The sequence below is a fragment of the Rosa rugosa genome, chromosome 5 (genome assembly GCF_958449725.1).
Source record: "Rosa rugosa chromosome 5, drRosRugo1.1, whole genome shotgun sequence".
NCBI lineage: Eukaryota > Viridiplantae > Streptophyta > Magnoliopsida > Rosales > Rosaceae > Rosa > Rosa rugosa.
The window spans coordinates 41248411-41320499 of record NC_084824.1 but is presented as its reverse complement, the minus strand read 5'-3'; the positions used below and the strand labels follow the sequence as shown (position 1 = coordinate 41320499).

Sequence of the window (72089 nt, the reverse complement as noted above, 5' to 3'; positions counted from 1 at the left end):
AGCAGCATGTGCAAATTAATTATTTTTCCTTGCGCTTAAGCACGACAAGAAAGCTAGTTGTCTTCCTTGGCTTAAACATGGAGAGTTCTTCCTCGAGTTTCTTGCCATACAAGTCGAAGAGCTCATTTGTGATTTCTTTTCCAAATTGCTGTTTGATGAGTCCCTCGAAAGCGGCTCTCCCATGAGCTGCAAATTGTTTTGCATTTAAGACAGCATCATCAGCTAAAACACGAGGTAATGTTTCCAATGTCTCTATGCTAAAAGATCCATTTTGTTCTACAACTGCTTCCAGTTCTTGGGGGCACATGGAATACATTGGTATGTTGAATGAATCTAGTTTCTCTTCGCTAATTACTCCCTGCATAGAAGAAAAGCAAACACATAGTACCGAAGAAAATATTTGTTATTTGATACATATGGGCAAGAATATTTGAGTATAGAAATTATAATACATAAAATGTCCAAATTCTTTTACATGGTTTCCGAGTTGTGGCATTACTTGGGCTAGAATACTTTTCTTAATGGGTTGTAATGCTATTATAATTCAGTTAAAGAAGTACGTATCTTCTTCCATTTCACATATACACAGATTTTTTTGGGCCCTCATACAAACTTCCATTTTTGTCTAAACTATTAGTTTGTGTCTAATAAGCAGTTTTAGGATCATAATGAGCTACCTATATACATAGTAGTAGAATGTTGAGCTTAGAGAGTTCAAATTTGTTACCTTTTTAACCATGTCAATTAGACAGGCTTCTATGAGTTGTAAGGTCAAATATGCCACAGAATGAGAAAGAGGGGTACCCTGTGGGTAGCCAGGAATGATAAGTACCATTAGTCCTCCATACACAAGTTCTTGTGCCCTAGCGTGCAGAAAAGACTCCATGTTCTTAGCATATTGAGCTTTATAAGCCCTTACTACTTCATCAGTCGAACTGAGGTAATGAATCCGTCCTTTATTCCAAGCCGGACAGTTTTTGTCCTCTACAACTTTTGGTACTTCAGAAAGCCATTGAAGAGCAAAAGAAGAGTGAAACAAGTGAATTGAAGCACTAGGGAATAGGCGGCCGTAGAAAGAACCTGGAACTCCCACAGCATAGTATTGCCTGTTGGGAGGGAGGGATTTGAAGAGCAAGTTAAAATCATTTGGGGTATGATCATTGAAGAAAACTTGAAATTCGGGGATTTGGGGATTCATGAGTCCTTGGCCTTGAAACTTGAGCTCCACAGCTTCAAGTATGTTTTCAACTGAAGAAAATGTATTAGGACCAACAGAGCAACCAAGATCCGCAATGTGAAAGGAGTTGGAAGGTAACAAAAGGTCTATGTCAAGCTTTTCTGCAATTCCTTTGGTTACAAGTTCTTTGACAGACTCCATAGCTTCTCTCTGCCAAAGTAGATATTGTCCATGTCATTGTTTAGTTCAGGGAAACCATAGTTTTCAAATTTGTTGTTAAGAACTATCAGAATGCATGACCTAATGTAGTTGCTTTTCGTTAAGGGAGCCACACATAAAATATTATCTCTTTGTAATTATAATTAATAAAATTTTAGGCTTGAAAACAGTAATGAGATCATTATAATAGTCAACAATTGCAAATCCTATGGAGATATGAAAAAGTTTGACATGATGATTTGGGAACTCTTTCACAAATAAGCACTCAGAGGATTTAAATGGCTTTTTGTAGAAGTTTTCGGTAAAGTTGTATTTTCTGGGTTATAGGAGAACACTCGCACACATTAAGATCGAGCTAGCAAAAAGTAGGATTTTTAATAACAAAATTTTCTAAGAAAAGCTCTTCCGGTGAAAATTATGTGCCAAGTGCTCAAATAGAGGTTATGACTAAACTTCGTTATATATGGCAAGGTAATTTCGTAAATAAAAACCTGCAAGGTTGTTGAGTTCGTTGGATATATTTTTATGTGCAACTACAAGGCGAAGTCTCTTGACCGAGAGATTTGCCTACTGACTATACATGAAATGCTTATAGTGAACTAAATATGAAAGTTGGACTAGGTAGACTTCATATATACAACCCCAACTACCATAAAAGAATACCTGATAAGTAGAGTTCTTGGCATAGCTATCGGGGCCATCTCCACCTTTCATTGGATATGCTTCAGTAACTTTTCTGATTTCCTGTGACGCCATCTCGATCTTTTTTCTCTGTGCTTCAAGAAAAATTGGAATTTACACGATGATCATCTTTGTAAAGGGCTATAGGCAATAAAAGATCTTAGGCCAAAAGGAAGACTTATGATCGAATTGATAAATTCAACAGTACGTCGTGTCAAGACACGGTTGAATGCGAATATAATCAAAATTGAGAAATTGAGTATATGAAGCCAAAACGATACCTAATTACTTTTGCAGAGAAAGCAGAAAGTATACTTAGAGTTCTTTTTCATGCAGAGAAGAAACAAATCAGAGGGGTAATACATATTGGCCTTGTGTCAAATGGCAGCTATGTTAATTAGTTGTTAGGCTGTGACTAAACATCATGCATTTAGACATTATAGAGCAACCTAGCTCAAAGTTCCGTTCAGAAACTTTCCACAGGGTCTGTAATTGCAAAGCAGAAATATCAAGATATTATGTGTGAAGGAAAGGAAATTCACACTCAGATCGTAGCATTGACCAAAGGTGCAGGTAGACAAAACATTACCAAAAAAAAATTGTTCCGTAGGGGATTACAAAGGTACAATGTGCTCACAATGTAGGTTAGGAATACACACACAAAAAAAAAAAAAAAAAAAAAAATTTATGAGTAAGAAAAGTTAGAAAATGAAGAAATGTACAGCAGATCAACAACAGTTGAATAGTTCTTGTTGTTGATCTGCTTAGGATAATAGCCTTGTCAGTCTCCCTTTGTTCCAGTAGTTAAGTAATCAGCAGCAAATCAAGACAATGACATAGAAAGAGCAAACAATGATATAGCTCTATATGAATTTTATATGCTCTTACCGCTGCTTTTATCCCTCAGCTTCAGTACGTACGTCTACGTTTACTCACTCTCTTCTAAACCTTAATATGGATTACATATGTTTCATCCTTTCATATTTATAGAGAAAACGTACTAGACAAATAAATATAATGAAGTTTTCACTGTTGGCAGCATTGTACGGATCATTACCTAAAGTCATGCAAAATTATCTAAAATATTACAAATTCAACTATATTTACCGAAAATGGTGAGTATGATGACTGTCATGCATGACGAGAGTACTCAGAGTAGACCATTGCAATTCAAGTAAGGCTTGTCAGGGACTTGCCTTCTATTTTTCATTCCAAGAATGTCAAAATTAATCACCAATTGTATATTAGTCCTGCTGACATGCACAATATGTAAATATTATAGAGAAGCAATCATACAAAATTAACTAAAATAATACAAAGTCAACTACATCCGCAGAAAATGGTAAGGTTGATGATTGTCATGCATGACGAGAGGGTGGAATATGTATTATATTGCGAAAGGTACCTATAATTTTTTTTTACCCCAAATACATATTGATCACAAATTTAAGATAAAACTCTAAATACAAGGTACCATTTGGATAAAAAAAAATTAAAAAAAGTCACATTTCAAAGAAAAGTAACAATTATATACTCGTGCACAAAATGCAGTTATTAATTGTAACATCTTGAATTTAAGATATCTTAGAGAAGCAATGAATATTTCTCTTAAAAATGAGTAACAATTGTAAGCTACTAAATGTGTTGGACTATGCGGAAAGCTTTGATAAAAAAAAGTCAGCCAGCTGAAAAACCATTTAGTCTAAGACTCCAAATACGCCATTATCCAAATAGTAAAATTTTGTTGACATAAAACAGCTATCTTGATTTGGTCAATACGTTGTTCTCAAAAGGTGTGATTTTTGTACCGCAATAATTTTTGTAGGATCTAGTGTGGGTTGTTGCAGGATCTTTGGCAAATTTGGGATGTGATTGAGGAAGGTAGAGTAAGGAAGATGAAGAACATGAAGGAGGTGATAGTAGTTGAAGCATGACTAAGCTTTATTGTTTTTTTTTTTTTTGAGAAAAAGGGCGGTGCGGCAGCCCTCAAGCCTTGATAGCCTTGATTAAAGAAACTGTCGAATACAAGGGGGGGGGGACATTGAGCCTAAACCCCTGATTACAATAAGTAGAACATCTTGAAATACTATCCGGAGTCTCTACTAAACGCTTGTACTCAACAAAGCACCAACTAGCAAAGAGCGCTCTACTGGCGACTCTATTTGCTTTAACTGCATTAATGCAGCGGTGACACAACGGAAAGATAACTTGATCTGCAACCCGATTACAGCAAAGCATAACTACCATACGCACAGCTTTCCCATCATGATGCCACTGGACACTACATCCAGTGACACTTAATTTCACTCTGCTACTAAGAGGCAGCGACCATTTGCAAGTGCAAGGAACTCGCCGCCTACCTAGAGCAAAACAGGCACACAAGGTGCAAAGACTGGCACACAGGCCACTGCCTCCAACCAGAACACGGTTGGAGTTTATTACCGGCAAAGCAACAACATAAAAAAAACAACCAACAAAAGCAAAAGCAACTAAAAACAAGAGCCCGTCCAAGTAGTAAGGCCCAAGCATAGAGGCCCGGCCCAACTTCCACCTCCAGCAAGGATCCAGCGCCGCCCTCCTCCAAACTTGCTGCCAGCGCCCTCCGTCGTCACCACATCGTCGGCTTGCACCGCCACGTTGCTGCAACGCAACTCCACGCCACCGCAACGCCGCACCACAAAGCCAGCCTCCCCTAACCCGGACGATGTCTGAGACTGAAACCCAAAAAGGGGTGAGCCAACAAACGAGCTCGTCACTGCCTTGGGAGTGAAGGCCCATCCATCGCCGAGCACCGTGAACCACCCGTGATGCCACGACCTGCCGCCGGCGAGCACCCGATCGCTGTTCCTTGCCAGATCTCACCCATGACCGACGAGGAGGAGATCTAACTCGATCTGCCCCTTCCGTCGTCAAACCCTCTGCCGCCATCCTTGAGCCAAGCCTCCTCCAGAGAACCATGCCGCAAGCCCGGACAATCCTCCTCTCCCGGGTCGGAACGCAGCGGCAGGGAGCCGGCGGCGTTCGGCCTGGAGAGGCCACACTCAAAGACTCTCTCTCTCCTTTTCGCCGCGCTTGAGGCGCGTTCTTCGAGTCCGAGATCTAGAATTACTAAGCTTTATTGTTGTGGCTATAGGATTGAGGGTGAGATGAAGTCAGTATTGAAGACTGTGAGAAGTGATGTGAACCTAAATTTATTGGTTTACTAGTCATTTGAACGGAAAACGACAATTACTTTTACTTTTTACTTTGTTCGATACTTTTAGTGGCCCTAAAAGTTGACTTTTTGTATCGTTCATTATTTGAGAAATTTTCCTTCATGAAAGTCGTAGAGGACGTTAAACCGAGCGCGTGCATGTGGTACGTAAAAATCGAAGTTCGTATGCGAAAGTTATAAGCAAAAAATGAAAGTTATTGTTCATGGTAATTTAGTTATATTTGAATTTTTACTGTGGTAGGTCAATAACTCTCTCTCTCTTTCTCTCTCCTCCTCCCCGCGTCTCTTCTCTCTCTTCCCTTCGGGTATCTTAGTTTTTGCTGTCAAACCTCACTGTCGAACCACCAAACAGCGAGCTTCGGGCCTTGGAAGACGCACCTCCTCCTCCTTGATACGCTTACGGTGGTGGTTCACGGCGATTTGGCCGGGATTTTGCAAATCGAGCCTCCAAAGTTCACTAAAGCAATTGGAGGTTTGTTTAGAAATGTAAATATTGTTTTAACAGGTTTTGGGTTGTCCACTTTCGGAGGAAGTTCTGCTGAATTTTTGGTAAGATTTTCTCAGAAAGTGGGTCCCGCAGGGCCACCTCGGACTTCAGGGTGAAATTTAAGGGCGGGTCCTGTCAAATGAGTCTTAGTGTGTTAATATTTATAGGAAAAATGTTTTGTTAGCTACCTTGATATACATTAGAGTTTTTCTATTGGGACCTCCATATTTGCTCATTTGACCTCTCATCTCTTTAAACCTCCTATTTGCTTTTTAAAAAGTAAAATTTGGTAAGTAAACCTCTTTTAAATACCTAACTTAACGTTACTCATAAATGAAAATGTTTTGGAGCATTAAAGATGAGTTTTAATGCTCCCATAATTATTTGTTTACCACAAAAGAAACTTGATATTTTTCAAAAAAAAAATCTGAGATAATTATTGAAAAAAGATAGTGTAACTAATTAACAGAAATTTATAAGGTGTTTTTCAAGCCTACTATTTCATGCTTAATTATGGATTTTCATGCTTTTCCCTATTATTAGATGCCTTGTTTCCACTGCTAGATAGCTTTGTCTCTCACACACATATAAGACTTCCTCGTTGTACTATTACCAAAATACTCGGTCATTTGAGCTTTCTTGGGATCTTATATAGTTTCCAGTTCCCAATAAATTGCTGAACAAGTTTCTCTGTGAATCATTCTTTCTGCCATGTATTACGAATTGTAATTTTTTTTTTCCTCGTTGACTGCTGAACAAGTTCATAGTATCTAGAGATTGACTCATCTTATCCGATATTTTGAGATTCATTGCCTGCTCCACAGATCAAAGACTGCCCATCTCAAGGATCAAAGAGGTCTTAATTCAAGGTTATAATGGGGCCAAGATTTAGAGGTTTAAAGGAATGCAAGGATAAGGAAAAATCTCAGTGTTCTAAAAACCTAGCAAAGCTTTGGATAGTAGTTGAGACGTCATGCAGTCATCAAGGCTTCTTCATGTTTAGCACCTCTCCTATGGTTTTATAGAGGGTCCGATGTCTTCTTGTTAGACCCTCCCTTCATTCTAACTACACTTTTTCTGAAAATACTTGCAAATAAGACAAAGACCAAATTCATCGTACTTAGGCCTTCACTTCAAACCAAACTCCTTATCCATAATGAGGGGACTAAAATCCATAAATACTTAACACTTATTTTGTGAGCCCCGGAAAAATGTATCGAGCTTAGTAGAGGTCATACGATAAATTATTTAACGATCTCGATAATCATCCAAGCGCTCGAGAAAATTTTCAGAAGTTCTCTTAAGGTGAAATCCTTGATCTAAGGATTGAATGATAAAGTATACGACACAACGAGTTCGTGGGAATTTTCCGGATACGTCCCGAGCTATTTATAGCGATTTTTTTAAGTTATGGGATCTTAGAAAATAATTTAGAAAATAGAAATTGCGACGGTGAAATCCTAGCCATCCATAAATCCAGCGCTTCATCCTAGCCCTTGAAATAAATTTAAATTAGGGTATTTATCAGTCCTGATCCCCTGGTCAGCAGCTGACCAGGAATTATGTGGTCAATCTCCGTCTGATTTCAATCGGACGGTGATTGACCACACAATCCCTGTAGCTGACCAGGGGAACGGGACTGGGGTATTTATAGCCCTTGATCAGATGAAGGATGGAGATCACTCCCAGAAAATTCGGGAGGGAGAGCTTGGAGCTCTCCGACCCTAACGACACCGCGACCCGACACCGTGACCCGGCCACAACTCTGTCGTCCGGCCTCCCCACGACTGCGCACGGGCACCATATTTTTTATCTCGTCGTCACCGTAACGCCTGTGGTCTTTGATCGTCCATGCACCGGACGAGGAGGGAGAATCGACGGTGAGAAGGTCCGACTGTTCCGATGAATTGCAGCGATTTTCGGCCACCGTCTAGGTTGCATTTGGTATGGAAATTCATCCTCTCGCCTTTCTCTACACGTTAGATTAATTAGTCTTTGAAATTGATGGAGTTTTGTTGATTTGGGTTCTGGGTTAGCTCGGGTTCGACGCTATTGCTTACGTTCTCGGTTCTTTCCTGCTCGGTTTTTGGTTCGACTGCTCCCGTAGACAAGGCCTAACTTCGATTGAGAGCTAAAGTCTGAAAGTGTCTTGGTGGGTGTTGTGAATCCTCAGTTCATCGTCTGTCAGGTTTCCGGTTCCGAGATCAAAACAAGGTGAGTTGAATTGCTTTCGGCTTTGGTGAATTATGATTCTTGTTACGATGTTGATGGGTTATTGTTTTGGTGGAGTTGTAAACTCATAAACTATGAATTGGGGACATTGAGGCTTGGATTGCCAGTCCATCATCGAGTTTTTGGAAGACTGGCGCGAGGGAGCTAAGGTTCACCTTGCAGATTGTAGTACCGATCGAAGGTAAACCCGAGTTTCTAGATGGAAATGTTTATGTTTGTTTGGCTCGAGAAATTGATTAAATTGTTGAAATGGATGATTGGTGATGTATGAGTTAATTGTATTGGTTGTTAGGATGGAATCGTGGCTATGGTTAAGTAAGAAGTGAAAGTACAGAAGTTATGAATTGGTTGTGAAGTGGGAAAAGTTAAGTATTGTGAAATACTATGGAATGGTCTTGGTGATATGGGTGTCCATAGTAATTCTATCGGATTACTATACGACAAAACTTGAAATAGAAGTAGAGTTGGGTGTGGAACGAATTGAGATCATTTGTTAACGAAATTGGGGAATTTAAGATAATTTTCTCCATTGCTTGTGTATATGTTGAAAGTCATAGTAAGTCAAGAAAAGGACTTAATATATTGGGTGTCCTTAATAAATTGGGTGCACTGAATATATTTGGTCGATATAGTAACTTTAAGTAAATGTGTTTGAACCTAAATTTGGCAAGGCCCACGTAGCAGATAATTAAGCTAGGGCCCACAGGAGTCAGGACTGGGTCATGGTGGGCCGTGATATAATAAGTATTTAACCGAGGTCCGGCTCACTTCACCTCAGTCGAGGCCCAGCTCACCTGAGTCGGGGTCTGGTTTACTTGTGGTTGAGAAAGTCCTATCCAATGCCCGTTTCAGTTGGTCAGGGACGCTGATGGCAGGACATCATGAGTACATAAAAGCTACTAAATGCCAAATTCTACATTCAGAGACATTACAGCACTAAGTGTGGCCGTTACAAAAATAAGCATTGAAAAGTCATGATGGTTGATCGCCAGTTATGCACGTCAAAGAAATTTTATTCTTAGAATTCAATTTGTAATCAATCCAGTCTCAACAATTAAATCTGAGATTGTATTTGTTTTATACTATAAAAGGGGCCATAGACATCTTTGTTAAAGGTCCACGACCAAAAACACAACAGCTCAATACAAATTCAACATTCTGAAATTCTCTATCGCATCTCTACACTCTATCAATCTACAGTATCTCTCGTCAATTATTTTACTTACTGGTATTTCTCTTGTCTTTCCTGCACTTACTTTCTTGCATATTTATTTTGTCGTTCTTTAATTCCTTGCTCATTATTTTTCCGGCACTTGATTTCTTTGCATCTACTTTATTTTGTCGTTCTTTAATTCCTTGCTCATTATTTTTCCTGCACTTAATTTCTTTGCATCTACTCTCCTGCATTTACTTTTTCAAAAATCATATTAAGAAAATCATATAAACAAGTTTTTAGGGTTCATGCGTTTCTTCGTCCGTACTCGTATTGAATCAAGGCATTAGGGTAACACCTTATACTTTGATTTTGTTTTTACTGTGACTTGTGAGTATCTGCATCCTATAGATTTTTCAATTATCACTCACACTTTCACATTCACTCACCGAGTTGCATAGCATGAACACTCCGACTAGTAAAGCCGAATCGTGTAAAGTCCTTGCATCCAAGGTAGAGACAACCCCGCAGTGGAGAACAATCCTTCCTCGGCCCACAGTCGACTGATTAGAAGTCAGATCAGCGCAAACTCAGTACCTAAATCAAAACCTCGCTTGGCCTCTCGGCCGCGAGTTGGCACGTCCGCGCACACGTAACCAAGCTAGAAGGACGCTTGTAAGCTAAGAAGACCTCGGCCGAGTGACACATAGCCGAGACAATTTTTGAGCGAACAGTTCGGTAATTAACCGAACTTGTCAAGATTAGTCAAACGTGGTCAAATTGGTCAATATTGGTCAAACTAAGAAATGTCGGTCAAACAATAGTCAAAGTGGTCAATCCTGGTCAAACTAGGAAACGGTAGTCAAACCCTGGTCAAACCAGGAAAAGTCGGTTGTACGATTTGTTAATCGTCAAGATTTCAATCACTAGCTCAATGAGATATTAACTATTGAAATGTCAGAACTTAGGACTCCAGTTACCCGAGGAACGGAAGGTTCGTGACTCTTGCAGTACTTGAGAGAAAGCATCGAAATCTAGGTAGGGATTCAGAACTCTCCTCAGTTAGTGATTTTCTTATATATTGTTATTAATGTGATGCATGTTAAATGGTATGGTTTGGTTATGTTAAAGTGCAATGCATACTAACCAAATCGTGAGAGATGTGATGGCTTGAGAGCGAAGGGGGCACTGACTTCCCTGGGTTCGATCCCCTAAACCTCGGGAGGGTTAGCTACACCAGTCGGACAGTGAGCGATCGTAAAGATGACCTGATTCCGTGTGTGTAGCTAGGTAGCGGACGCTCTCGCTACGCTTACCTGTTTTATAAATTAGTTGAGGTAAGGTTGTGTAGTGGGTCTACGGGACCGGCCATCAGGTAAGATTCAGCGCGCATGTATACTTGAGTGTCTTGCATCGATTTTCATCTTAGAAAGCATTTCTATAAAGTTGTCATTCTTTTAAATGTTTGGTTTAAGCATGTTTTCATACTGGAGCTCCAAAAATTTTTTTATTTGATTTCAAACCTAGTCGAGATAGAGTTCCTATTGAGCAGCGAGGGCGAAAGCTCACCCCTACAACAGTATGGATGCAGGTACTGTGCACTGGTGACGGGACATCATCATTTGGATTTTATTCTAAATTCTATTTCTCAGACTTAATATTTCGTGACTTGTTGATAGTTAGCTCTTTGCCAAATCTAGTCGAACTTTTGTTCTTTGAAGTTCGTACTTTCCTTGTGAGCATTCATTCCAAGTTTTCGACGAATGAGACGAATTTTAGTAATTCAGAGATTTACACCTCAAAAGTATCTGTAGCTTCCGCTGTGTTTTTACCAAAAAGTTTCCAAACAAATTGTCTAGCGATCCTCTAGGATGTAAATCGAGTTTCCGGTGTATGTTTTAGAGCCTCGCGGCACTGTGACGTGCTCAAACTGGTGAGGTGCGGTTTGGGGCGTTACATTTTTTCTCTTTGCCCTACACTTATTCTTTATGATTTCATTCTTTTTTTTTTCTTTTTCTTTTTCAGCATACATATATTTTTTTCATGGACAAGTCTTATCTCACACTTAGTTCTTCCCATCATATTCATGTAATAACGCCACCTTGATCTTGTCTATGCCTCAAAAATATAGCTCCACTAAATATTTAGAACAATGGTAAGGATATAACTATATTAAGGTTCAAAGGTTACAGATATTGAGGGTGAGAAAAGAAAATGTTTAAATGTAGGCTCAAAGGGGTTAAACTATGGGGTGTGTACATCTTGTGTACACAATTGGGGACACAGGCTATTTTTGTCTTTGGTGGAAGTTCCTAGGTGCCTTTATCCTTTCCAAAATCAAGGACATGTATTGATAAAAGTTTCGACTGGTACAAGAGCAATCGCTAGAGTTTGTTAAACTTAATCTGTGACAAGCAGTCAATCAAAGAGAAAGATAATGAGATCACTAAGCATCGCCAAAAAACTAAGAGTATTATTTTCAATAAACACTCACAAAGAATAGAAAATAGGCTCTAATTCTCACAAGGGTTATTATGAATCAAAACTCATCATCAACATGCTCAAAATTCTATACCAAGTCGACGGAAAGCCATATCTACTACACAGAATTCATTTAACTTCATCTCAATATTGTGATCCTCTTTTGTCTATAATTTCAGACATAAAAGCTCATCCTAAACAACTGAAAAGCAACCTTAGATTCGAAAAACAAAACAAAAATTGAAAAACAAGTACTAAAGATGCCAAAAGAAAGGAAATAACTAATGAATTGTTTTTTTGGATTTTTGATATTTTTCAAAAAGCACGAAATCTCTTCCCCCACACTTAATTTTTACATTGTCCTCAATGTGAAGCAAATATAAGCATGCAAAGTAGAATGAAAGGCATAGAAGAAAAAGGCAACAAAACAAACAAAGAAAGGTGAGAAAAGTAGAGAATGCTCCTTCTTTGAAGTGCAGAGAAACCTTGCAGCAACCTTACTTCCGAGGCTCAGAGCTCATCTATTCAGAACCGGGATCCCAAGGTTCTACTTGGAGATGAAAGTTCATTTCAAATCTTTCCATACATATGTGGTACGAATTCCAACTGCAAGGATATGAAAACTAGAGACCTTCAAAGTTAGCAAAAAACCACAGAAAACTGGCAGAATGCTGACAGAATGACCTTCGTCCATTCAAACCTGAATACCGAAAGCTACAGGGGTCACATTCAGATACCCTTTGGTAGTAATGAAGTAGACATCGGGTCTTCAAATCAAAATAAGGTTTGCCTCATTTAGACCCCGAGAAGTATCCCATGTTTTGCACTTTATGTGGCTCAACTGCCCATTTTTGTGGTTTTCTGTCAAGACCTTTCTGTACTTAACTTGAAATCCAAATGCTGTGAAACTTGAAATTTGGATCTGCCAATGCCATTGGAAATTAGACTCTTGGGGTGTCAGATGCATGTATGATACGTCTTCTGATCCCAAGTGAGCTATGAACAGTGGCCGTCCAAAATGAACTGATCCGCGAGGCAGAAAAATTGTTTCGCCAAAAGTGAACTTTCTCAAACTTTTCTTCAACTATGTGACCTGCACACAAACTAAAAGCATAAAAAAGAACAAAATACGAAACAAAGAAATAAAAGAAAAGGTATAAATAAAGTGTTCTTTAGAAATTGAAGCTTTAAATGCCGCAATCTTTCTTCTATATTTATTAGGTTGCCTTCCAAGAAGCTCTTGGTTTAAAGTCTTGAGCCTGACATATCAGCTCTTCATCAAGAGTAATCAAGAGGTTTAGGCTGCAGTTCAATCAGATGCTTAAGCCTCTTCAAAGATGTTTCATGATCCCTTGATAGCAATTTAGGTAACTTAGAAGCAATGGAAAGATAGGATTTTATGCATCTATTTTTGTTTCTCTTCTTCCATTGTCTCCATCTTTTCTTAAGTTTAACAATCACGACAAGAATGATCTCCTTATCTAATTTGAGATGTTCATGTACCACTATCTCCACATGATCAACAAACTCCAACGTTGCTTGGATGTTGAGAACATGTTTAGAGCATGAATGAGGCGCTGAAGAATCATGTGGTCTTCCATGTGCTAGCAATAAAGGCCCAAATGTAGGAGCTTTGACGGACTCCTTTTTTAAGGCAATCGTCCATTGTGGTCTCGTAACCTTTTGGATCTTATGCGGTGACATGATTGTTTTAGGCACTTGGGACATATTTGCATGAAGCTCATCCTTACTTTATTGTAGGATTCCTCATCATCAAAGCGATCTTCCTTTTCCCACTTTCATGTAGTGTACTTCATAATCCTCACTAGTCTTAACATTGCATTGCTCTTCATAAGACTCATTCAAATCCCTTACTTCATCCTCATCAAATGTTAAATCATGGAATGCATCATGAGGTTGACAGAATGTCGTGGTTGTCGGGAGCTCCCCTAAAGTTTCCATCAGTGTAGAAGGGTGCTCCTGAGATATTAAGGTCTCCAAACACCTTTGAGTTTCTACCAAATCATCATCACGAGCTTGCTATCCCTAAATCCAAGCTTGATTAGAATCATCCAGAGCCTTAGTCAACTCATTTGGAGTCTTAATCATCTCATCAAAATTTGTAGACATATCCGAGTTTTGAGGAGGTGGTGCTTGTGGCCAATAATCATGGTATGAACATGGGGAAGCTTCGAATGCATTGAAAGATCCTTGTTGCATGTTTGGATTGTTATTCCATGAAGAGTAAGGAGGGTTATCTCATGCCGGATTGTATGGAGGTGAATAGTAGTTATTTCAACGCCCTTGGTTGTCTCGAAATCCTCCAATCATGGTATTTTGATCGTATCCTTAATATTGGATGCTTGGACATGTCTTCGTTGTATGACCAACCATGGAGCAGATGGAGCACACCTCGCAAGATTAATGCCACATTTGAAAAAAAAAAAAAAAAACAGAAATTGAAATTAGTAACATATACAAAAAGACTGTATAAATTCTAAAAATCAAAATATAAACAAAAATAAAACCAAACAATGTGAAAAATAAGTATTTTTCAATCTTCGGCGACAGCTCCAAAAATTGATACGCCTAAAATAGACGTTCAACTTAACCCTGCAAAAATGTAGTCATCAGTAGTAAAGGATAAGCAAGGATCGTTCGAAGCCATAAACGCATGCATAAGTTCAATCAAGAACAAGGTCACTTAGTAAGTCGTGAAGAAGGTTTCAATCAAAAACAAATCATGAAAGCATGCATAAGTTCTTATTACTTGCTAAATTACTTAAGCAAGATGAACGCACCATTACTAATTAGCCTTTAGAATAAACAATCAAGGTAGAGAACGCTATCCTATCAATAATTAATAAATCACATGTGGAAGTTTGATCGAAACAAGAATTCAATACTAGTGTGGAATGCCTACCTAGTATGCAATTCCCATTATTTGATTTGGTCTATTGTGCTATAGACTTTGCTACATTTGAAATAAATATTATTAACCAATTAGAAGATTAAAATACCTATTTTTAGCCCCACTCGCATGATCATAGTATTTTATGTGCGCATTCATAAAACATAAACATACAAGAGTTATTTGTAAAGCAAAATCAAATAATCAATTTCACAACATAGCGATCACGAAGCTAGGAATCAAAATATTGTCAAAAATATATCTTAGGGGCTTCAAACCTTGTACCCGAACAAAAGTAATTAGCCACACATCGTCTTAAAATTCTCAACTAAAAACATATGAGTTGAATGACTTGGTACTTGTTCTATGAATTCTTAAATCCCTTGTCACCAAATAGGAGGTATTGTTTATTTGGAACAGGGAAAACGCTCCGAACCCTAGAGAGCCAAAAGAAAAAGAAAAGAAGAATCCTCCGGCGGCACGCCCTCGTGGCGGCGGCGTCGGACGGGTTAGGGTGGACCCAGTGTCCTGTGTTGATTGTTCATGGAATAAGCCCAGTCGAAGAGGAGGCTGCGTGGTGACTTCACCGTTGAAAACGAGAGGAGGTTTTGCCGAGGAAGATCAGAGCAGGTTCGGCGGTTGGTGGGTGGGGCAGGGATCGATCTTGCAGCACGCCATAGGCAAACAGCCAGAGGTGACTGCGGTAGGTGGTGCGATAAAGGAATCCGAGAGATCCAGATCGGATCGGGGTGACTCGAGTTGGTTTAGGTCGTTTGGAGTCGCGCTGTGGATTGGGGGTGGCGGTGATGTGTGCTGGCGTGCTGGGGAGGGCAGAGAGATGGGGGGACGGCCTGAGGCTGCTCGGTGCGGTGGGTTGGTCGCCGGTGGGCGGACGGCGTCATTTCTTCTTGTAGATCGGTGGCGTGGTGCCAGTAGCAGTCTACTCTATTGCATTGGACTAAATGGGTTTTGGGCCTGGGCTTGGGCTCTGGGCCCAAACTCCTTTTATTTTATGCTTTATTGTTTTTTATTGTTATTAGTTAAATGTGGCTTTATGCCGGCAATAAGTCCTTACCACTTTTTGGTAGGGCGACGTGGGCTTAGTCCCGGTATGCACACTCTGTGTGCCTTGTCTGGCCTAGCGAGGCGGCGAGCTGTTTGTTTGATCAAATGGACGCAACCTCCTAGTGGCAGGATGAAATTGAGTGCCGCCGGATTTATTTCTGTGCGGCAACATAGTGGGAAAGCTGTGCTATTTGTAACGATGCTTCTTCGTTATAGAGTTATCTTTCCGGTATGTCACCGCTATGTCCAAGCAAATGGAGTAGCCATTCGTGCACTCTTTGCTAATTGGTGCTTGTTAGAATACATAGATTTTGTGGAGAATCTTGGTATTATTTCAGGATATTCTCTTTATGCTTATTGTAATCTGGGGTTCAGGCTCTACGTCCCCCCCATGTATTCTGCAATTTCATTAATCAAGGCTTGAGGGCAGCCGCACCAGCCCTATTTCAAAAACATATGAGTTGAATTACAAAAAATATAAAAACCGTAACGAGAAGATGAAGGCCACGAGTTCACTTTAGGCAGCCTTGGACGCAAGGGCTTCCTTCAAGATTGATCACGGATTGGCTTGATGATGGTGAAGGATGGTGTGCACGACTTTTGCTTCTTAAAGTTGAGGAATTTAAGACTTTGTGAACTAGGGATTTTTGGGCAGAAGATGGTGTTGTAGGTGGGTGACTTTTTCACGTTTATAGAGGCTCTATTATATGGAATACACAGCCAAGTTTCCTTCTTCAATTCTGTTTGCAAAACCTTCCTTAGTTGCTTAAGGTTTCCTTTGATTGATGCACAATTTAATTGCCTTCAAGCTTTAGTAATCTTCCCAAAATCTTGTAGGATTCTTCTAGGACTCTCCTTGATACTTGGAACATCAATAACCTACCAAAGACGCACAATAAATCTGTTCAAAGAAGATTCTCAGCCATTCTGCCCTGTTTTGACTAGGATATATTTTCTGTCTCTGAACCTTATTTCTTGAACAAGGATTGACTTGATATTGCCGTGCTTCCAGATGGTTCTTGATTATCCATGATCTATGACATCATGTTGTCTAGAATAATCAATAAACTTCTAAAAAAAATTCAGTAAGTTGCCGGAAAAGATCTCCCAAAAAGCTTCGTGAAAAGCTGACCATTTCTGCCTTCTCAGGAAACTTGTTTTGAGCTTGATTTCCTGCTACTTCGTTAACGCTTTTGACTAGTTATTTTATTCATGTTGAAGTACAACATCATATATTTAGGATTATGGCTCTTTTTGCAAAGATGCAGTTGGAAGAATGCAAGAAACGCTCCCCAAAACTGTTCTCGAAAAGATGATTCTGAAACTGCAATTTTCTACTTCGCAGCAACTGTTTTGCACAACGATTTCTGTGAACTTTTCTTGTAATTTCTTGCGAAAGGGTGATCAAAGTTAGTCCTTTGCATCAGTACTTCATAGTTCATGGCTTCTTTGCTCCCTTTAAGCTCCTATTAATATTGAATCATTTCACGAACTACCTAAAAAAAAAACAGAGTTAAAATAGACTTTTTAAAGGAAATAACTAAGAAAAATGTAAAGCTCCTATCAGGCACATCTAGGTGACCACCAGCGGTACTTAACGGTCGCTTAATGGGACAAACTCCCCACCTAAGAGAATTCTTGATGGGACTTGAGGGACTTGTTTACACCAAGCATTAGACATGCCCAGCTACTGGTAAGTACTCACTATCGACCACCAGATGGCTTACCGGAACCACTGTCATAGGCGACAATTGCCGACCATGCCTAACGCAGCCATCAAGCAATGGTCGGCAGGGCGTGGCTAAGCAGTCACTCCTAACATGGGATGATTTACAAACCGTCCCACATCGGACTCAAGGGGAACTGAACTACCACTTCTTACTATAAATGGGTCAAATACTTTCAAATCAAGTAAGTCAAAATCTCTATTCTTTCCGTAAAAACTGTTCGTATATCTACCGGTATCTAACTTAGGCATCGGAGGGTTTGAAACCGGTACCCCCGATCACCCTCCTAACCTTTGGTTTTCTGTGGACAGAATTGTAGAGCCAGACATCGGTGATTCTATTAGTCTCCCATGCACAATGCATGTATTTTGAAATTGCCAATGCCATCATTATTGCTACCTACTTGGGCGATGATCCCAGATTTCTTAGCTATTACAACACTATACCAATTATAGAGAGGTCGCCATTAAAAATACAAAGTCACGGCCAAGTTAAAGGCTACCAAACATTGGAAAGTCAATGCAAGACCATGTAAGTGAGCATACATGCCTCAGTTTTGATTTGTGTGTTTGGTGGATTCTGTTCTGATACGGGCTTGTAATGTATACAAAGGATGTATTGACTTAGTGGGAAACTTCCTTAGTTACTTTAAGCTGTAATCAGAAATCAATCTACTGTAGAGATTATATCTTCATATTGGGCTTTCTGTTATGAGAAATGCATGATTCTCTTTGTTAATGGAAACTCCTTAGTGGTCCAACTTGGTTTGGCTGCAACTTCACTTCTTGCAGTTATTAGCCATTTGTCCTTGTCATTGTATTCGATCTCAAGTGTGATACCATTTCTGTTATTTGTTGTTGGACAGATGAGTTTCTGGTTTTAATTTTGAAAGACTGACACAGACCAAAGCAAGTTTCAGTCATAAAGGTTTCTTACCGAAGTATGTAAATCTAAAGGTTATGAAGTTCCTAAGGGAGGGTTTGGTTTTCGTTACACATTGAGGAGATAACATGGTTTATTCTAACCTCTTCTTTTTATAATTTTTGTACTTTACATCTGCCAGTGTATATGAGTGGTATCAGGAATTGAATTGAGATTAGACTTACTGGTCAGTGGTGATACTCTTAAGTAGCATTTGATTTGTGTCGAGTCAGAAGGCTGCAAAACTAGATATATGAAGGCAAAAATATCACTTTGGTCATCGAACTATGTTTCGCTCGACACTTTGGTCAGCCAACTTTTAAAAACTTCACTTTGGTTATCCAACTATATCACCGTATATCACTTTGGTCATTCTGTCTGTTTTCTCCGTTTAAATGTGGCAATTGAACCTCACACGTCTAATAGGCAGGGCTATATGTGTCAATCCAATTAAAAAACGAGTTAGACTGTTGGAGACTACGGGTCAAACATATACCGTACTCTCTCTCTCTCTAAGCCAAAAGATTTTCACGCTTTCTCTCAGTCTCTCTCTCTCTCTCAGTCTCTATGTTTATCAGATTTCAAGCCACAAAGCAAAACATTTGAAAAGGTGAGTGAGATTATACACGATCTCTAAGTTGGCATATAACTTTTGGGTTGAGAATCTAATGAACATTCATCATATTGTTTGTAGTGTAGTGCATTATTGATGGAAAATCAACCAAGTACCTGGAGGTATTTTCGAATTGATGGAGAGCCACCCACCTACAAAGGTATGTAATTGATTCCTTGATTCTTTTTTATTGTTTGTGGAGCCTTAATCTTTATGGGTTTTGTGTTGTGCTAGTGTAGCAGTGTTTGGGAATTAGGGATTTGCTGATTTTTTTTTTCCTTAAAAATTGGGGCAATTGTTGTTGGAAAGTAGAGCAAAATTAGCATCTTGTATAGCTGTCAACATTTAACACATTCACTATGTATCATCACATTGATTCTATATTATTAGACATTAATAGGGCTAGAATAGCTTTCTTTTTTGTATCCTAGAATCAAGCTGTATTATTGTATATATGTGCTACAGATCAATAGAGCAATTATCTCTCCAACAAATCTGTCTTTGTTGTTTTACATGGTATCAGAGCAGGACTCACGATCCTGACTCTTCTCTAGCCTTCCTAGCAACAAATTCACAAAAGCCATAATCACCATGGCTAGTGATAATGTCCCATTACCACCACCCAATTCCAGCAAGTCAAATAATCCAACATCTGATATCTCAAATCCATTCTTCACTCACCATTCAGATCATCCTAGATTGGTCTTAGTCTCCAAACCATTGAAGAGGGCTATGACAATGGCTCTCAATTCTAAAAACAAGCTCGGTTTTGTGAATGGTTCAATCAAAGTTCCATCACCCGAAGCTGACCCAGAAGGATATGCGACTTGGTCAAGATGCAATGACATGGTCCATTTAGGGGTCATCATGGGCAGGGCTAGGGCCGGCCCTACCCTAAATTTTAGGGCTTAGGGTCGGGCCGGGCCGGGCCTAGTCAAAGTCAACAAAATTTAGGGCCGGGTAGGGTCGGGCCGGGGCTTAAATATGCTAACCCTTACCCGCCCGAAAAGCCCGATCCGTTAGGGCCGAAATGGGCCAAAAATGGCCTTATTTTGTTTAACAAAAAAAAAACATTATTTTTTTCTTCTCAAAATATGGCTTAATGGTATATATTGGTGATAAAAGACTCATTGTTTTTTATTGAACATATTTTATATTCATATAATACTTGTAACTTATAACATTTATTAATATTACTTAAGGTGGTTATATTCAATTAACTATCTATATAAATCTCCCAATATTAATTGTTGTGTAACAAAGAAAATAGAAATTAAAGAAAACAAAACTTATGAAATCAATTACAAAGAAAGAGATAAATTGCATATTATAGAAAAAAGAGAAACGTAATTAAAAAATAGAAAAAAAAAAAAAATTATGGCTTATTCGGGCGGGCCAAAAATTTCGAAATGGAAATTGATCAATCTGACAATGCTCATGGAGGGTAACAAGCCTAATAAACTAGTTATACTACATTACAAGGCGTATAAGGATTATGTGCGATCCAAAAATTTTGAAATGAAAATCGACCAATCTGAAAATTCTCATATGTTTATACAACATTGATAGGTATTGTGTAAAGAAATTAGGCCGATCTGCCGTGAATAAGGCGTCCAACGTAGCGGTCAACGCTTTGCACAAGCAAACTTCCCTAAGGGGAGCGGCACCATGCGCGGACAAACGTTGCGGAATTTTGACATCCGTAAGTAGACCCCCTACCCATGAGAGTGTGGGAGCTGAAAGATCGAAAAAAGTGAATTGCGAAGGACCGGTTAAGAGCATATTTGTTTTATGTTCTATTTAGGGTATTGAGTTGACCGGGTAGATCGAGGTCCAACCGAAGGCGGAAATTGCTGAAATTTCTACCACTAACATATATTCATATGAAAACAACATCCAGCGGTTCATTTTAAAAAATTCCATTTCGTCCCCCATTTTGCTCATGGAGGGTAACAAGCCTAATAAACTAGTTACACTACATTACAAGGCATATAAGGATTATGTGCGATCCAAAAATTTTGAAATGAAAATCGACCAATCTGAAAATTCTCATATGTTTATACAACATTGATAGGTATTGTGTAAAGAAATTAGGCCGATCTGCCGTGAATAAGGCGTCCAACGTAGCGGTCAACGCTTTGCACAAGCAAACTTCCCTAAGGGGAGTGGCACCATGCGCGGACAAACGTTGCGGAATTTTGACATCCGTAAGTAGACCCCCTACCCATGAGAGTGTGGGAGCTGAAAGATCGAAAAAAGTGAATTGCCAAGGACCGGTTAAGAGCATATTTGTTTTATGTTCTGTTTAGGGTATTGAGTTGACCGGGTAGATCGAGGTCCAACCGAAGGCGGAAATTGCTGAAATTTCTACCACTAACATATATTCATATGAAAACAACATCCAACGGTTCATTTTAAAAAATTCCATTTCGTCCCCCATTTTGCTCATGGAGGGTAACCTCAATCATTTAAATGCAATGTATAAGTTATACAACTTTAGGAGGCAAATTGGTATAGACCAACATATTTGTAATTAAATTTGAAATTTTTATCTTATATCTACGCATATCCATTGATGAAATATTTAAAAATGTGATGTAAAAAAATTAGCACGTTTTGCGGTTGTCACGCCATCGGTCAACCAAGAAAACATACATGTGAATATGGTTGACCAATCCGATCGGGTTCGAAACTATGGTGAAATTGACTAAATTTTTAACCACACGCATAATTTATTGTAATAATCACATCCAACGGTTGATTTTCTCATTTTCTTTGAATTGATAGAGGTTGCTCTTTGGAGTGTATGATATATAAATATAGATTTATAAAAAAATTAGTGTCCATTCTCTTTGGAGTGTATGATATAAAAATTAGATTTACATAAATTAATTGGGTTCAAATGTTCAATACTTCAATCTAATACCCATTCTCTAAAATAACATATTTCTTATTTCTTTTTATGTAAATATGTAATATAGAAAAATAATAAAAATAAAATATATATTTTAGGGCCGGGCCGGGCCGTAGGGTAGGGCCGGGTTTCATTTGCATGACCCTTACCCTACCCTATTTGAGAAAGGGTCGGGCCGGCCCGCCCTAATGGAAGGGCCGGGCGGGTTTAGGGCCCAAGGGCCATATGATGAGGCCTAGGTCCATTCATGGATCGTTAACACAGTCAGTTCTGAAATTGCTGACAGTATCATCTACTATCCTACAGCTCATGAGGTATGGGAAGATCTAAGTGAGCATTTTTCACAAGGCAATGCACCTCGCATATTTGAAATTCAGCGAGACATCGCTTCACTCAGGCAAGAACAACAATCAGTTTCTGCATATGACACGAAACTGAAAAGTTTATGGGATGAATTGGCATCCTATTCAGAAGCATCACAAGGAGCACAGGCAGATCAACAAAAGCTCATGCAATTCTTGATGGGATTAAATGAGACTTACAGTGCAACCCGCGGTCAAATCCTCTTGATGAATCTCCTTCCAAGTGTCAGACAAGCATATGCTGCAGTTGCACAAGAAGAAAAACAACGTTTCGTTGCAGCGACGGAGTCCGGTTCAAGCACCGCCGCCATGGCTGTCCGGAGTGGCGGATGGCCGAACCAGATCGGCAGCAGAGGCGGTCGTGGTGACCGATCGAATCTTCAGACCGGTCGGGATGCTGAACTCGGCTTCACCGCGCGTTTTGGTTCAGGTCAAGGAAAGGGAAGGCCGCACTGTACCTATTGTGGTGATCTAGGACATTGGGTCCAAATTACATGCTTTCACCTAATTGGTTTTACTCTAGGTCATCCCAAAGCAAAGCAAGGATCGGGAAATTTCCCCAAGAAGCACACTGCCACACCAGTCGCGCCCTCTCCTTCTGCTAACCAGGTTCATGCGACATGCATTGTAGAAGAGGAGAATGGATCAGCAATTACTTTATCTGAGGCCCAATTCAAACAGTTTTTAGCTGCTCTCCAACAAGCCCAAAAGCCCAATCCAACTACTGACTCGAGTTCTAAGGCAAATGCAGTAACGCAGCCAGGTTTGTCTAGAGTCGCTTCCCGCAATTGGATAATTGATAGCGGGGCGACAAATCATATTACTTTGTGCTCTAAATTATTGAATAAAAATAAAAATTGTGCATTACCACCTGTTTTGCTACCTAGTGGAGAAAAAGAGCATATTGAAGCCAAAGGTTCTTTGCCTCTGAGTACCGTATATTATCTACATAATGTGCTGTTTGTGCCAAAGTTCAAAGTTGATTTAATTTCGGTTAGCTGCTTGACAAGAGGTCTGAATTGTTCAGTAACATTCTATCCTTATTGGTATGTTTTGCAGGATCTGGCTACGAAGAGGACGATTGGTTTGGGTAAAGAACGTGATGGGCTATACTATTTGGTGGCACTAGCGACAGAATGAACCAGGCCTTCCATTACCACTCCTTCCAGATCATCTTGCAACCTTGTCCTTTCCTCCACCAATCTTTGGCATAATCGCTTGGGTCATGTCTCCTCTCCATGTTTAAGTCACATAGCAAAAAATTTCTTGCATTTTTCCATTCAGCCAAATAATAATTGCCATGTGTGTCCCTTGGCTAAGCAGAGTCGATTACCATTCAGTTCTAGTTCTATTTCTTCTACAAGACCATTTGAAATAATTCATTGTGATATTTGGGGTCGTTATCGACACCCTTCTCTTTCTGGTGCTTTTTATTTCCTTACCATTGTGGATGATTTCACCCGATTTACTTGGGTTTTCTTAATGCGGCACAAAGATGAAACACAACCACTTTTGAAGCGTTTTTTTGCTCACATTCTCACTCAATTTGACTCTCGCATTAAAACTTTCCGAAGTGACAATGGTAGTGAATTTATTTCACTTCGCTCTTTTTTTCAAGATAATGGCGTTATTTTCCAACATTCTTGTGTTTACACGCCTCAACAAAATGGGGTTGTGGAGCGCAAGCATCGCCATATTATCCAGGTGGCTCGTGCTTTAAAATTTCAGGCTCATCTTCCTCCACAATTTTGGGGGGAGTGTGTTCTCACCGCCGTCCACATAATCAATCGGTTGCCCTCACCCATCCTTTCTTACAAAACTCCTTTTGAGCTTCTTTACTCAAAACCACCTTCTTTTTCTCATCTTCTGGTTTTTGGATGCTTAGCTTATGCCACAAATGTGCACCCTACTCATAAATTTGACACCCGAGCAATTCCTTCCATTTTCATTGGATACCCGGTGGGCCAAAAAGCATTCAAACTGTTTAACTTATAGACTAAAAAGGTTTTTACCAGTCGAGATGTTAGATTTCATGAAGATGTGTTTCCTTATGCCTCCACTCAGCCCACTCTTCCTTCTGCCCGTTGGCCCATGACCCAGGCCCAATTCCACTTCTCACTAATTCCATAGACACCGATCTTGACTCCTAGGTCCCTCCCACGCGTCCTTCTTCTTCCCAACCTTCCCGTCCTGCCATAGACGCCGATCTTGGCGCTTCCTCTTTACCGCCTCCTCCTCCTCCCGTCCGGCCCACAGCGCCCCTTCGTCAGTATTCCCAGCGACCCAAGCCGCCTGCCCCACCGCCCCTTGTCCCACCTCCTTCGTCCTTCTCCACCCCTGTTCCTACCCCCATGTCGTCCCCGATGCCAGGATGGTCCCCATCCCCACCATCTTCTCCGTCTCCTCCTCCCTTACCTCTACCCGAAGCTATTTCCGACCCGCCTCCTCCCGGCCCACCACCTCTTCGTCGCTCCACCAGTTCCACTGCGCCGCCTGCTCGGTTTGCCGATATCGACTTCTCCAAGCCTCAATCCAATGCTTGCACTTACCAATCACCCTTCTTCCCGCCAGGTCCTTCCAAAGGTACGCGGTATCCATTGGCAAATTATGTCTTTTATCATCGATCGTTACACTCCTGCCTACTCTTCTTTTGTTGCTTAGCTCAGTGCCGTCCATGAACCGACCTCTTATTCTAAGGCGGCTACTGTTCCGGAATGGAGGGATGCCATGCGATCTGAATTGGAGGCCTTGCAGGCTAACGGTACCTGGACCCTTACCACGTTGCCCCCTGGGAAGATCCCTATTGGTTGTAGGTGGGTTTACAAGGTCAAGCACAAGTCTGATGGTTCGATTGAACGATATAAGGCTAGGTTGGTGCCCAAAGGCTTCACGCAATTAGCAGGTATTGACTATCAGGACACCTTCTCTCCTACTACTAAAATTGTTACAGTCCGTTGTCTCCTTGCCTTCGCTGCGTCTCGTGGTTGGTCCCTTTCTCAACTCAATGTCAACAATGACTTTCTCCATGGCAACCTGGATGAAGAAATTAATCCAAATTTAGGACTAAATTCTACTTACTACCCTGTACTTTCAAGGGTTCATCAGTTCAGTCCCTGCACTTCTAATTTAATCAGAAAAGTCCTTGCACTCTCCAATTTCATCAAATCGATCCAATCCGTCACTATTACGTCAATTTTCAGGAAAAATTTCCAAACTACCCATCTGCATTCACAACACTGACGCGTCGGTGGGCTGCCTAGCGATGGGTAGTTTGGGAATTTTCCCTGTGAGAAGGTCCCACGTCAGCATTTTAACAGCGAAAATTGACAGAATAGTGACGGATTGGATCGATTTGATGAAATTGGAGAGTGCAAGGACTTTTCTGATTAAATTAGAAGTGCAGGGACTGAACTGATGAACCCTTGAAAGTACAAGGTAGTAAACAGAATTTAATCCAAATTTATATGTCTCCACCGCCTGGGCTCCGAAGACAGGGGGAGGATCATTTGGTTTGTCGGTTGCATAAATCCTTGTACGGTCTGAAACAGGCTTCAAGGCAGTGGTTTTCTAGATTTTCAGAAGTTATTTGGTCTGCTGGCTTTGTGCAATCTAGAGCAGACTACTCTCTTTTTACCAGGAGGCAAGGTAAGTCTTTTATAGTCTTATTGATATATGTTGATGATATATTAATTACTGGCAATGATCCTGTGAGTATAGCTGATGTCAAGAAATTTTTGCATAAAACATTCCGTTTGAAAGATCTTGGCAGTTTAAAGTATTTTCTTGGCATTGAGGTGTCAGCATCTAAGAAAGGGATATTTATTTGTCAGCGCAAGTATGCGTTAGAAATTATAAAAGATGCAGGATTATTGGGTGCTGCTCTTGTTGACACACCCATGGAACGTGGATTAAAGTTGTCAGATAAGACTGAGTTACTCAAAGATCCAGAAAAGTATAGCCGTTTGGTTGGAAGATTGATTTATCTCACAGTGTCAAGGCCAGATATTACATATCCTGTTCATATATTAAGCAGGTTTATGCATCAGCCTCGAAAAGCTCATTGGGAGACAGCTTTGCGAGTGATACGCTACCTCAAGTCAGCTCTTGGTCAAGGCTTGTTCTTTTCCTCAAATAGTGATCTTCGGCTACGAGCTTTTTGTGACTCAGATTGGGCAGGATGTCCACTTACAAGAAGGTCTACTACAGGGTATTGTGTGTTCCTAGGGCCTTCTTTAATTTCATGGAAGTCAAAACGTCAGAAAACAGTCTCTCTTTCTTCAGCTGAAGCAGAGTATCGTGCTATGACAGGAGCTTGCTGTGAATTAACTTGGCTACGTTATTTGCTTCAAGACTTGGGGATTTTACACCAGGAAAAGGCATTGCTCTATTGTGACAACAAGGCTGCTTTACATATAGCAGCAAATCCAGTGTTTCATGAACGTACAAGGCATATAGAAATGGATTGTCACTATATCAGGGATAAGATTCAAGATGGTTCAGTGGAGACACGATTTGTGAGTTCTGGAAATCAACTGGCTGATATTTTAACTAAACCTCTTGGAAAGGAGGATTTCGAGCTTATGATTCGCAAGTTGGGTGTGCAGGATATCTACTCTCCAACTTGAGGGGGAGTGTTGGAAAGTAGAGCAAAATTAGCATCTTGTATAGCTGTCAACATTTAACACATTCACTCTGTATCATCACATTGATTCTATATTATTAGACATTAATAGGGCTAGAATAGCTTTCTTTTTTGTATCCTAGAATCAAGCTGTATTATTGTATATATAATATATGTGCTACAGATCAATAGACCAATTATCTCTCCAGCAAATCTGTCTTTGTTGTTTTACAATTTTGTTTTTTTTATGGCATTTGTTTGTAGAAATTGGCATATACAGAGCCCATCACTTCGTTTTCCCAAAAATTTCACCTAGAGAAGGATCAGATATATATGCGGCTATGCCAAACTTGGTTGCAGAGTCGGGGTTCACAAGAGTGTTTCTTGATTGAGGAAAATGGGAATGGCTTTGACGATTTCCTCCGGAGGGAGAATCTTTGTGGCATGTGATAACAGAAGCCCTTGGGAAGAGTCGGATTGAATCAAGATTTTCCAAATTATATATTCAGATTATCAAGATTCCATAACATAAATACATAATCAATAGATAGTTTAGCCACACCAAAACTTTCCTGGTGAGCTGGAATTTGATGTCAGAAGGAACTTAAACTAGGACATGGAAGAAAGGAGGCACGGGTAGTATAGGAATTGCTGATATTGTTACAAACAGTCAATTGGTGGCTTCATCGAAAGAAAGAAAAAAAAGGAAAAAAAAAAAGGAAGAAGAGAGGTGGAACGTAGACTTTGTTTTGGCATTATTGGTTTGTAAGTGGTGTCCAGACTTTGTTTAATCAAAGTTGGATTGCTTGCTTTGTTTAATCAAAGTTGTGTTTGTGAGACTTGATTTTCTTCTGAATGTGAATTTGATTTTGTGTTTCCTTGTGCAAGTTGTTCTTGATGAATTTACACAGTTCTTCTTTGTTGCATCTTGTTATTTGTTTAGATTTGAAAGTTATTGGTTGGACTACCACATATCTTTCTTTTTCTACCTGTCTATTGAACGTGTTCTCGATGTTGATCTGATGGCTCTGTTGATCTTTTGTCATGAACTGGAAAGAAACCTGAGTGACATGTTTTCTCTAGTTAATTTATAGATTCATTGTTTCTGATTCAAAAATAATTAAGAGATGAAATTTTTTGGTTGATAGTAAAGTAATTTTGTTAACTTACAGTATTGATCTGGTTCACTCATTTAGAATCTCAAAAGCTAGGAAAGAAACTTGCAGAGGATGTTCATATGCGTCACTCATTAGTCCAAGTAATGCTATTGTCTTCAAATATCTAACAAATTGAAGTGAAAGTTATCAAGATAACTGTTATTTATTTATTATTATTTTATTTTTTGGTAAAAATATGAATACACTACAAGATATAGTCAGTGCATTTATGGTCGTTCATAAAAAAATTGGCAATCACCTTTGAAGCTAATTAATTTATAACTTACACCTTTCTGCTGCCTTTATCAATTGTGATCTCTTGTACGTTCTAAAGGAAGAGAGGTGGCTTCATCGAAAGAAAAAAAAAATAGCTGCCTAATAATATTGAGATTGGAGTTTTGAGGTTTTTGGTTGTCTGTGAGTTAATAAGGTTTGTGATCTCGATCTTGTACGTTCTAAAGGTAGAGAGGTGGCTTCATCGAAAGAAAAAAAAAATAGCTGCCTAATAATATTGAGATTGGAGTTTTGAGGTTTTTGGTTGTCTTTGAGTTAATAAGGTTTGGGATTGTATTGCTGCAAGTGTAAATGTACTAGATGTTAAATTATATTAATGTAAAGGCTGAACATATGGTAATGTAAATGGACAGAGTTCTACTATGCAGCAAGGCGATGCAAATGAAGAAGGTTCTCAAAATGTTCAACAAGATGGCAATTCAAATGATGAACATAGAATGCAGAATGCTCAGCAATGTGGCAATTCTAATGGACATAGTTCTGAAAATGTTCACGATGAGGTAATCATTCATAAAATGAGAATGTCAAAGCTTAAATGTAAAATTGCACGAAATTAAATGGGTCTTTTGTTTTACTCGAAATCATAATATCAAAGCTTAAATGCCAATGACTGATCCTTCTTTTGTGATATTTGACTTGTTTTTGTTTTACATCATGCCAATGTGTTCTAAATGGGATTGCTCTTTGAGTCAGGAGTTAATTATAGAGTATTAACCTTTCCTCCATGCTTATTTGTGGAATATGGGAGAGCCCAGTGGTCCTTAATATATAGTTAATTCATACACTACTCTCTTTGTCTGCAACCAATGGCAATACCTAATTTAATTAGGGAATTGAATTGTCCCTTACTGTTGGATTTGTTTCTTGCCTTGTTTCTTTATGTGAATGTCATTCTGACTACTTTGTCATGATATAAATTGTATTCATACATGTGAGAGTGTTAATTATGGATTGATTAAATTATCGTATGTGTTTTTCTATTAACAGCAGCATCATGAGATTCCATCTCAACAATTACTTGCGAAAGCACCTTTTGTTTCATCGCAACCACTTCCATCACCTCTAAATTTCTCACAAGAAATTCCTCCAGTTCAAAGAAGTTCTCAACCTATTGGATCATTCTTAGCTTCCTTCTCCATCATGAACACTAATCCTGTAACAAGGAGGCCAAAGAAGCAAGTTGCATTCAGAAATCCTAAGAATTCTATGTCAACTGAGAATGAAAGCAAGCCTATTTGGAGACCTTAAAAGTGTTGTTTTTTTTTTTTTTCCCCATAAACTCTATCTTCAGGTTCTTTGATCAAAATGGGGCATTTTGTGATAACTCTTTGAACAATTAGGATAGTGTTTAAGTAAAATAGATTCGAGAGAGAATTGATGAGAGAATTGTGTCATATTATTGAGAATAGGAGCCCTATATATAGGGATTACAAAGTACTAGTTCTAATGCTACAAGGAATACCAATCCGTGTAGGATTGGGAAATCTAGAACCTTCTCTCCTATTGTTATTCCTAGTTTGATAAGGCACACTAAATCGATATTCCTTCAACACTCCCCCTTGTGCCGCTCAAACTTGGTGGTGACGCTTCATCCGTTGCCTCGTTAAAAACCTTGCCAGGTAACAAAAACCCTGTGGGACAAAAATAATCCTGGTCGAAGGACAAAAAGAGCACAACACGTCCTTCACTCTTTGAGATCGAACATGTAGTCATCATAACTCCCCCTGATGTCGATTTCTCCCCCAGATTGCTACAATCGTGGGAGTTCGGATAACTTTCTCAATCCGATGCTCTTCACATGTTTCTCGAAGGTGGATTTAGGTAACGACTTAGTGAATAAGTCCGCTACATTATCCTTTGATCGGATTTGATTCACTTCAATCTTTAGAAGTGATTGTTATTGCTGATTATAAAAGAACTTAGGCGATATATGCTTGGTGTTGTCGCCCTTGATGAAACCTAACTTCATTTGTTCAATACAAGCAGCATTATCCTCATAAATGCATGTAGGTTCATCTGTGGTGGACTTCAAACCACAACTTCCTTGAATATGTCTAATTACGGACCTTAGCCATATACATTCACGAACGGCTTCATGTAGAGCAATAATCTCTGCATGATTCGAGGAAGTAGCAACAAGGGTCTGTTTCGTAGACCTCCAAGATATCGCAGTGCTTCCCATGGTAAATACATAACCTGTTTGGGAGCGACCTTTGTGAGGGTCAGAGAGGTACCCTGCATCAGCAAAACCCATCAAAACATTGTTGTCGTTTTGATGGAGGGGAATAGGGTGAGGCCGGCCACCATGGGCGGCCACGGCGCTGGCGGTGACAACATGGCCGACGGTCATGTTATGGACGGCGGCTCCATGCCTAATGGGGTCCGATCCCATTCTTCCGTCATTCCTCTTCTCTCTGTAGGGATAAAATAGGCCCATATCAATCGTACCTCTTAGGTATCGAAAGATTGTCTTTACACCAATCCAATGGCGGCGTGTTGGCGCAGAGCTATGTCGAGCTAACAAGTTCACTGCGAATGAGATGTCTGGTCTTGTGCATTGAGCTAAGTACAATAATGCGCCTATTGCACTTAAATAGGGCACTTCGGCCTCTAATGGTTCTTCGTCCTCATCCTTTGGACGAAACGGATCTTTTCCTGGCTCAAGACTACGACCAATCATGGGAGTACTCACAGGCTTTGCTTTATCTTCATGAAAACGCCTTAGAATTTTCTGAGTATATGCATACTGATGGACCAAAATTCCATCACTATGGTGCTCGAGTTCTAAACCGAGACAAAACCGTGTTTTCCCAATATCTTTCATCTCAAATTCGGATTTCAAGTATTTAGCAGTCTCCTTCAACTCATCTAGAGTTCCAATTAGGTTCATGTCATCGACATAAACTGCTATGATTGCAAATCCGGAACTTGTTCTCTTAATGAACACGCATGGGCATATTTCATTGTTAATATATCCCTTCTCAATCAAGTAGTCACTTAGACGGTTATACCACATCCGTCCGGATTGTTTTAATCCATATAGTGAGCGTTTTAATCTTATTGAGAACGCGCTCCGTGGTTTAGAGCCACTTGATTTGGGTAATTGAAGTCCATCTGGAACCTTCATATATATCTCTGAATCTAGATCCCCATAGAGATATGCTGTAACCACATCCATAAGCTGCATGTCAAGTTTTTCAGAAACTACCAAACTGACAAGGTAGTGGAACGTTATAACGTCCATTACGGGAGAATATGTCTCCTCGTAGTCGATTCCAGGGCGTTGTGAGAAACCTTGCGCCACAAGACGGGCTTTATATCTTACCACCTCATTTTTCTCATTACGCTTTCTAACAAAGACCCATTTATGGCCAACAAGCTTTACATTTGGGGGTGTCTGCGTTACAGGCCCAAATACCTGTCTCTTTGTTAGTGAATCCAATTCAACCTGGATCGCATCTTTCCATTTAGGCCAATCTGCTCTTCGTTGACATTCTTCAATAGAGCGAGGTTCGATATCATCATATTCTATAATTCCTTTTGCAATATGATATGCAAATGCATCATCAATCGCCATAGAATTTCTATCCATCATCTCATGTACACTAGTGTAATTTATGGAGATCTCTCTATTCTCTGGAGTTGGTTCTGACATTGGAGTGTCCCCCAATGATGTCTCCTGGACATAACCATGTCCGGAATATTCTCATGAGATGGATTATTCTCATCGATGATTAATGGATTATTCTGTGCCAAACTCGCTTTCTTTCTTGGGCGAGAATCCATCGAACCTATAGGCCTCCCGCGCTTCCTGGCAGGAGCCATGGGCCTAGCCACACCGTCACCATCACTGTGAGTGGGGATGTTGGCGCCATGCTCAAATGCCATTGAGATGGCATCATGTCCTCTATTTTTAGGGACATCAATCCTTGCAGGCACGTTTGCAACAGGTATGTGTGATCTCGTCACTTTAGCGATATCAGAAAACGCATCAGGCATCGATTCTGCTACGTTCTGAAGATCGAGAATTCTCCGCACTTCAATTTCAGAATGTGCGGTTCGGGGATCAAGATGAGACAGAGTGGGGACAGACCATGACAATTCCTGTCGTTCCTGTTGAACATTGATGTTCTTATCTCCCCCTAACGACGGGAAGACTGTCTCATCGAAGTGACATTCCGCAAATCTAGCGGTAAAAAGATCGCCTGTCAAGGGTTCTATGTAGCGGATAATCGTTAGAGAATCATATCCAACATAAATGCCTAATCGTCGTTGAGGACCCATTTTGGTGCGCTGTGGCGGCGCAATTAGCACATAAACTGCACACCCAAATATGCGTAAGTGTGAGACATTAGGCTCATACCCAGTCACCATCTGGGACGCAGAAAAGGGTTGAGTGGCAGTGGGCCTCAGACGAATAAGCACAGCTGCATGCAATATTGCATAGCCCCAAGCAGAAATAGGGAGATTGATGAGCATTACCAATGCCCTAGCAACCATTTGTAGTCGTTTAATGGCGGCTTCTGCGAGACCATTTTGGGTGTGAACATGAGGAACTGGATGTTCAATTTCTATCCCAATGGACATGCAATAATCATTAAAAGTTTTTGATGTAAACTCCCCAGCATTGTCTAATCTTATAGACTTAATAGGATGATCAGGGTGGTGAGCCCGTAACTTAATTATTTGTGCTAGGAGTTTAGCAAATGTAGCGTTCCTTGTGGACAATAGCATGACATGTGACCAGCGTGTCGATGCATCAACCAACACCATAAAATATCGAAATGGTCCGCATGGTGGTTGAATAGGTCCACAAATATCACCTTGGATGCTTTGTAAGAATGGTATATTTTATTTGGTGTCCTTTGCATAGGATGGTCTCGATCCTAACTTTGCTAAAGAGCAGGCTTTGCAGAACGAATAATGGGCTTTAGAAACAACCAATGAGGATTTTGGTTGAGCCATGAAGTCACAATTGACTTTAGAAGTAGAAATTTGAGTCAGGGGAGCAGAGGTGGCGTCAAAGCCACCCTTGAGCCGCAGGGGGATGGCGGCGCCGGCTAGTGGTGGCCGGACATGAAGGGGGAAGGTGCCGTGAGGCGCAGGTGCTCCTCCGTGATCCAAATTTCGGGTTTTACTTCCTTTCGTTCTGAAAAAGGGATGTCCGTGTGAAGTCTTTAATATACGGATCATCATGTCACGACCTGGGTGTCCCAAACGGTCGTGCCAAAGCCTATATGTGTCGGAATCCCATAAATCATCTCTCATGACATGGTTGGATTCAATGACTCGAATAGTGGTTGCATACAACCCACTAGAGCGACACATAAGTTTCTCTAAGACTCTTTTATGTCCGTAGTCATTAGAGGTGATGCAAAGGAACTCTTGTCCATTCTCACAATGCGTTTCCGCATGAAAACCATTGGCTCTTATATCTTTAAAACTCAATAGGGTTCTTCCTGCCCTAGGAGCATAAAGAGCTTCGGTGACACTTAAAATTGTGCCATTTGGCAATACAAATTGGGTTGGTCCTCGACCATGAATTAATTGAGATGATCCAGCCATCGTAGTCACAGAAGATTGAGTAGGCGTCATCTCAAGAAATAACTGCCTATTTCGAAGTATGGTGTGCGTAGTAGCACTATCCACGAGGCATTCTAGCTCTCCTGGAAACATACTTGAAATTAATAAAGTTCGAGTCAAAATCGACACTTTATTTCAATGAAAGCCAATGATTACGTCAAAGTTTCTAAATTTAATCCAAAAAGGGTAATCAAGCTTAGACAAGTAGTAGTTACTCAATTCGTTTGGTAATTCCAATTTGGTTATGACCAGGTAAGGTAAGGCGAGATTTTGGTGGAGCGTTGCTCACTTTTAAAACCGTTCTCTCAGTTCAAACCTTGCCTAGACATCACAATTACTCTTGAGTACGCCTAGTGAGAAAAAGTTATAACCACTGTCTTTGTTGATAGTTTCCAAATTTTTGGATATGGATTGAAACCAATGACGCTTATATGGTCAGATTTTTATGCTTACGAACGCTCTTAGTCCGTAGCCTACGAACGCTCTTAGTTCGTAAAAATCGATGCTCACGGACGCTCTTAGTCCGAAGATTACGAACGCTCTTAGTTCGTATGTAGCGTGAATCCCCACGATTCCGCTTTTAGCAAATCGAACCCACGTTACAGAAAGGTGGGATGTAGAAGAAAGGATTTTGTAAGTCCCTGGAAAAATAAAAATAAATTTAAATTTCAAAAATGGGAACAACTTACTAGTGAAAACTTACTCATAAATTCAGAATTTGAAATTCTCAATACACGCGCGTGTTGATGCAGGCGTGTAGGATTGCAGGTGTGCTATCGATCCTGGGTCGGGATTGCATATGCTGCTTCAATCCTAAGCTAGGATTGAAGTGGATGTTCGATCCTAACCTGGGATTGTAACTTGTTTACATTCCTGGTCGTGGCTAATGGCTCGGCGGTGCTAGGCTTATTCACTAATGGGATGGGGCCGAGAGTGTGGCCGGTAGGTTGCGTTGCTGGCCGACGGGGCTACAAAGGTAGCTAGGATGCAGACGCTGCAGGGGCAGCAGGGTACACAAGTAGCAAGGGCTGCGGTGATGCTGCAGGGGCAGCGATGCAGAGCTGCAGGCGCGTTGTGGGACGCGGTAGGACTGCTGGGCTGCTGCAGCGGCAGGGGGCGCTGCAAAGGGCAGCAGGCGCGCGGGGGCTGTGGGGCAGCAGGCACACGGGTGCGCAGGAGCTGCTGTGGCAGCGTGTGGAGCAAGGCTGTAGAGGGCGCAGGGGCGCGTAGCACGGGGCGCGCGGGGCAGCTGGGCGCAGATGCTAGCGAGCTAGGCGCGGGAGCGTGCTGGGCTGCAAGGGCGCGCACGCGGGCGGCAGCGAGCGAGGCTAGCGCGGGCTAGGAGCTTGCGTTGGCGAGGCTAACAACGAGGTTATCCGTGGGAAATATTTTCGGTTTTTAGGTTTTGATTTTTGATCTCAAGGTTAGGGCTCGTGCTGATAACGTGTTTAAGTAAAATAGATTCGAGAGAGAATTGATGAGAGAATTGTGTCATATTATTGAGAATAGGAGCCCTATATATAGGGATTACAAAGTACTAGTTCTAATGCTACAAGGAATACCAATCCGTGTAGGATTGGGAAATCTAGAACCTTCTCTCCTATTGCTATTCCTAGTTTGATAAGGCACACTAAATCGATATTCCTTCAACAGATAGAATATTGGCGTAGAATATTTTCTGAAAATTTGACAGGTCATTTTGGTACAGTAGTGTTTTATGTTAGTATGGAATGCGAATGTAATTTGTAGTTTTGAACTATATTAGCTTTACCGTTATTCTAAGCATTTACATGACCATTATTCATGCATGCATCATCAGTTCTCAAAGCATACAATGGAGAAAAATGATTGAGTCAGAGAATGATTCAATGAGGGAATATAAGAGGAAGAAAAAGATTGATTTAATAAATTGAGGAATTATAAAAGGAGGAAAAAGTTGGCAAAATTGGAGGAAGTTTTATGTTTAGGCGGGAAAAATTGGAAAAATGGCCGGCAAAACTTTTCATCTCCAAAATACCCTTAGAGTTAACAGAGAAAATGGAGAAAACAGACGAAATGACCAAAGTGAAGTTTTTAAAAGTTGGATGACCAAAGTGTCGAGCGAAACATAGTTCGATGACCAAAGTGATATTTCTGCCATATATGAATGTATTTGTTTGAGCACCGACTCGTTCGACTTCTGGAAGAATTGCAAATGAATTATTTTTTTATTCGTGTTCTTTATCTATTCATTGGTATTATGTTGTACATTTGTCACGACATACATTCCTTTTGGCTTTTGCATTACCTTCTTTACACGAACATGTGAACAGGGTACTGATTATGTATCGACACCAGATTTTGGTCAAGTTGGCATTTGTGCCTATTGTGTAATACCCACCAAATAATAGTTTGCGAGTAATACCCATCAAATAATTTGCGGGTACGGGTATTTACCCAATCTATTTCTAAATGGGTAAACCCATACCCACCAATTTACCCATTTTCAATGTGGACAGATTTTTTTATTTTTTTTAATTTAAAGCCTTCAGATTATTAAAGGCTGGGATTTTTTTTTTTAAATACTTGCTACTATATTTTTAATACTTACTACTTCTTTTTTTTTTTTTTTTTTTTTGACAAATATTACTACTTTAGTATTAAGTTGATAAGTAAAATTAAATTCATTTTTCAACACCGACTTAGATAATGAAAATGAATAAGTAACTTCTAACTATTATTTCGATGATTAGAAGAAAAAAAATTACAAAATGAGAATTCTAATATCTAAATCCTATATACTAAAATAAAGGTGAAGAATGTGCTCTTCCTGCATCCTCTGAAGTAGAGTAAGATCATCATCAATATCATTGCAAGACTCCTCATCAACATCAACATCATCCTCTAATGTGCTAGGAGCATCTCGTATCTCACTCCACATCCAATCACGAGCACACATTAGAGCCTCTACTGTGTTTGAGTGAAGTTGGTTCCTATGCGGGCTCACAATTCGTCCACTAGTACTAAATGCCGACTCTGAGGCAACAGTAGACACAGGAATAACTAGAATGTCACGAGCAACCTTATACAAAGTAGGATATTTCATCCCACTTGTCTCCCACCAGTAGCAACATTTCAAAAATCTAGCTGCACCTCTAAATCCAGGGATGAGTCCAAGCTGAAGTTCTGGCAAGCCTAATTGGGCAGTCGGAGTTGATATTTGGGCATGGCAAGCCTGACACAAAAACATCAAGTAGTTATGTTTTGGATGTTCAGTCACCTTTATTTTCAAATGATAGCATTTTCATTAAAGGAATTGGATACGAAAACCAAAAGGGATTGGATGATCAGTTCCCTTCTTCTACTAGAATATCTCATTCAAATTCAAGTTAACAAAACCCAGAATCCCTTTGCAAAAATTAACACAGAATCAAACTCCATTCAAACAAATCCCACAATCAAAAGCCAAAACGCAAAAGTACTTGCCCAAATCCACAAAACTACGATCTTTGATCCCAATATGCTTAACCAAAACAAAAAAAACCACATGAATCGCAAAACCCACTTCTTGAAATCAAATCAAGCATGGCAAATTGCATATATACCGACAATACATACAGATATAAGAGAGAAGGAAGCGAGTACCTTAGAGAAACCTGAGTACGAGTTCAAAGCTGGTGAGAGCCAAGATGGAATAGAACTAATATGGGTCTGGACCCCAAAGAGATAGGAAAATAAGAGAAAAGAGTAATTGCAGAGAAAATGAAAAGTAAGTTGTTGTATTCATCGATATCTTTCCAGAGAGCCACAGTCCAGTACGTATAGCTATAAACTTGAAGGAAAAGAAATGGGACAGCTGTCCAATTTCAGATAAGGATTGAGCCACTGCTGACTCACAACAAATTAACCTGAGAACTTACTGCAATATAACAAATGAAAACAGTAAAAAAGGTAAGTTGCATATTGGGTCAGTGCCCCAACATCCCACCTCCCTTGACAGAAACCATCACCAGCTACCCTTGAAAATCAGGAAAACGTAGTTGAAATGCATCTGCACTCTCCCATGTAGCATCATCCTCAAAACCATTTTTCCATTGAACTAACCATCTTACTTCTGGCTTATTACCCTTCTTGAACGAACTCCTCTGTAATATCTTTGCTGGAACCCAGTTACTCTTGTTGGTATCAAAGCTAGGAGGTAAAGTTGGAGATGGAACTATTGAACTTCCCAATTTCTTCTTTAGAAGCAACACATGAAATACGGGATGCACCTTTGCAGTCGTAGGTAGCAGCAATTTGTATGCAATTTGCCAATTTTTTCAATCACCTGATAAGGGCCAAAGTATTTTGGAGCGAGTTTGTGGGATTTTCTGACTTGCACTGACTTTTGCTTGTAGGGTTGCAACTTTAGGAACACCCAATCACCAATGTCAAACTCCCTCTCAGTATGATGTTTGTCATAGTATACCTTCATCCTTGCTTGGCCTTGTTCCATGTTAAACTTGAGTTTGGACAGCAGTTCATCCCTATTTCTCAATAGTAGATCCACTTGATGAACAGCAGTACTACCTGGAACATATGTTCTTACTTGGGGAGGAGGAACCCCATACAGAGCTTGATAAGGAGACATCTTAATAGCTGAGTGGTAGGAGGTATTGTACCACCACTCAGCCCACGACAACTTTTCTGTCCACTGACCTTGTTCCTCCAAAATCACGCACCTTAAATACTGTTCCAGAACCCTATTTAAACATTCAGTTTGACCATCTATTTGGGGGTGGTATGCAGTGCTCATACATAACTTGGAACCTTGTAGCTCAAAGAAATTTTTCCAAAATGCACTCAGAAATATGGGGTCCCTGTCACTGATAATATTATCAGGCATTCCATGAAGTCTAAAAACCTCTTGAACAAATAATTCGGCCACACTTCTAGCAATATAAGGGTGCTTGAGAGCAATAAAATGTGCATATTTAGTAAGTCTATCAACAACTACCATAATGGAAGTCTTACCTGCACTGTGAGGAAGGCCATCAATGAAGTCCATCGAAATATCAGTCCAAAAGCCAATGGGAATCGGGTTAGGTTGCAGCAATCCGGGAGGTGAAATTGTCTCATAATGAACTTGCTAACAAATTAAACATTCAGAAACAAATTTCTTTACTTGCCTTTTGATTCCAGGCCATAGAAAACTTCTAGAAACCCTTTTGTAGGTTCTTAACCAACCTGAGTGTCCCCCACTCTTACCACAGTGTAACTCCTTGATAATTTTCAACCTCCACCCATCAGCATCAGGGACAAAAACTCTCTCCTTATAAAGCAACTGACCCTTAACCACAGTAAAGTTCTTAGAAGTGGTAGTTCCCTGGTCGATGCCCTCCATCAACTTGCAAGTCTCAGAGTGATTTTTGCACAAAGTAGATATTTCACTCATGAATGTAAACACAGGACTAGAAATTCCGATCAGAGAGTTTAACTCACCTTGTCTTGATAGAGCATCAGGGACAACATTAGTATTACCAGATTTGAAAACAATGCTATAGTCATACCCAAGTAACTTTAATAGCTACTTTGTTGTGCAGGGGTGGTAATTCGCTGGTTCAAAAAATACAGAATAGTCCGGTGATCTGTAATGATCCTGAATGGATGTCCCAACAAATAAGGTCGCTAGTGCTCAACTGCAAAAACAACTGCTATCATCTCCTTATCATAAACACTCAATGCTAAATGGTTGGGGGCTAGAGCTTTGCTGAGATATGTTATGGGGTGACCATCTTGAGAAAGAACTGCTCCAATCCCAAGGCCTGAAGCATCACACTCAACATCAAATTTTTTTGTGAAATCTGGTAAAGCTAACACTGGTGTTGAACATAAAGTTGCCTTCAGCTCTTCAAAAGACTTTTCGGCCTCAGAGGTCCAAACAAAATTGTCCTTCTTGAGCATGTTTGTCAAAACCTTTGCAATGATTCCGAAATTCTTCACGAACTTTCTGTAATACCCAGCCATGCCTAAGAAACCACGCAATCCCTTTAGAGTCATAGGTTTCTTCCAATTCTTGATCGCTTCAATTTTTTTTGGATCAACTGCCACCCCTTTTTCTGAAATCACATGTCCAAGGTATTCCATACTTTTAGCTCCAAATGTACACTTGCTCATCTTAACCTTTAACTGATGTTTCTTCAAGATAGAAAAAACCATAGTTAAATGTTTCAGATGCTCTTCAATGGATTTACTGTAAATAAGAATGTCATCAAAAAACACTAGGACAAATTCCCTCAAGTGTTCCTTGAATATATCGTTCATCAAGGATTGAAAAGTGGAGGGAGCATTGGTGAGACCAAATGGCATCACAAGGAACTCGTAGTGCCCTTGGTGAGTTCGAAAAGCTGTTTTGTGGACATCAGCTGGATGCATTCGTATCTGATGGTACCCTGACCGCAAATCCAATTTACTAAAGTACACTGAACCATGCAACTCATCTAATAACTCATCCACACTTGGTATGGGGAACTTATCCTTGACTGTTACTGCATTGAGAGACCTATAATCAACACACATCCTGTTGCTGCCATCTTTCTTTTTAACCAAAATTACTGGAGAAGAGAAAGGACTAGTACTTGGTTGTATCTCTCTTCCTGCTAGAAGTTCCGCACAGATTTTTTCCACCTCATTTTTTTGAAATTGAGGATACCGATAAGGCCTTACACTAACAGGAATAGAACCTGGAAGTAACTCTATTTTGTGATCATGTAATCGATGAGGAGGTAATCCGGTTGGATTTTCAAAAAGTGTAGCAAAGTCATCAATTAAAGAAACAACAGCGGGGTGAACATCCTTCAACTTTTGGTTATCAGTAGCTGAAATGGCTAATAGTTCAATAAACATAGCTTCTTTTTCTTGCTTTAACAATCTGGTCATAGTTGCAGAACTCACCATTGACATTTCACCAGCTAGAATACCCTGTAGAAAGTATGATTTTCCAAGCAAAGTGAATCTCATTGACATTTTTTCAAAATTCCAGATTATATCACCCAAGGTTCGCAACCAAGAAGCACCCAACAAAATTTCACAACCATTAACGGGAAGAACAAACACTTCAGTGTCTACCGGAGTGTCTTGTAATTGTAACTGAATTTGTAGTTTCCCGGCTGATTGTACCTTTGATCCGTAAGCAACCACAACCTGCAGAGAACTATTATAGTCAACCTTGATATTACAGTCTCGCAACAAACTTGGGTGAATAAATGAATGAGTAGCCCCCCCATCAATGAGAACATGGACTTCCTGTGTGTTAAAAAATCCCTTGAGTTGCATAGTCATAGGATTATCAACACAGTTGATCACATGTAAGGTGGCGGTCTCCTCGTTCTTACTATCTCCACTGAGTTTATTTGAATCACTTTCTTCAAGGTTCGGATGAGAATCAACTATTTCTTCCTCAGGGATGCCTTCAATCAACAATGCTCTTCCTTGACCAAGTGTTCGTTTACATACATGGCCTCCCTTATACGGTTCATCACAGAAAAAACAAAGTCCCCTAGCTCTTCTTTCATGGTAATCATTTTGAGTCCATTTTCTGTCTGAGCTATTACCAGTTTGTGAATTAGATCGCACAAGTTGAGAAGGAAAAGGCCTCAATGATGATGTATGGGCAGCCTTTGATGTGGAATTAGTAACAACTGGAATTCTATGTGCGACAACAGGATTTGAGAGTTGAGATCTTTGTGAAAATGACCTCGTACTTCTATGACCAGCATGTCTTTCTTCAAATATCATGGCCAACTCATAAGCCTGGTACAAGGAAGTTGGCCTCATTGCTCGCACATCAACCTGAATATCTTCCTTGAGTCCTCCCACGAAACAGGCGAGCAACATGTCATCTGAAAATCCTGGAGCTCTTCTTGCATACTTATTAAACTGAGATTTAAATTCACTCACTGTACCAGTTTGCTTCAGTCTAATTAAGGCAGACTGATAATCAGTTTGGTTATGGGAGCCAAATTCGCGCATTAAGAGTTCAGCAAAGCCACGCCAATTTCCAGGATATTGGTGTCTGAACAAATGCCACACATCCGCTGCCTCATCTGTGAGATACATAGCTGCAATAGAAACCTTTTTGTCCTCTGGAATTTGATACAACTCAAAATATTGTCCTGCCTTATTAAGCCATTGTAGAGGATCACCATCACTAAAAGTTTGAAACTCCAACCTCATTTGCCGCATAGTTGGAAGATTTGGATCCATCTCAGGTTGTAAATGAAACTGTGGTCCTTGAATAACATGATGATTTTGGGGATGAAGATAGTGAGCATGCTGTGCTTGCGGAAATTGTGAAGGTTCAAAATGAGAGTACGGTGTTGAAATGGTGGAATAGGTGGATGAAGCCTGAGCTGGTATGGGTTGAGTAGACAATTGTGATGTCAAGTAATGATTCACTGCAAATGGTAGTGTGGGTCTAACAATCGGTTCATGAGCATTACTTGATGGGAATTGCCATGGAGGTAGTATTGAAGAATTGCTAGGCTGTCCTTGCTATAGTGGCCCTCCAAAAACAGAATTTCCATGAACATAGTGCATGCTTGACATAGGTATACCATGAATAAATTGAGAATTATAAGTAGGTATATCAGTAAAATGATTGGGAGCTATGGTATGCTGATAGAAATTAGATTGGTAAGGAAATCCACCATAGTCATGTCGTTCTTCCCTATCTCTAGCTCTGAAAGCATCACCCATTAACCTTTCTCTATTACCCACAGATCGAGGAGCCACATCAGTAGAAGCAATAGTACTAGCAATGGATTTACCTCTTTGTTGACTTATACTACCACCAGAAGCTACCTGTGAGGAGGGTGGTGAAGGCGGTACAGAGACAGGAGAAGAAGGAATTTCCGTGCTAGGGAGAGCAAACCCAGAAGGACCCCCTTCAGACATAGTACTTAATGCTCCCACGCCAGCTATCAGAAGGGGTTCGGAGGAAAGAGGTCCTTGGGTACCTGCTACAGAGAGAGGTAGAGAGCCAAAACGAAGATTGTTCGGAGAATTTGGATCGTTCTCCGGTCGTAAAGAAGCAAGCCGAAGCTGATGAAGCTCATCAAGCAACCGAGCCTGCATCTCAGCGTTTCTACTCTGGATTTCATCATTTTGGGCACGAAGTGATGCTTGAGATGCACGAATCTCCTCTACAGACTCACGCATAGTTTGAATATGAGAGTCAAAGAGCAATTGTTGAGCGAGGTAATCCAACTCTGCCGCCGTTAAGTCAAGGGTCACCGGCGGAGCACCACCACCTTTCGGCTTTGGTCCCATGAGCGCAAGGGAATACCAGATAATATGGGTCTGGACCCCAAAGAGATAGGAAAATAAGAGAAAAGAGTAATTGCAGAGAAAATGAAAAGTAAGTTGTTGTATTCATCGATATCTTTCCAGAGAGCCACAGTCCAGTACATATAGCTATAAACTTAAAGGAAAAGAAATTGGACAGCTGTCCAATTTCAGATAAGGATTGAGCCATTGCTGACTCACAACAAATTAACCTGAGAACTTACTGCAATATAATAAATGAAAACAGTAAAAAAGGTAAGTTGCATATTGGGTCAGTGCCCCAACAAGAACCCTAGAAATCCACCACGACCTCAACCCTAGATGCCGGATTAGCCGATCTCCGGCTAGATTGCTGGGTCGAACAGAGAGAAAAGAATCGGAGATCGCGTTTTGGAGATCGCGGGTGAATAGGAATGGGTATTGGGTAAAATTTTAATACCCGTGGGTAACACCCATACCCACCCATTTTGATATGGGTATTTTATAAAATACCCGTACCCACCCAAAATTCATAAACGGGTACCCATATCCGTAAAAAATACCCAGAAGAAATAATTACCTACGGGTACCCATACCCGTGGGTTTAAATGCCATCCCTTGTTTTAGTTACTGCTGTGATCCTGTGAACAAATCAATCTCTTTTCTTTTTCTATCCTAAATTTCTACTTCGACTGAAGCCAAATTTGTATTCTATTGCTCGGTACATCTAACAATGATGGGCCAATCTCTTGTTGACTGTTACTTGGCATAATCAAAACTTCACAGGAAAGCGATTCCGATGTTTCTTATCTAATAATTTCGGTCTGAAACTAAAAGTCTCGCATTACAAAGAAGCATTCCACTCAATTCAAGATCTACAAAGACTGCCATAGACAAAAAAAATCAACATCTATGCATGGATCTCGAGTTTTCAACCACAGAGAGCCATCCAAGATCTAAAACCCACCTACTATTCTAACAAGAGAGAAACCCACCTACTATTCGCAGGACTAAACCAACTGCAATAACAACAATAGTGCAAGACGCAGGACTATGATCAAACCGTAAAAGCATTAAGCATATACGTATAGACGACAAATTTGGGTTTAGGGTTTTAGGAGTAGATGATAATATTTGGGTTATTAGGGTTCCAAGCATCACAATTGAAAAACAAAAAAAATCAAATTCAACAACAACAATGAACATGTTAGGTATTAGAAGTTGATACCACAAAACATTAGAGAAAAGACAACAAAAAATTTAAGAAAGAGAGATGATGGAGGACCAACCTCTTCGCGCGCAGAGAGCAGAACTTTGATAGACTTTTCCACGCTCAAAATCTTTGCTCTGATGGCTGGACAAATATTGGAGTTTGGTATTTATACTAAACACTATAAAGTCCATGATTTTCCATGATTTTCTAATTCCGTATGTATGAATGATATTTTGAATACCCCTAAACTTCTATTCATTTTTAAAAGTCCTAATTGAATACCCCTAGACTTTGGTGGAATTCATAAAGATTTTTTAAAATCCTGATTGAATACACCTAAACTTTTATGGATTGTTAAAAGTCTGTATTGAATACACCCGGACTTTTAAATTCCATAGACTTCTTTAAAAATGCCAGTAATTCCATATACAATACACCCCCCGTAGACTCGTAGTCATTTGATTCCTGGGTCCATTCCCACCATTAGTCAAAACCAGTCCAATTCTTTTGGCTATTTTAATGGTCTCAAATGGGAGTAATTCATAAGCATCCATCCAACAAGAAGAGCAACTTGCACCATTAGGCTCATCGACCATTAGCTTCAATTGTTGATCTTGTGTTTATTACATGATGGCTCCTTCATCTTCATCTGGTGGTTGTTGCAAGTATGATGTCTTCCTCAGTTTTAGAGGAGAAGACACCCGCAAGATCTTCTCCGGCCATCTTTACAAAGCTCTAGAACAGAAAGCAATCTACACCTTCATCGATTCTGAAGAGCTCGAAAAAGGCAACAAAATTTCAGAGCTACTCACATATATTGAGGAATCAAGGATTTCGATTGTCGTTTTATCTCAAAACTATGCCTCTTCCACTTGGTGCTTAAATGAGCTTGTCAAAATCCTGGATTGCATGGTTACGAAGAAGCAGATGGTGCTGCCTATCTTCTACGAAGTGGACCCCTCTGATCTCCGGAAAATCAAAGGAAAATATGCAGAAGCTTTTGCCAAACATGGAGAAAATCCTAACCTTGACAAGGAAGAGGTGAAGAGCTGGAGGTCAGCTGTAAATAGAGTTGCGGATCTATCTGGCTGGGATTCGAGCAAATATGAGTAATCTTTCTTCAAACTCTCAATTAGTTTTAGACTTCTAGTCTCGTATGTCTGGCCTTTTTTTCTTTTCTATACTTAAGTGGAAATCTTACAATTTTACCCCATAGCTATTGTTAAAGTGTTAAAGTTGTGATATACTTCTTTGTTACCATGAAAGCCACCTATTTCTTTGTTATAAAATCGTGGATTCATACTGATCTTAACTGAATTTCAAAAGTTTTTGATCAATTAAGCTCTATGAAGTTCATTTTTCTTCAATTTCTGTACAGGGTTTTGTGTGCTAACTTATGAATCCCTTCTCTTAATCGAAATGTACTTTTTTGGTTTAGTCTTATGTATTTAGTTTTTTGTGGTAGGATACATGCATTAATCTTGGAAACTATAAGTTTAGATACTTAACTCTGATAAGATCACTGCAAATTATTAACTGAATCCCTGGTTTTAGTCTTTATCACATTTTAGTTTATAGTTCTGTGTCATCATATGTTCCTGGTAACTATATCACAGTACATCTTGCTTTGGTTACTTTTTACAAACACAGTTACACGGATTTCTAATTTTGCAGGGATGACGGCAAGCTTATTGAGGAAATTGTTGCAAATACTCAAAGAAAACTGATCCACACATCGTCCAAAAAAGCCAATGGCTTGATTGGAATGGATTCCCACATTACAGAAATGATGTCAAGATTATGTCTTTGGATGAATGATGTTCGTGTTGTTGGAATATGGGGTATGGGCGGTCTAGGAAAAACAACCATTGCTAGAGCTGTTTTCGATGAAATTGCTTGGCAATTTGAACACTCCTGCTTTCTTGATAATGTCAAAGAAGCTTTTAAAAACAAGCTTGAAGTACAAAAGCAGGAAGAACTTCTATCCAAATTGTTGAAGGAAAAGATGCCAAGTGTAGGTTTGGACAGAGGTAGGAATATGATAATGGAAAGGCTGGGTAGGAAAAAAGTCTTAGTTGTTCTTGATGATGTGGAAACTTATCCCGAAATTGAAGCCTTGCTTGGAAAACTACATGCATTTGGTGAGGGAAGTAGAGTCATTGTGACAACTAGAAATAAGCAATCGCTAAGTGGAGTTAATGGGACATATCAGCCCACGATATTAAGTGATGATGAAGCTCTTGAGCTTTTCATGAAATATGCCTTCAGAACTAATCAACCCAATGGAGACTACGATCGTCTCTCAAGGCGTGCCATATAATATTCTAAAGGTTTGCCTTTAGCACTTAAAGTCTTGGGGGCTTTTCTTGATAACAAGAGTGTACTTGAGTGGGAAGCCGTGTTAGAGAAATTAAAGAAAATCCCACACATAGAAATTCAGCATGTGCTCAGAACAAGCTTTGATGGACTAGACGATTCAGAGAAGAACATATTTCTAGATATTGCATGTCTCTTTATAGAATGGGGCAAAAATTTTGTTACAGAATTACTAGACAGTTTTGGGTTCTTTCCGCACAATGGATTAAGAGTCCTAATTGATAGAGCTCTCATAACAGTCTCAGATTATAATGATAGGATCTACATGCATGATTTACTACAAGATATGGGTAGAGAAATCGTCCGTCTAGAATCTACTAAAGAACCTTGGAAGCGCAGTAGGTTGTGGAGTTATGAAGATGTTAATCACGTATTGACTCAAAATACGGTGAGATATTCAATCATGAGCAATCTCTTGCTCTTTTATCAATTATGTACCTAATGTTTGGTAGAAAGATTCAACTTTGACCAAAATCAAATTCATGGGAATCTTGTATTGATTTTATGATACTGTTCTAGAATTTTGCACTAACATTTAATTTGGTATTGGTTATGCAGGCTACGGATGCAGTTGAATGCTTAATCCTAGACTTGTCGAACTCAGAAGTCGATCTATGCATAAATACTGGAGCCTATGTTAGAATGACGAAGCTAAGACTACTCGTAATCTATTATTCATTCTACTCCATATTTTATAATTACCAATATAAATCAAGCTATGGAACTCGCAAGTGTGAGGTTAAATTCCCAGTTGATGGCTGTAAACAACTTGCGAAGGGGGAGTTGGAGTTTCTTTCTCATGAGTTGAGGTTTCTCTTATGGCATGGATGCCCTCTAAAGTGTTTTCCATCAACCTTTATCCCAAAGAATCTTGTTAAACTCGACATGCGTGGTAGTCACATTCAACAACTTTGGGAAGGAATCCAGGTACAATCATCTATGTATATTTTTCTTGTTTGGAAATTATAAATTTTTGTATGCCTCATGTATGAAGACACATTTTTCCTGGTTTTTTTTAATGCAGCCGTTGCAAAATTTAAAAGCCATCGTGTTAAGTCATTGTCCATACCTTGTCAAAATCCCCGACTTGACTAAAGCAAAAAATCTTGAGAAACTATTTCTTGATGGTTGTTCAAGTTTATTTGAGGTCCATCCATCCATTTCTGGTCTTCAAAACCTTGATTTATTGAAGCTAGCCAACTGCAAAGAACTTAAGATTCTCCCCAGCAGCATTCATATGAAATCTCTAAAGACCCTTGATCTTTTTGGCTGTTGGAATCTTGAAAAGTTTCCAGAAATTTCTCAAGTTATGAATGAGCTAAGCGATCTTCATCTACGTGGGACAGCAATTAAAGAACTGCCCTCATCAATTAATAATCTTACAGGCCTTGTTACTTTGAACCTCAGAGGTTGCAGAGAATTTAAGAGTCTGCCTAGCAGCATCTGTATGAAATCTCTAGAAACCCTTAATCTTTCTGGCTGTTCAAATATGGAGAAGTTTCCAGAGATTTCAGAGGTTATGACGAAGCTAAAATGGCTTCATCTAGATGACACAGCAATAAAAGATATGCCCTCATCAATTAATAACCTTGCAGGGCTTTATACTTTGACCCTCGAAGGTTGCAGAGAACTTAAGAGTCTACCTAGCAGCATTCATTTGAAATCTCTACGGAGCCTTTATCTTTCTGGCTGTTCCAATCTTAAGAAGTTTCCGGAGATTTCAGAAGTTATGAAGGGGGTACGTGAGCTTCATCTAGATGGGACAGCAATTAAAGAATTGCCCTCATCAATTAATAACCTTGTAGGGTTATTTACTTTGAACCTGAAAGGTTGCAGAGAACTTAAGAATCTGCCTAGCAGCATTCATTTGGCATCTCTACAGAGGCTTAATCTTTCTTGCTGTTCCAATCTTGAGAAGTTTCCGGAGATTTCAGAAGTTATGAAGGAGGTACGTGAGCTTCATCTAGATGGGACAGCAATTAAGGAACTGCCCTCATCAATTAAACGGCTTCAGGGTCTTAAATCAGTGAGTATGAGAAACTGCAGAAGCCTGGTCTTTCTTCCAGACAGTGTGTGTAATTTGGCACAGCTTACAAATCTTGATCTGTCTGGGTGCTCAAACTTTTCTAGCTTGCCCGAGAACTTTGGGACTTTAAAATTGTTGGCGGAACTCGAGGTACAAGATAGTGGTGTAAAACAACTTCCGTTGTCTATTTTATGTTTGAGAGCTCTTAAAATATCAATATCATGTAATGGATTCATAGAAATAAAAGCACCCTTTTCAGCATGGTCATCATCAATTTTAAGGCACCTTTCTCAGCATGGTTATCAGCAGACTGGTTATCTGCGACATCTGGATTTAAGTGATTGCAATCTGTTGGAGTTGTCGGATGGCATTACTTGTCTATCTTCATTGGAATCATTGGTTTTGTGCAGAAACAATTTTGAGAGCTTACCTGCAACAATGAATCGACTTGGTCGATTGAGGGATCTCAGATTGGACGATTGCAGTAGACTGAAATCAATACCAGAGCTTTCATCTACTATAAATTACATAGATGCGCATGATTGCATAGCTTTGAACAAAGTTTCAAAGCCGAAGCAACTGTACCATTCGATTTATTTCTTCACATTTTCTAATTGCCTGCAGCTGATACAAACAAATCTATTTAGAGATATTGTGGAAAGGCATTCGCATTTTCAGGTTCGTCTCTCATTAGCACATACACAAACAAACACGTACACACACAAGGTTAAGCCAAATTAAGTTAACTTTTGTTTTCAATGTGTAGGATAATTGCCTGCGATCTCTTCGATTTAACATGTCTCTTCCTGGGAGTGAAGTTCCTGATTGGTTCAACCATCACAGCAGCGGATTTTCATTAAGTGTGCAGCTACCACCAAATTGGTTCGACAGTAAGTTTTTGGGATTCGCTATCTGCGCTGTTCGTAAATACCAGGGAGTTCATAATCATCATTTTCCTTTATCTGCTGCTTGCTCTTGTACCTTCAAAGGAAGTCGTGGTGAGTATAGTTTCAGTGTTGATTTACTCGATTCGGTTTTCAGTAATGATAGATTCCTCAAGTCAGATCACATGTTCCTGGGATATGTGCCCTTGTCTGAATTTCCATTAATTGAAGAAGGAAGCCTGGTCAATGAAACCTATTACACTGAGGCCACGTTTGAGATTGCAGTAGACAGAAAATTCAGAATAGAACAACTCCGCCTCAGAAGCTGTGGAGTTCATTTTGTTTATGCTAATCAAGATGAAATGCTGAATCTCAGCATGGCCCAGCCCCAAGTTCATGTGGACAGCTGCACGACCGGAGTTTCTTCTATGGACCTGTGTGAAATGAGAAACAGAGAAACAGAGAGGACGGAAATCACTGAAATATTAAGCGAGGTAGAGTCATTGGAGTCAGGGGAAGGGAAAGACACCTGCCACACACTGCAATTGTTTCTGGAACAACAGATAGAGAGAAAAGGAGAGAAAAAGATAGTGGAGATGACAGAGCAGGAGGAGGGGGAGGGTTGCCCGGTGTTAGGATTGGTAATTGTATGCTGCTGCTTGTCATTGTCTGGGTGCCCCATGTGTTCAAGAAACCGAGAAACAGAAAGAGAGGGAGACAGAGTTACCAGAGTCTCTGGAGATGGGGAGATATCGGAGTTGAGCAGCCAGAGTGGTCTGGTGGTGCCAAATTCAGAGATTGAGAGAGAAGAAGAGAAAGAGTTTATGGACGGTTCAGTAATGGGAGACAAGTTATCAGCTGGAAGAGGATTGTTAGGGTCACCATGCAGCTGCTTTGATTGGCTGGCTGCAGTAGTATGGCATTGAAACAGAGGACTTTGGCTCACATGAAAGGAATAAAGATTATTTGGAACAGCTTATGCATTTATGTGCTGTCTTTGATGCTCATGGAGACCCTCATGTAATTATTCTTGTTACTCATGACTCATCTTTAAACTTTTATAACACAGAAAACACCAAGATGTTGTAGTATACATGATTATTGTTGTCATAGTTTATATGTCTATTTCATGTATAGGATATATATACTTGAGTATATAGAGAGATGCTTAAGTGTAAAGATAGGTATAGTGACCTATATGATAAGCTTTATGCCAAAGAGGAACAAGCATGGTTATCTCTATCATCACAGCCACAATGCCACATGAGAAAGCTAGAAATGGAGCTGTCATCCAAGTTGTATCATTTCTTTAAGCATTTCACACCTCAATTGTATTCCTATAAATACCTCCTTGAATGAGATGAATAAACACACTTGAATCTCCATTCTCTCTGCAACATTACTCTCTCTATCTCTCTGTTAATTTATGTTTGTCCTTAAACACGTTATCAGCACGAAATTGCTCTAGAATTAGAATCGAAATTGAAAAGAGTAGAGGGAGTTCAAAATCCGATCGAAGTCATTTTTCCAAACCAACAAAAAACCTCCAAACCCTAGCAAATATCAAAGCCCCTGATTCAAGAAGCTCAGAACCGGCCTCAGAATCTCAAGAACCGGCCGGAAACTACCTGAACCGGCCACCGGAAAATTTGGAGTGCTGCCGGACCGCTGCCGAGTCCTGCCGAGCAGCTGTGCAGAAGCTGCCGAGAAGCCCTGCCGAGAAGCTGCCGAGCGAGTCCTGCCGAGACCTGCCGAGAAGCTGCCGAGCGCATCTGCCGAGACCTGCCGAGCAGCTGCGCAGAAGCTGTCGACAGCACCTGCCGAGAGCTGCCGAAAGAATCTGCCGAGCTGCTGCCGAAGACCTGCCGAGCCCCTGCCTAGCAGCTGCGCAGCAGCTGCCGAGACACCTGTCGAGCAGCTGCCGAGCTGCTGCCGAGCTGCTGCCGAGCAGCTGTCGACACATCTGTCGACAGATCTGTCGGGCACTTTTCCGGCGACTTTCGGGACACTTTTCCGGCGACTTTCGGGACACTTTTCCGGCGACTTTCGGGACACTTTTCCGGCCACTTTTCCGGCGATTTTCCGACAACTTTCCGGCGACTTTCGGGACACTTTTCCGGCCATTTTCCGGTGACTTTTCCGGCAACTTTTGGGCAACTTTTTCGGTCATTTCCGACAACACTATTTCAAGGTATTCTTTACTAAAAGTTCCCGCTTTTGAGTTTTTATTTATTTTTCTCCTCCTTTTTCTTTTTGGGAACTTACAATTAAAAAGCGGAATTATAGAAATTCACGCTAAACGAACTAAGAGCGTTCGTAGTCAATGAACTAAGAGTGTTCATAATATTCGGACTAAGAGCGTCCGCAAGCATCGACTTATGACCCTATTAAACATCATTGTTTCGGTCTAATCCAAATATTCTTGGAAATTGATTTCTTGGTAGCATAGCTCGGAAATCTTATTGTTTTAGTTTTTCGTGGAAGTTTTAAACTCCGAAACTAATACATCTTTTTCTTCTTATATTTCAAGGATGTCGAATGAACCTAGACTCGAATTTCAAATCCTTGACTCAACTGGTTCGGATTACCATAGTTGGAAAACTGACGTTGAGAACCATCTCACATCAAAAGGGATATTGCCCATAATCCAGGAACCAAACGCGGGCCTTGTGTTCCAACGAACACCCATAAAGCATGCACAAGCAATTATCTTGATGCGACGCCACATGGACAAAGCACTCAGATTAGAGTATATGTCCATCAAAGATGCAAGGGACCTATGGGTAGCGCTAGAAGAGCGCTTTGATAATATCCAAGATTCCCTCCTCCCTGACTTGAAGGTTCAATGGAACAATATACGCTTCTCCGACTTCAAGTCTGTTGCTGAATACAATTCAGAAGCTCTTCGGCTAAAAGCCATGCTGAAGTTCTGTGGAAAACCTCTCACAGAAGAAGAGCTAATTGAGAAGACTCTCTCCACCTTCCCCGTCGCAGCAATTATACTATCAAAGCAATATCGCACTGAATTTAATGCTGGACGACTTACGAAGTTCAATGAGCTTATCAATATTTTGTCGGTGTTTGAGAAGCACGACAATATCCTTGTGAAGAATTATAATTCAAGGCCCGTAGGAACCAAAAGCGTTCATGAGGCAAATTATAATGCACCCAAGAAAGGGCGCAAGGAGCGGTACCCTACTAATAAGGGGCATGTATACCCTAATAACAGGGGACATGAAGGACGAACGGGTCCATATAACCGCCCCAACAAAGAAGGCAGCCGCAACTATAGTGCGGGCACACGTGGTGGTAACTACACACGTGGGAGAGGTGGATATAAAAAAACCATGGGCCGTAACACTGTGGGCCGTGGAGGTCGCACCATACGCCGTGGTAGTAGCAGTAACAACCCGCCCAGGGAATATCCACAACGTGCACCACCTGCACCTCAAATCAAGGGAGGCAACCACAATGACATGTGTCATCGATGTGGTTCAACCGAGCATTGGTTTAGGCAATGCCAGGCAAGTACTCAACTAGCTGCACGCTACAAGGAGTACAGGGAAACAAGGGAGCAAGAAGCCAACCTTGCTGAAGAAGAAGATGGTGAAGATATCACTCTCACCACTGAGGACTTCAAAGCTGCAGATAAAGAGCACGAGGATGCCGCAGACTTTGATTAGAATAGTCCTTTCTATTTTCCAAGAATGGCAAATGTGCCTTAGTCAAATGACAATTGTATTAAAACTCTTTCTCATGTGGCGCATCCAATGTAGTATGATGTCTAGGAAAGTAATTGAGATCGGGGTACTTAAGCGAGCCTCGCTCCACCAACATCTCTCTACTTTCCTGGTCATATTTCATTGGAGTTACCAAACGGATTGAGTAACTACAATTTGTCTAAAGTTTGATTTTATTATGGAATAGACTTTGGAAAACTTTGATGTAATCATTGGCTATTTTCCTTATTAATAAAGTGTTGTTAAATTCCGAACTTTATATAAAGAGCCAATAGTTTTCATGTGGAAACACATTGTGAGAATGGACAAGAATTCCTTTGCATTACCTCTAATGACTACGGACATTAACGAGTATTAGAGAAACTTATGTGTCACTCTAGTGGGTTGTATGCAACCACTATTCGAGCCATTGAATCAAACCATGTCAGAAGAGATGACTTATGGGATTCCGACACATATAGGCTTTGGCAAGACCGTTTGGGATATCCAGGTCGTGATATGATGTTCCGTATATTAAAGAATTTACGAACATCTATTCCTCAAAACGAAAAGAAGTACGAACCAAAGATTGGTCCAAAGAGTTACTTCGTTTTGCAAAACTTGCTCTTTAGCAAAGATAGGATCGAGACCATCCTATGCAAAGGACACTAAATAAAATATACCATTCTTGCAAAGAATCTAAGGTGATATTTGTGGACCTATTCAACCAACTTGCGGACGTTTAAATATCTCATGATGTTGGTTGACACGCAAACACACTGATCACGTGTTGTGCTATTATCCACTCGTAAAACCTACGTATGCTATACTCCTAGCACAAATCATATGACAACGGGCTCACCCCCCGTCATCCTTAGGTCAATTGGGTTTGCCTATGCTAGAGAGTTTACATCGAAGACTTTCGATGGTTATTGCAAAGGGACTGATGTTGGACATCACATTCCCATATACACGCCCAAAAGGTCTCGCGGACATAACTACGATGGTAGTTCAGACATTGGCGATGCGCACCAATCTTTTTATATCCGCTTGGGGTGATGCAATATCGCATACAACTATGCTAATTCCTCTATGACCTACCGCCACTCAATGTATTCCTGCGTTACAGCTAGTGACTGGGTACAAATATTTTGTACTTACGCACATTCGAGTGAGCCATTTATGTGCCAATTGCGCCGCCACAGCGCCTATGGTAGGTCCTTAAAAACAAGTGAGCAACTTAGTTGGAATTGAGACTCCAACAATCGTCCGCCACTTAATGCCCTTGCAAGGCGATCTCCTTACCGTCTGATTTACGGATGTCACTTTGATGAGACAGTCTTCCCGTCGTCAGGGGGAGATAAGAACACGAATGTTCAGCAGGAACGACAGGAATTGTCGTGGTCTGTCCCCACTATGTCTCATCTCAATCCCTATTAAAGTGACGAGATCACACACATTTACTGCAAAAATGCCTGCAAGGAATGACGTCCCTATAAGAGGACGTAGCGCCACCCTACACAGAGGTAGGCAAGGCGCCAACGCCATAGAAAGTGGCACTCTGGCGTTACAGACCATGGCCCCAGCTAGGATGCGTGGGAAGCCCGTGGATTCGAAGGATATTTTGGCATCCTTAGATCATCGACACTCAACATCCGTCTCATGAGTATCTTCTGGATTATGGTTATCGTTGGGGGACGCCTCAACGTCAGAACCTATTCCTGAGAATATAGAGCTCTATGAAAATTACACTAGTGTACATAAGACGTGGAATAGAAACTCCATCATAATTGATGATGTAGATGCGCATTTTGATGCGCATGAGTTTGTTGAGATTGATGATATCGAACCACGCTCCGTTGAAGCATGAATACCAACGTAGAGAAATTTGGCCTAAATGGAAAGATGTGATCCAGGTTAAACGAAGAGGAAGGTCTTTGAGCCAGTGATGCCAACACCTCCTTACATAAAACCTATTGACTAATGGGTCTTCGTTAGAAAGCGTGTTGAGAAAAAGAGATGGCAATCTCGCCTTATGGCGCAAGGCTTCTCACAGAAAGCCCTGGAATTGACTACGATGAGACATATTCTCTCGTAATGGATGTCATTGCACTCCACTACCCTGTCAGTTTGGTAGTTTCCAAATAACTGAACATGCAGCTTATAAATGTGGTCACTACGTATCTCTATGGGGATCTAGATACGGAATATACATGAAAATTCATAGTGAAACTTTAGTTACCCAAATCAAGTGGCTCTAGACCACGGAGCGCGTTTGCAATAGAATTGAAACGCTCACTAAAAGTGACTACTTGATTGGGAAGGGATATGCCCGCGCGTTTCCATAAACAAGTTTCGGATTCTATCGCGGTTTTCATGTTGGACATGATCTTCATTAGAAGCCCTTAAAGAGTTAAGGGAAACCGCTGAACACTTGAAATCTGAGTTTGAGATGAAGGATTTTTGGGGAACACGATTATGCCTCAATTTGGAACTTGAGCACCGTGTTGATAGATGCTTAGGCATTTTGACAAAGGTCAAGCCTTCAAGCACCCCATGATCGTTCGTAGTCTTGATCCTGAAAAGGATCCTCTTCGTCTGAAGGATGATCAGACGAAGATGTGCAAGAGGCAGAAGTGCGAATAGGCGCATTATTGTACTTAGCTCAATGCACAAGACTGGACATCTCGTTTTGACATAAACTTGTTAGCTAAAGGTATAGCTCTGCGCCAACGCGACACCATTAGATTGATATCTTTCGATACTTGAGATGTACGATCGATATGAGCTTATTCTATCCCTACAAAGAGATGATGGAATCAGACCCATCACACACCAGAAACGCCGCCAAACGCTGGCCTGTGTTTTCTATCCCTACCCCAAAACGACCTAAGTGTTTTGGAAGGTTTTGCTGATATTGGGTATCTGTTGACCCATATAAAGGCCTTCCCAAACTGGTGAAGTGTTCACCATGAGTAAAGACCGCGATATCTTGAAGGTCTACAGAATAGACCTTAGTCGTTATATCTTCGAACAATGCAGAGATTATTGCTCTTCACGAAGTAGTTCGTGAATGTATATGGACTGGATCCATAGTTACGCATGTTCGAACAGTTGTGGTTTGAAGTCTACCACAGATGAGCCTACAAGCATTTAAGATAATGCTGCTTATTTTGAAACAAATGAAGCAAGACTGCATCAAAAGCGACAACATCAAGCATAAAATCAGCAATAACAGACTCTCCTCAAAGATCAATCAGAGGGGTAGATGTCTACATATATGGTCTCAAAACGTGAAGAGTGTGTTGTGCTCTTTTTCCCTTTCGACCGAGGTTATTTTTGTCCCACAAGGTTTTTATTACTCGGCAAGGTTTTTAATGAGGCAACGAGATAAGCACCACGTTTGGGAGACACAAAGAGATGTTGAAATCAGGGGGAGTATCCAGATGCATACCTACTTGACCATCGTGTACTCTTTTTGTCCTTCGTCCAGGGTTATTTTGTCCCACTGGGTTTTGTTACCTGGCAAGGTTTTAACGAGGCACATCCTTAGCATGGTCGCCCCACTTATGCTACATCCTGAAGATGTTTTGATTCAACATATATGCGTTGTGCTCTTTTTCTCCTTCGACCAAGGTTGTTTTTTCCCACAGGGTTTTATTACTTGGCAAGGTTTTTAACGAGGCAATTTCGAAGCGCACGGCCTAGACAATACTATTGACATGAAATATCCAAGGGGGAGTGTTGTAGTATACATGATTATTGTTGTCATAGTTTATATGTCTATTTCATGTATAGGATATATATACTTGAGTATATAGAGAGATGCTTAAGTGTAAAGATAGGTATAGTGACCTATATGATAAGCTTTATGCCAAAGAGGAACAAGCATGGTTATCTCTATCATCACAGCCACAATGCCACATGAGAAAGCTAGAAATGGAGCTGTCATCCAAGTTGTATCATTTCTTTAAGCATTTCACACCTCAATTGTATTCCTATAAATACCTCCTTGAATGAGATGAATAAACACACTTGAATCTCCATTCTCTCTGCAACATTACTCTCTCTATCTCTCTGTTAATTTATGCTTGTCCTTAAACACAAGACACCAACACCAAAAAAGGAGTTGATATTTTAAACTCAATAGTTTCTGTTCTTGCAATGACAAACTTAATTTACAAGTCTTTAAATTTTCTATTGGATCCTCATTAGTCATATGTATGATACTTGTTGGACAAATTTCAGATTATATTCTTGTTGCTGTAGTAGAATTTCTTTTAGACATAATTAACTTTTTTTGGTATACAGGCTTAGCTTGCTGTTACTGTCTCGAGGATTGTTGAAATGCCACCATGATATGCCTGTGTAGTGTAAATCTGAGTACTGCATTGTCATTGCTTGAGGTATTTTGTCTGTCATACTGTATAGATGAATATATGGCCCATGATATAAAGCTGTGTCAGACTATCTATGCTTTTGTAGCTGTTAGCTTTCAGTGGAGAAATTCACTATGATAAATTCTTCCATCAAATTTGGTGTTTAAGTTTGGCGTGCGACATTTCAGGGAAGATGAATGAGTTTGGGTCATCTGGAACGGCATGGCTAGAGGAGGAAGTATGCCTCAGTACCACTAACGTTAAAGCTGTAGACGCTCGGGTGAGTGACTATCAATTCGGTTAAATAGGTTTCATTGCAATAGCACTAGTGATCATTGTTGGTGACTGATTTAAGTGTCTGAAACTTGAAATGGTAATTTGGTGATTGCATTTCCTTGACAAGTATTTAGCTTTTATTGTGAGTTCTTGTATGTATGGAACAAAGTTTGGCACCATACTGTTGCCTTTTGGACAAGTATGCTTCTCTATTCTAAAATTCTGTAGTCAATGGCATTGGACAGAACAAACTCACTTGCCCTCATATTCACGCACACTTGCCTCATAACCCTCATCTTTCTCTAATGAATTGTCTCTCTGTACAGATAAGATAAGAAGAATGCAGGAAGGAAAAAGGGAGTCTGGCAACGTATCAATAGTGGAATGTTATCAAAGGTGAGTTGCCTTGCTAGCTACCTCAGTCATCTTCTAATTTCTTTGATGCTAGTTTTAATTATTCGTTGCAATTTCACAGAATCACAGGTGATCACATCTTACAAGTTACAACTAGTGATAACATTTGAACCTCGCCTTTCCATCACAAAAAGGGAGAATCAAATCAAGATGAGTAACTAGAACAATGGCATTTGGGTAGCTAGAACATGTATCTGTCATTTATATATTGCAAGGAGAGTGAAGTTCCAGATCTTGTGAGTGGCATCGCTGCTTTGCTCAAATCTAGGCATGTACAGGTTCTGCACTTCGGCCCAATTGTTCACAGGTCCAATTGTAAACAGAAATTGAAAAATAAAAACGCCCAATCTCATTTAGGGGATAGGATTCCAGGGTCCCCTGCTGTCATTTTGGGCTTTATATATATCCTGGACGAGAGCTGCTACACCACATAGATATCTCTTATCATTTTCTTTTAATATCACCAAATTTTAAGATCTTTTATTATCAAAAATTTTCATTCCATACCAGAATTTTTGTAGTCTTATAGGAACGTATATAGTTGTAAAATTGTACATCTTTTCTCAAGTTGGTTCGATGGTGTGCTTTATGCAATTTTTTAGTGTCTATATATGCTTTGTTTTCGTTTTTGGTAGGTCTACCCGCTGGAAATATTTGCATTCGGACTAAAGTTGGACAGAGAATGCTGTGCTGAATAGGAGGTTCATTTGGTGAGAAACTGACTAAAACCGGCTAGGCTTCTGATATCTGAATTGCAGGTCGAGGTTACTGGCAGAATCTAAATGATTCTAGGTTGACAATACGGGGCTGTTTCCAGCCACGGTAAACGGGTAACAAACCTGTTCGTTTTGGGGCATTTTCTTTAGACTTGTATATGTTTCGGAGTTGACTTAATGTTAGGACCTTTCGGTTGCAGGGGACAAAAGCTGGCGCAAGCTTGAAATTTGACACAGAAAAGGAGTTCTTTGACTTTTTCTCCATGGCTTGAACCACATGAGAGAAATCTGTGAGAGGCCTGAATGATTTTATGAGCAAGCTGTAAATTTGTTAGCTAACGAACTTGGTCTTGATGGTTGACACTGAAGCTCTACTTGGAGAGGGAGATAAGAGAGCACCCTGATGATACAGAAACCTTGGAACTGATGTAACCTATGTATTCCAAAGGTATTTGATAGAGAAAATGGAGTATGCAATTATAATATGATAGAAATAAGTTATATACTAATTGCTACATTTTTACAAAGTTCATGGTTACTCCTTTTAGAAAACAAGCATTGCTAATGGTTTGCCTCGGAGTCCTGAGCTCGTAAGTTCATGGACCAACATTACTCTCTGTCCGATGGTTCCGAAACAGTTTATACTTGATGAACCATTGATTTTTCAGATGAGTTGGTATGGAAGGGTGACATGGGTCTAGAAACTGATGGCTCGAGTCTATGCCCTTTGAAGCGAAGCTTTTTCATGCTGGGAGCAATGTTCTTATAAACATAGTAATAAACCCTGCCTTTAGGTAGGCAAAAACAGAGCATTTCTCATCACAAGAAAGAACAAAATCCCACAATACACGGATTTTGAAATTGCCAATGCCAACATTATTGCTGCTTACTTGGTTAATGAACGATGTTTACTAATCATAATCACTAAATATCATTAATATAACAATGTCAGGAATCGAGAATCAAGCCTCATATTTTTTAGTCTATACAATCGTAATAAATAAAAACATAGTTTTGAGTTTCGGGAACCAAAAGATATCCACGACACACACACCCAACACTCATGCTAACTAATCATCGCTGAACATTAGACTTCTCGACTCCTTGTTATGGAGCATCATTCCTGTCAGCATTAAAGGTTAGAAATGTTAAAATTATAATGCTATATCATTGGATAACGAGGAAAAAGAAGAAGATGAATAGCATACCGCAGCTAGCTAATTAGAAATTCACTAGCTTCTTATCCATTCGAATCAGATTTCAAAAATGAACAAGAAAAAAAAAACATGAACAGTAATAAACAAGCAGCAAAATTTCATTGTGATAATGTTAACAACTTAACATAGACAACAATTTTGGTCTTGCTGTGTCCATCGATAAAAGTGAAAGACATTGTGTTAAATTCAAGACCCAGAATTTCGAAATAGAGATGAGAGCTTGAGTTGATGCAAACAAAGGTTAAAAGAGTGAAAAAGAAACGGAGGAAACTGCAACAGCTAACAAGCAGCCTACAAACAGATGAGCTAAGATGCAGCTAATACCTAATTTACAATTCTAAGGACAACCAAAACAGAATATAATAGCCATCCATTCAATCATACAACAGGTAAATTCAGAGAGTATTAAGCACAACATCGGTGAGATCGAACAGTTTGAAATAGAGATTTTTTGTTTGGAATTAATATATGAATACTTCAGGAATTTGTATCTAAAGATAACAAACAAATTTGTATTTGTAGATCTAAAATTAAAAACATGTATCTATAAATCTTTAACAAGGAAACGAGAAAGAGAGAATTCTTACATGGATTAAAATTCATATCAAGGAATCTAGCAAATATATGAATACTGAAGGATTATAACACCAAACTAAACGTAGTAAAAGATAAAGCAAACGAATTTGTAGAAATAAAATTAACAACATGTATCTGTAAATCTTTAACAACGATACGAAAAGAGAGAATTCTTACATGGATTAAAATTCATATCAAGGAATCTTGCAAATATATGAAAATATATGAATACTGAAGGATTATAACACCGAACTAAAAGAGAAAGCAAACAAATTTGTATTTGTAGATCTAAAATGAACATGTATCTGTAAATCTTTAACAATTATACGAAAAGAGAGAATTCTTACATGGCTTCACAGCAGACGGTGACAGTTGGTTAACAAAGGGGGATGGTGCTGTTGCCTTTCTTTTCTCTACTCTCCTCTTCACGATACGACAGAGTTCTTCACACGACAAATACATAGTAATTCCTACGCCTCCAGCGCCGATCATCACCATAACAGTATTCACCGAAACCATTGCGTCTCTGCAGAAAAAGCTTAGGTATTTTAGGGTTCGCCGCTATCTCTATCTCTAGCTTCCATCGGTGGCTCTTCTTTTATACTTGCCCTACGGGGCCTCGCTTCTGAGCAGAAGCTGAAGCCCGCCCAATTACTTTTTCAATATATAATTACACTTTCTCCTGCACATTATATGATTAGGTGGCATTGTGGCAGTATTTTAATTTGCAAGCTCATGTGCTTATGATAGACTTGCCTATATACTATCCTTTTCTCTAATAAAATACAACCCTACCCTCACAGACTCCTATTTCTCTCTGTATCGGATTGCCATCATCTCTCATTCTCTCTCTATTCTCTTTTTCTTTTTAATCATACTCCCATCTGTTCCCTCTTAGCCGCAACCATTCTTCTTCTTCTCTCCTCCTCCTCCTTATTCACTTCTTCTTCGTAGCAACTATTCCAGTCTTATAGAGGCTGTACCAGATTACTAGCTTCTTCTTCGTAGCAACTATTCCAGTCTTATAGAGGCTGTACCAGATTAATAGAGGCATATTTTAACTTGAACCGATCTTCGATCTCTTCTTTTCGTAACTACTGGTATCGAGATCTCTCCAGATCTATTGCATGAATTTGTGTTCTAGGCATGCGTTGTGAAGCCAAAATGTCATATTACTTCATTCAACGACTACCATTAGGGCTGCACACGGATTGGGTTGGATTGGTTTTGACTTTAAACCGTCTTTATACTAAAGTGAGCGGTTTAAGCATTTTGGACAACCGGTCATTAAAAAAAAATAAGCTTAATCCGATCCAATCCAATCCAATTAAAGATGGTTTGGTTCGGTCGGTTAGGCGGTTTTAATCTATATTATATTAACATACTATTTATGAAAAAAAATTCTACAATCTAAAAAATAAAAATTATATCAAATAAGCATATATAATCTAAATTTAAAATACAATAATCAAATCCAAAACCAATATTCAAAACCAAAATCTAGAATAGATTCAAAGTGATTGACATATTTGATGGCTTAGCTATAAATACTAGCTTAATATGGTAGTATTAAAGGTTAGAGAATGAGAGATTGAGATATGTGATATGAGAGGATCAGATTAATCGTAGCGATTATATATTATAGACTTCTAGGCCTTTGGGCATTGGATTCGATATGGTAGTATATCATTTGAGAATAAAGTTATAATTGGATATTTAGAACTTGGAACAACTGGACAAATGAATATATATAAATATATTAATATATATATATATATATATATATATAAATTTAAAATTTTTTCTTATTATATTTCAAACATACCGGTCGGTTCGGGTTCCCCGGTATAAGCAAAAGAGAAACCAAACCAACCCAATTCATAAATGGTTTGGTTCGGTATTGAACCGGCTTTCAATTTTTAAAGTTAAAAAACCTTAACCAAACCATATTTATCGGTCGGTTTGGCCGGTTTGTACCATGTTTTTCACACCCCTAACTACCATCAACAAAATATACCCTGATTTTCAAATAGGTTTAGATCGGGATTCAAGCATAAATGGAATTGAGGAATCCTGAAACCGAACCGATTCTTGTCGGTTCGGGTTTTGCTCGGTTTCAGTGTTTAGAAATCATCAAACCGACCCGAATTTTGTCCCATCGGTTTGGTCTCTGTTCTTACTTTTTTTCGGCAAACCCGTACAGTCCCAGCCCTAACTATAAGAGATTTTTTTTTACATGGCCATTATACTAGTCTTTATTGACACATGCAATCGCATGTGGAAAATTGTTTTATTGTTTAGAGGAAAAAATGTATGATATTATAGTCTAGACTGACCTTGAGTTTGAAGATGGTGTAAATTCCAAAAAAGAATAATGTCGCCATCCTCAATCCATGTTCATTCTATCTGCACGCCTCCTTGAACTTGCACCACACTGATGCCATGATCGGCTGTGAAAAGGAAATAATGATCTAGGGTTTTGTCTGTAATTGGGTTTTGGGATCGTCATTAGGCCGGGGCGGCTATCAAAACTCACTCTCTCGAAGAATCGAACACAAAATTGAAGGCCATGATCGGTTCATTGAGTACTACCCTTGTTTAGTTTTCAATCTTTTATTATGGATTGTTAATTCGAATCAGTGGGACTTCGAAGGCTTATGAAACGAGTGAAATCAATTGATCAATTCAAATGTTTTAGCCTCTAACCTTTTGCTGGTTTACTTTAATTTGGTTATTATGGTGACCCAATGACCCAACAGGTGAAAACAAACATCAAAAAGTGGTGAATAGTGTCTCCTCCAGCTCCGGTGATCGACCCAGGCCGTCTCTTTCTCTCTCTCTCCTCCAATTCCGGCGATCGACCCAGGTGATCTCTCTCTCTTTCTCTCCTACGGCTCCGGAGCTCGACCCAGGCCGTCTCCGCTCACTGTTCTTCCCGGCCATGTTGCCTTGCTCATGCTCCGAAGCTTTGTTGCCACATGAAGAAGATCTCCTATTCTAGGCTCCGCCACCACGTCGCCTTGTTTTGATGGGAACCGGTCTCTCCGACAATGACAAAGACGGGGATCCCTTAGTTGCACCCAAGATCCGACCCGATTTCTAGTGGGTTTGCTCCAATTTGGTGCCCAAAGCATTTCTGGGTGCCTAAATCAGATTTTTTTTTTTTTTTAAGGGCAATAGATGTCTATTAGGGGCAATAAACCTTTCCCGCGACCTATGACGTTTTGAATGTTTTGAATGTCTATTGTGGGGCAATAGACGTTTTGAATTGAAATAATCTGTTCGTTTTTTTCTTTAATCAAAGTGTTATTTGTCTGATTTTAGAAAGATTAGTTCCCATTCTGACAACCGAAAGTTCTATGTATTGGAGGGCAATATACGTCTATTGGGGGCAATAAACTTTTCCGGCGACCTATGAAATCTCCGACAACCTCTTTGGGAACCTCCAGCGAGGTTTCCAGAAAAGTTCGGTCGGCGGCGGCCGGTGATTAGTGACCGGATTCAGGCGAAAGTTGACCATAATCCTGCGACCGTTGACCGGAATTTGGCAACAGGTGACAGGGCTCCAGTGAAGTCTCCTATGGTTTCTCTCTCTCTCTAAGTAACAAAAAGGTGAGGGTAAAATAATCTTTAAAAAAAATTAATGGGGTATTAGGGAAGACTTCCTTAGAGTGTTTTCGGTAAGGGGGAATTAAAAAAAACTTAATGGGGTAAGTGGGAAAAAAAATCCCTAGAAATGGGGTAAATGGACAAAAACCCTTTAGGGTTCACCGCTATACCTATCTCTATCTTCCATCGGTGGCTCTTCTTTTATATATACTTGCCCTATGGGGCCTCGCTTCTGAGCAGAAGTTGAAGCCCAGCCCAATTACTTTTTCAATTAACACCTGATTTTTCTGATTTTTTTTTGTTAAGAGATTTTTTTACATGGCCATTATACTATACTATGCCAAAAACTGCATCACACTACACTTTTTAGACAATGAAAAAAAAAATTCCGTTGTGTGATCACTGAAACTGCTTCACACAACAGGTTTAATGAGATTGGCGTTGTATAAAGAGGTCGTACATCAATTTTTTTGGGTCCAAGATTATTGTACAACAGTTTTAAGGATTTGTCTGTTGTCTGAATGTAAAAAAAATTTCCCCCTCACCTTGCTCAAATTTGGGTCGAAATTTTGACTCACCTTGCACAACAGTATTGTTGTATATGTTGTATGAGAGTAAGTTGCAAAATAACATACAACGCATTTTTTTGTTTCCGTTGTGCAAGTTTGGAAGAAAATCACATGTACCCCAAAATGTGAGTGAGTAGCCCCAAAAAGGCCAATATTTGAGTGAAATGCTGGTACACGATTGTAAGCTCCTATAGCGGAATGACTTATTTTTTTTGTGTGAATGTGCGATGGTAATCCTAGGCGGGAAAAATGAGTTTGTCCCTTTGCACTAGGCGGGAGATTTGCTAGTAGGATCTCTAAGTTGAAATTTCATTGTATATTATCAAACAACCGAAATTATTTTGTGTGTTGTCTGAATTGGTTATACAAATCAAAAACTAAACTTAAGGCCCCTTTTCCCTCATCCCACTTAGCTGTTTCCAACATTTAGCCAGCTAGTCTTCGAGAGAAACAACAAAACCCATTTTCTTCTTCTCAAAGCAGAACCCCTCTTCTTCTTGAAACCCATCTTCTCCTCAAAACCCATCTTCTAAATACACTCGAATTAGGGTTCGATATACTCAATTAGGGTTTTCAATTTGGAGATTTGAAGGACGAGGAAAAAGGGGGGGGGGTGGTTTCTCGGGCTTCTTCAATCATTGAAACCCTAACTCGCTGTCTCAAACTCATTCGCGACCCCCTCATAAACCACCGCACTACCCACCTCTCCGACCTCATCTTCGACTCCGATCACTTCGATTCAGTGAGTGAGCTTTAAGAGATCGATTCATCAGACTCTCCACTATCTCTATTACTGAAGCCGAAGGTACTACAATCTCACTAATTAATCGACTTCGATTTTTTTCTGTTTTTCCAGTTTTCAATTCCTGTTCTTCGAGCAGCGAAGAGAAACGACTTCTTGGGCTATGGAGTCTTACGTTGAGGGACGATTCCGATTTGGCTGGAAGAACAGCAGTGGATCCAAGCTGGCATGAATTGGTTTGCTTCTTGCTGCCTTTTATTCAAGTATAATCAATGGGTCTTGTAAGTTTTACTTGTTTCATCATTAGCTTTGATGAAATTGCGTTTCTTTTTAAGAATCAAAGGTTGCTCTGCTTGAGTACTGAGGTAAATTTGGCTCCTTTTGTGAACACCCATCTCGACTGATTGAAATTGGATTCATTTTGATCTGTCTTCTTTTTGATTTGTACTGATAATTGTGGTGCAATTTCTCTTTCCAATGATTGTAAATATCTGAATATTTGAATGTACTATATTTTGTACAGTTGTGTTTAAATTTGGGTACTCTGTGCATGCCTGTATGATGGTTTGGATTTCTGGATGATGGAATTTGGATTAATGGGTGTGTTGAATGTTGGTTTTCTTTGGGCTTTTGCTTCAGATATACAAAGAGAATAGAAAAGCAATTGAAGATGTTGCCAAGAGAAATGACATGGGTTCTGCTAGGTGTTCTCTTTTTCCCCCAGAACTTTTTGTTCTGAGCTTAGGTTTTCTACTTACAATTTTCCAATTTTATGCTTTGTTTTCCCTTATTGGTTTCGAATGAGACTGCATTATAATGTTCATATTATACTTCATAGTAATGTATTTTTTGGTTAAATTTAACCAAATTGAAATAGGTAGTAAATGTCGAGCTATCATGATATTGTAAATTTCATAGGAGATATGAAGTTACCTAAATAAAGGCAATTTATTTTCCTATACTTCATGAAAGTTTAGTATCATTATCTACTTAGAACATATTTTAATCGTGGGCGGTCATAACAAAAGGATGTGGTTGGGCACCAAGGTTCTGGATACACTTGAAGCCATTAAATGTTTAAGATAGTGAGCTAAAGGGGGCTCTCCAGCTTGATTTTGATCCTTGCCATGTGGTTTTGTTTGGTACTGTATTTTATTTAACAGAATACTCTTATTTTATTTATGTCTTTTGTGTAAATTATTTCAATCACTTGATCTAGAAATTGTGAGATCAAGAAAGGCAATGAATCTCTTTCGAACATGTCATCTCTTACTATGGTACTATTTTTCAAGTTGTTTAATTTCCAATTTGAGGGAGCCTTCCTGAGTTGTTGAAGCTAAATTGTTATGTCTATGCAAAAGGGTCTAGATTTTTCATTTTTAAATTTTTTGATTCACTTGCTGATGATTGTATTCTGGAACTAGGTAATCTGTCTTCCTTACTATATCATAGTAGAAAAGAAGTAAATATTAGAGGTGGACAATACAATGATGAATGGTGCCTTTTGTTTCGGAGTGGCTGATTGCCATAGAGACAACCCTTTAGATCTATAAGAATTCAATAAGGATTCATCTTTTCTAATAACATTGCCAAGATTGTTGTTCTGCATTTTCAGAATGTCGTCGTTCATGTTTGCTTATTACATAGTTGTAGCTTGAGGATTCAAATTCTTTTGTTCAGTCTATTCTAATAGAGTTGGTCTAAGTGTATAAATCATGAGGGTCTTTGTAATCCTGAGATGTTTGTGCTGCATCATTCTTATAAGCAAATTTCCATTACAGAGAAGTCGGGGTTATCTTGCAGTGATAGTATGTGGGCATTTCTTGATCTGATATTTTACTTTTCATGTTCCCTTGCCTTTTGACAGCGAACTGATAGTATATGATTATCAAGGCCCAGACACTTCCATTGGAGGTCCAAAGTCATGGTATGGCGCTTTCTTTTGTTTTTTGTTTTGTACTTTTTATTTTTACTCTTTTAAATTTGTTTGATTTTCTCAAGGTTTAGGCATTTTACATTAGTCGGTTTTTATTTTTTTTTATTATTATTTTTTTTTTATCGGAAGGTTAAAACTTAAAAGCTATTAAACCTACATACAAAGCATAACTACAAGAAGGTTTCTGTTGGCCCTTAAATTGCTTGGTAGTTCATATGCATTAGAAGATAATGACACTAAAGGATAGTAAACCATTTCCACTTGCTGCTCTCACAATGTTCTACTTAGTTAAAGGGCTGTGCCAAAAAAGAAATGTGGGTCTTGAGAAGACTAGAAACAAATGTGGATACATTACTCTGTTTTTCGAAGACCTAATTGAAATTGGTTACCATGTCATCTTTATTTTACTTTTAACGAAAAGAACATTGTTCTACTTTTCTTGTAGAATCAAGATTTATAAAGATTTCATACTCCTACTCAATCTTTAGATAATCTATATGGCACATGTCTTGTCTAGCTCTCTTTACTTGTCAAGCAAAACCACCTCACTTGTCAGAGAACATGGAGATTACCTTCGTGGCCGAGGTCGTACATCTCTCTCTTTCTCTCTGCAATTTTTAGGGACAGAAAGATTAAACCTTTAACACCAAGGGAAGATGGGTATGCAATTTTGCTATCTAAGTTCTAACAAAACCCTTCTTGATGTTAATTCTTCCCTCTACAGAACACAAAAAGGTAGACACAGCTTAATATAATATAATGTTTCCTTTCTATATTTGTTATTGTGACACCAATTGAAATTGCCCGAACACAACACGCTTCAATTAAGCATATTTAACTGCATCACCAACTCCATTGTATGCTTTATGTTTCTTTTCCAATGATCTGGACATTGGCTCTTGTCATTTTGCCATTTAATTCCCATTTCAAAATGAAGCTGCAGCATGCTATAGTTTATAGAGTAGGGCTTAATTATATATGAAGTTTTGTCTTCATGTGTCTTGATCACTTTCCACCGCCAAAACTTGTCAACAAAAGACATGACCACAAGGAGATGACTTTGTTGCTGCAAGTTTGGAACACCACCACTTGGTCTGCTTGCTTTATTCCACCGCTTGTCCTTTTTTTTTTTTTTTTTTAAAAGCTTATCCACCATGGAAGTAGTAAGACAACTGAGTTATATAATAAGTACTACATCAGTTCTCTTACATAACATGGAAGTGGTTGGATTGTTGATGGTATACTGCAGTTTCTACCTCACTTGCATCTATAAATATGTATTTGCTTGAGACTTTGAGGGGAGATTTTTGATAAAATGCCTTGACAGGGATCCTGGCTTCTTCTACTAGGTGGTTGTTTGTCATTTTTCGTGTTCCTATGTTCTTAAGTCATGATAGATAATTAGACATTGTTTAACTTTCTCACCTTTGTTTGGTCAGGTCACCAACACGTTTGACCACGTACTGGTACACATATGGTGTTTCTCAAGTAAGCTTATATGATGATTGTTCCTTCAGTTTCCTTACACGTATGAGCTAGGTTGTAATTTTAAGTCTGGGGTTGAATGTCTTCTTATAACACTTTAAATATGATATAACAAAGCTAGGTTGTGTGTGTTTTAAAAGATATAACACAGACGGTTTTGGTTATGTCTCTTTAATTAGGATCATTACCATGCCTTAAGAGTATAAGCCTTGTCAATCTGATAGTTTTTTTTCTTTCTTATTTGCAGGTATTATATGGGCGAGTCTTTGACCACTGGAACTTGCATTGCCGTGTACCAGAGGTAGAAAATATATATTCAGTTCTTTATATATATGTGCTCTCCCCCCAATGCTTCGATAAGAAGTATAGTTGCTGAAACCCAATGACTTACTGTAAATTTTTGTTATTAGGTACCTCTATGATCAGTTGAAGGCATATGAAATGGTGGACATGGTTGCATTTGTTGATCCTTCACTTATTGGTGTTGTGGGCTGTGGGAATGGAACTGTCAAAAGATAGGCTTGTTGCTGGTCCTTTTTTGCTAAGGAAAGCATCCTTTTTTGTGCTTCTCTGTTGGTACATTGTCATGCACCATGTGTTGCATGTTTTGGAACAATAGATATATATGTATCAGCTTTTTGATGTGTTAAGTGGATGGGCATGCACTAGAATGCTTTTCTTGTTTAAAATGTTGGGTTCAATGATTAGTGGTTTGCAATGTTTATATTTGATGGTTTGCAATGTTTATATTTGGTGTGTAAATGGATCAAATGCACAATTTAATTCAGGAATGGGATATTCAAATACTCAGACAACAGAATAGATATAATGATAACTGCCCACTGTCTGAATGGCCAAAAATGGGGACAAATCACACTGCAATCATTCATATATAACATCGGTTTTTAACAAATCACTGTCTTCTAATCTGCACTCACACAATGGAAGCAATTAAACTCTGTTGTTGCAATTTTAATCAGACAACAGAAGAAATTGAATTCTGTTGTCCTAATGTTAATCAGACAACAGATATAGTCCAAGAATTGAAGTTTGAATATCAGTCAGACAACACACAAAATAAAAGTCTGTTGTTTGAGAAGCTCAACATACAACAGCTTCAAAACTAGCACTGTTGTTTGAAGGCAGCGCCGCAACTGCCGCGCAGCTGCGCCTGGCATCTGCCGAGCCACCTGCCGAGCCATCTGTCGAGTATCACACAACACGTTTAACACATACACGTTGTCTGTATGTTTCTCAGACAACTGTGTTCCACCGTTGTCTGAATTTTCATCAGACAGCGGCTCGGTCTACAACGGTGGCTCTCCATATCCCACAACGGTTTCCATCTGTCGTCTGATAATGTTTTTGGCATAGTGCTAATCTTTATTGACACATGCGATCTCATGTGGAAAATTGTTTTATTTTTTAGAGGAAAAAAAGTATGATGTTATACTAAACCTCCTATGGTGGTACTATTCATTTTGCTAAAAGACAAATGAAATGAATAGTGATTTGACGGTTTTGCTCTGCATTTTTCCTGGTATTTTGCGCAATTGCCCTCAAGACAGAATTTTGCAGCCTGTTGCGCCGGGTGGTTCTGAGTTCTTTTGTTTTGTGTTTCTATTTTCAAAGTTCAGAGCTTTTTTGAATTATGCGATAGTTAGTACTATAAGGAATGTAGGTAAAGGTTGCCATGTTCTCACAATTTTGATTTGGACACTGTGGGTGTGTTGTTTGATGTTTCGTATAGGGGATGATGGTGATTCTTTTGTATATGCATGTCGTAGATGGAAAGCAAAGATTAGTGATTTGATTTAAAGCCTAGGAACTGAACTTGAAGCTGTCTTTGTGGTGTTAGGTTTTACAGTTCATGACTTAGTAGTGGCTAAGTGGGTCGTGATAAGGGAAAATTCTAGTGTATGTTAATGTATGACATACACTAACTTGTTAAAATATTTTAGGCCACCAGATATAATTAAAATGTAGAATAAATCTAACGATCTAGAATATTCGACTTTGGTAACCTGCTTACCCGTTAGCAGGTATAATCTTTAATCTTTTGTCTTTTTTCTCTAGTCCTAGTAAACTTTTAGCTACTCTCAGAAAACCCTAAAAATTGAAGAGGAGAAACGGAAGGGAAGAGGGAGGAGGAAGTGCGTTGAGAAAGGCTGCCTTCTCGATTGAAGCATCATAATATATATAGAGGATACGCTTGCGAAATTAGAACAGACTCGATCAAGCCAACCTGCCCGACTATCGTATCTGCTCGGCTTCGTCCTAGAAGCTACTGCTTGCGCCTCTCTAGGCTTGATCATCACATCAGGAATGATTTGATTCGAGAACTAGTGCAATAAAAAAATAAATACAATTCGCTTGCCAAGGGTTGGTTTTAACAGAATCAATGGCCATATGAAGCTGCTGCCGTAGCATTTGAGGACATATCACGATGACAGCGCTGCAAGGATTGTGGGGTTAATGTCATTAGAACGATGATAGCGCTGCAAGGAAAGGTTTGATTCTCTGGTTTATGGTTTTGTTCTGTTTTAGTATCATAATATCCTTCCGATCTGTCGTGAAAAGGTTTGTTTTGTTTTATAGAAAAAAGTAGCAAACTCAATGATACTCTTCTTTGAATTTGATGAACAGTAATTGGACTTAAACTTCACAGAAAGAAAATGGCTGGTAGTTTTCCCTTGTCTCTATTCATTCACTCAGCATTTGGTCTATTTCAATAAAAAAATCATTGAAATTTCTGTTACAGGTTGAGTTTAGGGGTTGCAGTTCGAATTGTCGAGATAGTGCTGATTGAAATTTCCACTAGCTCTATACCACTTCAAAAACATATTTTTGGTTAAGCA

At 39.6% G+C, this 72089-nt stretch overlaps 2 protein-coding genes, 2 long non-coding RNA genes and 1 pseudogene across 4 annotated transcripts in view; 2 read left to right on the top strand and 3 right to left on the bottom strand.

Moving 5' to 3' along the window:
• The window catches only part of LOC133713003 (loganic acid O-methyltransferase-like), a 2520-nt gene extending 72 nt beyond the window's left edge, over window positions 1–2448 (bottom strand). Inside the window, exons 1-3 of the mRNA XM_062139129.1 lie at window positions 2060–2448; window positions 728–1387; window positions 1–358 (exon numbers count right to left, since the gene is read on the bottom strand). The exon at window positions 1–358 is cut by the window's left edge and continues 72 nt beyond it. Of these exons, the coding sequence (XP_061995113.1) occupies window positions 20–358; window positions 728–1387; window positions 2060–2152 (1092 nt within the window). The 5' untranslated portion in view covers window positions 2153–2448 and the 3' untranslated portion in view covers window positions 1–19. The remainder of the gene's footprint in view (window positions 359–727; window positions 1388–2059) is intronic.
• A 37010-nt stretch (window positions 2449–39458) lies between these two features.
• Window positions 39459–43100, bottom strand: LOC133711674 (uncharacterized). Its single transcript, XM_062137776.1, has 2 exons — window positions 42386–43100; window positions 39459–42226 (listed from the first exon to the last, which is right to left on the bottom strand). The coding sequence occupies exons 1-2, from the start codon at window positions 43098–43100 to the stop codon at window positions 39459–39461; spliced, it is 3483 nt and encodes a 1160-aa protein (XP_061993760.1).
• Window positions 43101–44760: 1660 nt separating this feature from the next.
• Window positions 44761–51030, top strand: LOC133707959 (disease resistance protein RPV1-like; annotated as a pseudogene).
• Window positions 51031–59983: 8953 nt separating this feature from the next.
• Window positions 59984–61529, bottom strand: LOC133712923 (uncharacterized). Its single transcript, XR_009847663.1, has 2 exons — window positions 61238–61529; window positions 59984–60220 (listed from the first exon to the last, which is right to left on the bottom strand). It is a non-coding gene; the product is annotated as an uncharacterized LOC133712923 (long non-coding RNA).
• A 7618-nt stretch (window positions 61530–69147) lies between these two features.
• Window positions 69148–69955, top strand: LOC133708134 (uncharacterized). The gene is made up of 3 exons (XR_009845595.1): window positions 69148–69234; window positions 69479–69532; window positions 69642–69955. It is a non-coding gene; the product is annotated as an uncharacterized LOC133708134 (long non-coding RNA).
• Window positions 69956–72089: the final 2134 nt, after the last annotated feature.

Coding starts and splice junctions, on each gene's coding strand:
- LOC133711674 (XM_062137776.1), bottom strand. CDS start 43,100: ATGGGACCAAAGCCGAAAGGTGGTGGTGCTCCGCCGGTGACCCTTGAC. Junction 42,227..42,385: donor TAATTCTCAATTTATTCATG/GTATACCTATGT, acceptor TACCATTTGCAG/TGAATCATTACTTGACATCA.